Source organism: Anser anser (assembly GCF_964211835.1).
Source record: "Anser anser genome assembly, contig: HAP1_SCAFFOLD_122, whole genome shotgun sequence".
NCBI lineage: Eukaryota > Metazoa > Chordata > Aves > Anseriformes > Anatidae > Anser > Anser anser.
In genome coordinates this window covers 1-71,610 of record NW_028153782.1, presented here as the reverse complement: position 1 = coordinate 71,610, position 71,610 = coordinate 1, and the positions used below count along the sequence as shown (strand labels likewise).

The following is a 71,610-nucleotide window of genomic DNA, read 5'->3' as shown; positions in this document are numbered from 1 at the left end:
CACAGTTTTATTTAGCTATTTGTTGAGTGGTTTTTTTTCTTTTTCTGTCAGCCTAGGTTATATTGTGCTCAATCATTCAGATTTTTCTGTATCTACAGGTTCCTGAGATTATAACAGAACATCAATGCTGAAGTCTTATTTAGTTACATTTCAACATGAGCTTCTGTGCACTTTTTAATATTTACTGTGTACTCCATAGTATTACAGGTGATGTCTTCAACACATTACAAATCATTTAATCCAAAATTTTGTAAAACTGTTTTTCTATAGTGCACTTCTATCAATGCACACTTGTGCATTTGATTTAATCAAAGTGCTATTTATAAAGTACCACATACACCAGTTCCAAAAGAGTGCAAAGATATTCTTTAAACGTTACTTACCAAAAAATGTTACTTTTGCCTTCTTCAACTGGCTTCTCTAAAGGTTCCAAAGAGAAAATTCCATTAGGATCATCATTTGCTTCAATAATAACTGTTGCCATTCCAGCCTTAAAGATAACTGTATCTCCTAAAAAAGAGGACAATTATTATTATTAAAATTGGAATCAGAAATGTAGGTAACTCTAAATCCAATTATGTTTTCTACTCACTACAATTGCTTTTATACAAAGAAAAGGACAATTATAAAAGTCAGTGAAAAACAGAATTTGAGGTATTCAGCAGCAGGCAAATCAGAGTAAAAGTATTTAAGTAGTGTACCATCCAGAGAGCAAGACGTAAGATTTTCAGGAAAAATGACATGAACTGAGAAGATGTGATTCTTACTACACAGTATCCTTGCATGTAGTTGTTATGTGAGGTAACATTTTCTGTTTGATCATCTGGACAAGTCAAAAGAATAAGATATTCAGAGGTACAGAATAAAAGAGTAAGGTATTCAGAGAGCCCCGACCTTCTTTAGACCTAGAAGAAAAGTATTGCATTTAAACTAAATACAAGCTATGAGCAATGTCTAAGAGTTTATTCACTCCCATATCAAAGAATATCTAAAAGGAAGAAACATAAGATTCTTATTATGTAGATGGGAAGCTAGCAGGCTTTCAGTGTGCATATTAGTACAGGTAAATATTAAGGGATGTTAATTCTAACTCCATTGCATTGTCCATAGATGAACATAATGTGTCCACACCCACCCCATTTTTTGTCTTCTTTGAAAGTGTCCGACTAAATTTTGTTCCACGTTAAACAATGTGCTTATTCCTCTAACTTCATATACCTCTATTTGTATTTTCTCTCAGGAACAACAGTCCCCAAAAAAATTTCAGAACAGTCAAGGCCACTGTATGTAACCAATCATAGAAAGAAAACCAACTTTTGCTTTCAGGAATATGTATAGAAATATTCTTTATTCTTAGTGATTCTAGAATGGCTGTAAAACTATATGATGCTCATTTTAGAGGAAAAAGGAGGCTATGGATACCCATTCCCCATGTGCTAGGAGAAAAGCCATGATATGTTCCCAATGGGGTAGTATTGGGAGCTACCAGTAGATCCTGAAGAAAGTTATTAAAGTAGAAAGAGACAACAAAAGAGAAAACTTATGAAGGAAGAAGAATGGTTTTGTCTAATCCTTTCCCTAGTCTGATATTTTATAAGAGACCTGGGTACTACAGTGAATACCAGCCGACCTTGGGAAATAGCTTAGCTGCCTTATACTCAAATTACTGCTTTCCCTGTCAACCTCTGGCTGCCTGCTACCAATGTTCAGGGAAGGATTCAACTCAAGATCAATGCTGCCTTGTGAGAAACTCACAGGCCAGCCGCAGGGTGTCCACTGTAGCATGACCTCAATCACTTCAGTCTTATCGACTGCTAAAGACTAAGACCATCAGAGACTGTAATGAGAACTAAGATGCTTAGCGTGCTTACAGATGAAGAAATCTAATTTTAGGTTTCCTAATCTTGAATTGAATACCTGGTAGGTATTTTACTTTGAGAACGTGTCACACAATCTGAAGGTATAGTCTGATGGTTAATTGCCATCATCTTTCTTTGCTTTATTAAATTACAGCCCCTCAGGTTTCAATGGCTGATTCAATACAGCTTTGCTTTGCATTGCAAAGATTTGCAGCAGATTCAGAGCCTGTTATTACCTCTCAACTAGAGAACAGTAAAAAATGAAGGGCAGTAAATTAAAATTTGATAACACAATTGCAAATGACTCTCCCACAACACCATGAGTTTTGTTGGAGCTAGGTGTGGGGAGGGTCTTTATTAAATACTTAGGGCTCTGGAAAAATTATGAATTTCTTATACTTCACTTTTATTTTCTCATGTATATTACATAACAGTGATAATTTATTCTAAAAGATATGTATTTCAAAAACGTGAGGAATGGGCTGAATAATTTTGGTCATTCCTTTTTAAGTGTAAACTTTGAAAAATAAATAAATAAACAAAAATACGTTATTTCTAAGGTAATAAATCCTTTCTTTAGAGGTGGTCCCCTGGGTAAATTGTGACATATATTTTTCTGCAAATTAAGCCTTTTAAAACTATAGTCTCAGAGTGAAAAAAATGTATGCATACTTTTCGCTACTAATAAAATAGAGCAATTACATACCCTTCCTCCAAAATATGGCAGTTCTGTTTGTTTTTACAAAAATCATGTAGTTTTGTAATACACTCTGGAGCATGAAAAAAATAACTAAAAGAATACCTCTTTTCCTAAGACTGTTGGGTACTAAATTTTGTTTTTTTTTTTTTTTGCTTTGTGTTTTTGTATTGAAGTCCATCTAATTTGGAGCATTTATATTTGAAAAGGGACTTTCACTCCAGTTGTTTTTGCAGGCAAAGTATCAACTCTATCATTTGATTTTTGTTTCCAATAAAATAATTAAGGATGAAAATTCAAACACAGTATGCATTTATTGTATAAAAATCTTGAAGCAAACATTATTCGTATAATTCTTGGCATTTAAATATTGCTTTATGATAAGACCAAGATACTAAGAAATTGCCAGCAAAAAAAAAAAAAAAAAAAAGGAAGACTTACCTGTAGAATTGAAAAGGATAATATAAAATGTTTCATCAGTTTCAGGGGTATCATCATCGTTGATATACACAGATAAATTCTGCTCCCTTTCTCCAACATCAAACAAAATGACACTGTTCTTTCCACTGGGAACAAAGTCTCCCTCTTCAGCTGTTGCATCTCCATTAACAGTAATATACTGGACAACAACAGCGACATCAGCAGATCCATTCCTTAGGACTGTAAAGTTTGCAACACTTCCTTCTTGAACACTCACTGTCACAGGTTCTGAAAATACAAAAGCAACAAATCTGTCTGAGTTCAAGCCTGAGTTGCTTGCATTTGCTCTGTTTTCTTAATTCTCTCTAGTAGGATCTTCCTCTTCAATGAAACAATAAGATGTATGTGATAAAGGTAGGAAATAATTCAGGTACGAGAGAATATTTTGTACCTTGCCTCCTAACTGATCTCAACATCAACAAAGAGAAAAATGACACACACAAAAAAATGGGAAGGTTCTGAAGGAAACAAATATAAATTAAATACAAAAAAAAAAAAAAGTTTGGGGAGCTTTTCCACTTGCTCTTTTGGGATTACGATTTCGCAATGATCTGGTTTGTGAAAAAAATCCGTTTTAGGTAGTGTATGTATTCCACATTTATAAACAATAATATCTAACCTGCAAAATAAATGGGATCATCATTCTTTGTTATTTGTAAAATTGCAGTGGTTACATTGCCCAGCCTGGCTCCACCGGTAGCATTGAATAAACTGAAGGTGAATACTTCCTCCTCTTCAGGCACCTGAAAGTATTAAGACATTAATTTCTAGCATACAAAACACTGAAGAATTTAAAATGAAAAGTTAGGGGGATTAATAAGCCAGAGATTTCTGAGTGTTGTTTTTATTTGTCAGTCCTTATGTGTCTCAAGAGGGATGATAATTCATACAGTTATACAGAAATTATCATCCATCTACAGTTTTTGTAAGTAAGTCCCTTCCTCTTTATCTTGCACAGATGACCCAAAAGTTACCTTCCAGTTTTATGTTTCTGATACATGTAGTTTTTTTTACAGCTTTATTTATTTATCATTAGGTGTAATCTTTCTTATATTACTTCAAATTTATCAGCATATAGGATTAGGATTGAAATTAGGATTCCAGTTATCAAGATACGAGTTTCAGTCAAACTTTCCTATAACTTTACCACAGTACAATTACTCTCAGCTTCTACCTTTTTTGTTTAGAGGTATGCACAGCTTCTGAAATTTCTCTATGATTTGCAGACATTATCTCAGTTCTACCCAAGTATTTTGATATTTCCTACAAGTTATTAGGCTCTTGAGAAACACACATTCCTTTTTTCTCCTTATACTCTAATGTTTTAGTACTTACTCTTTGTCCCATATTCTCACCCCAAAACACTGTAAAAGTGTTTACCTCATCTGGCAGTGAGTAAATGGTGATATTTTTTGAAAACTCCAGATTATCAAATAAAATAGTCCCTTGCTCTGGATAGACGTCATTGGTACATGCTGGATCAACAACCCAAGACACACTAACATTTCCATAGTTTCCTTGATTTCTTACAACTCTGTAAACAGCTAAAAAACATAAACAGAGTCAGTGTGCATATTCAGAGCAACAGAAATCAAAAAGGAACATCTGAAACATCTGAAACTGAGAAAAAGGAAATACAATAATAACCAATTTCACTTCTTATGAAACCAGTAACATGTTGGAGTGCTACAGAAAAGGACACACAAAGACAGATTACTAAAGCAGTGCAAACTGCTTTAATTTCACATGTTAATTCTTGCCTGTAAAAGTAATTGATAACTGAATAGATCAATTAAAATCACCCATAGGAAGATTTAACTCTATGTTTCTCTTATATAACACCCCATTCTTCATTCTCCACCAACAGAGCTACTACCTCCACGTTGCACTTTGCACATACATCAGTACTCCATCCCTCCTGTCTGGAAAATTCTCTAGCAATCCTTTTTACTCAGTTAATCCCTCTGTTTTTCCACACCCATACTTCTCCACTTCACTCTCCGCTGCTCATCTTGCTTGGCATTGTACCAATCTGTAAAGTCCTGAGTGGAGATTTTAGTAAGAAGTCTCCTAGACTTCTGTTATCCTAGAACAGGGAAAATAAGACTTGCAGAAGCAGACAGCAGATAAAGAAGTAACTCTAATAAAAAGGAATTACCGGTATGGATGACTTCTCCTTTGCTTTCACTTATTGTTACTGTTAGTTCGTAAGGTAGAAACTGAATGATACCATGCGGATCATCATTCTTCAAAATGGTTATATTGACCATTGTGGCATTCCCCAACTTGCCTGGCATTTCACTGTAGCCACTAAGTACCACAGAATATAGCTCATCCAGCTAGAAGAGGGAAACTCAGTCAGAACAAAAATACATATTCAACATCCACATCAAAAACAAAATGGTCTATAGTCCACAGTCCCCCATCAGGCAGAAAGGGATACAAACTTAAAATGAAATCACACACATTCTACATGCAATAAACGTTTGTATAATGCTATCAAATAAAGGAAATTGTGAGAACTTTCTATCTCTAAAAGCATCAGTTTCTCCAAAAGTCTATTATTATTATAAGCAAGGACTTATTTTGTGTACTTAATTTAGAATCGCATAATTTCACAAGTAATGTTTGTAACACACTCTGAAATGTAAATTTTCTTTCCTCCAAGACTTCTTAAGATTCCTGGCTTTGTAACAGGTAAAGCAAAGATTTTTAAACCATGGACAGCATGCTAATTTAGAAAGAATTGATCAACTGGCTTTATTAATCTAATGGGACATGGTACTTTCAAAAAAGTATCAGAGAACATTAGAAAAAAATATTGCATTTATCTATCTAGAAAACAGCATTACTCTACACTGGGGAGAACTCAGTGAAACTGGCTGGTGGTTAGCAGTAAAGAAACACACATGAACTGGTTCTTCACATACAATTCAATTAAACAATGGTGTTCAGTACTACAGAATGTCATGGATGCTAAAACCTTACCTGCGTTCAAAGCGTAACTGCTTCAATTAACAGAAAGAAAATCTGAAGGCACCCAAAGATACCATCCATTACTCCAGACATCCTTGGACTGCCCACCATTGGAGGCTGGGATGGCATTCTGGAGGAAAGTGATTATATATGTCCTGCTCATGTATGTGGCTTTTGGCCACTCTTGGAGATAGAAGAGTATAAAAGGACCTCCTTATTTTTTAGTCCTGACACTACAATTCGTATGTTTTTGCCTGAGCATTTCAGCAGGATGACTTACCTAGTCTAATAATACTGCTGTAAGCAGGGAAATACTTTTATCTCAGCCTGCTGATGAACTAGTAAAAACTGGGAATGGAACTATTAAATAACCCGCTGTTTTAGTGCCTAAGTTTTACTAGATTAACTTATGTTCCTGGCTTCTGTAGTGGAGTTCAGACTTCTTATGTCTCCTTTCTTTGGAGTATGTAGGGAAAAGAAACCTGAATTTCTACAGCAGCCTATGCAATTGAAGTTGGAGTTGCTGTGATCCCCTGATTTCCTCATCATATGGTCCTCCATCCCTCCTTCAATCCATGACTGATGACCACCTGGCCCTACAAAAAGATTATTAACCTTCCTAAAACCTTTATGTTTTGTAAAGCTGGCTTTCTGACATCTTACTCCTAGATCAGCTCATTAGCAGGATCAGACAAACACAACTAACTGCTTATGCAAAATACAGCATAGGAATGTGCATGTAAAGGCAGCAAAAAATGCTGAATCACAGCAGCTAAAATTTATGTTAACATAAATGTGGTAAAATCAAACCCTTGCAAACTTCCTGATGGAATCCAGGATGGCTGATGCACAGGAAAGGGAACAAGCTACAGAAAAGCAGAAAGCAAAGAGAAAAGCAACAGACACATGCCTCAAATTGTGCAGATTTCTGGGATTACAAAACAATAGAGATATCAGAGAAATGAATATTCAGGCAAGACTGACAAGACCTGATTTGTATTGATATAAAGTGCTTTCATATGGTGCTTGACTATCTTATAGGCCTTTCAGTCACTCCTCCTCTATCTATTTCTCACACTTAAGAAAAAGAAAGCCTTCAAATGTTACAGAAAAATTGCTGGTATTTACAGGTGAAACCATCTATATTTTAGTAAGTGACAAACAAATATGTATGTGAATGCAATTTAAAGAGAGAAAAATATTAATTCTTACCTCTGGAATCCCATCCATCCTTGTCAGTAGAGTAATTATGATCTCTCTTTCACCAGGCTTAAACTCCAGAATTCCTGTGCTTCCATAAAACTCATTATTATCTCTTGGTTCTACAGTGTAGCGCAGAAACTGTCTGATGAGGCTTCCTCTAGTGCGAACAATCTGCAGCTCAACAGACTCCCCTTCCTGCAAAAAAATAAAATTAATCTTTTTCTAGCACTCTGTTAGAACTAAGTCGTCTGTAATGTTTAAGTGACGTTACTCGGATAGCTACCTTGATGCTGTAGGGACCTCTGGAAGAGGAAGAAAATTCGAACACTCCTCCAGGATCATCGTTTTCCAAAATTGTAATTTCACAAGTAGTAAACCCGTATTTCAGTATCTGATTTTCCACACTGACCCTGAGAAAGGAAGGTAAGAGGTTTTTTTCAACTTGCAACTCTGTTTAGCAAATCCATACAGAGGAGATCAGGATATTGACAAATTTTATGAATAAATTATGAAAGCCAACAGTTACCTACAAGGATTAAAACAAGTTAAGAATGATACAACATCAGAATGTTTTATCCATTCGTAAAAAATAAATAAATAAATAAATAAATAAAATAATTGCCTCTGAAGTAACTTTTTGTTTGTTTGTTTCTGATTAGCTTTTTATAGCTAGTAACTCTGTTGTTTGTTTGTCTGTTTTTGATAACACATGCACACAACACACAGGAAAAGAAACAGAATAGTGCCAGGAAAAAAAAAAAAAAAAAGTTAGTTAAATTCAGAACTACTTTGTACTTGGATCAAGGTATAAAGGAAATTCCAAAATCACCTATGCTGAGATTACACTGAAAAGCATAAATTTCCATTATTGCTTTGTTTGTCAAAGTTTACTACTGACATAAAGAGGCAGAAATTTGACCCTCGATACCATGGATTTCATCCTCAGCTCTGTGTTAGCCTGCCTTCTGTAGATGTGGAGACTACCTGTAGGATCCCTGTCTGACTCTACAAAATGTTGGACCTGCTCTCAGTAGCTCAGACTCATTCCCCTTTCTCATTACTCCTTTAAAGCACATGCTGAATGGTGCAAGAATGAAGTACGTTGACCAAATACGCATACTTCAGATTCCTCTCAGTAAAGGATTTCTCTCTCTGGGCTTCTCCTACACCATCTTGATCGTACTCTGTGACAGGAATGGGCAGTATCTGATAACAGTAATGAACCTTGCATATTACTTGCTTGCCTTTCCTCAGAAGCAGTAATTTTCATCATTTTAAATTTCTTATATTAAAAATTCCAGAGAAGCACTATTGCAGGATGCATCAAGAATACACCTTCAGATTGATGGTCTGCATATGATTTATTACATGTAGTTTTAGGTACTTAGATTCCTTTGCATCTTTCACGTTTCCTGTCAGTATTGTATTTTTCAATGAAATCGTGGTCCTGCATACTGTACATATTTTTGTGCTTTCACTGTGCTACAACCTAGACTTTATCAAACACTATTTCATGAAGAAATGTGATCTATTATATCCAGTTTTTGAAATCAGGCCCAGAACTGTGTCCAGAAGCACGTTTTAAGTAACTGGAACCTACACACACAAAAACAACTTAGCATTGTTGTAGCACAGTCTACAGGACAGGGTACAGGATGCAAAATAGGTAATACCTATTTAATAGAGTAACGTGCTCATGTTTGTTACATGTTTAAAAAAAAAAAAAAGTCGGTAGAAAAAATAACCTGTGTTATATAAATTATATGCATGTTAGTCTAAATCAAGATAACTTTCCTTGTCTTTGACTAGAGAAAATTACTCTGTAACTCTAATCAGTTCAGCCATTTAGTTGGGGCAAACTGTATTTGTAGCAGTTTAAAACAATTAATTCATTATTCCATGAAACACTCAAATATCAAACACTGAGCCATGCATTCATAACTTTCATCATTCACAGATCCTACATAAAGAAATGCCTTCAAGCAAGAACCCCATGCCATCAAACGAAACACCAAAGGGGAAGCATGCGTTGTCTGAAGAGATGCAGAGACGTGATTCTTGGGGGGGAAAGAAATGATAAAGACAGTTTCTGTCCAAACCAACCACTTCTGAAACAAAGCATTGATTCACTGAGGACAGAAAACAGTTCACCGCACTTACCCAAAGAACACGACAAACCTTTCTGTCTCTACCCTGTCAACACAGAGGAAAAAAAAAAAAAAAAAAGAGGATGTAGAAAGTAATGAAAGTGCCACTTACTAAAATTTCAATACTACCCATCTTATAAAAGAACAAAAAACTAACAAAAGGGACAAAAAAAAAAAAAGAAAAAGAAAAAAAAGAAGGCTTTCTTTTTACTTTCCAAAAGTTTATAATGTTCTTTTTATGGGAACCCTGCTTGCTTGGCATTTTCCTGTTGACAAAGGCCAGCAAGTGGGCAGTTCCCACTTAGGAGGAGTGACCCCATGACCAATTCAGCATGTCAAGAGCCACTCAAGGTGTTCCCTACCAAGCCCTCCTCAAAGAGCTTGATTACTGACTGCGTGATCACAACTGCAGCAGCCATCCACGATTATAACCCTTTATTAGGGAAATACATCTACGTGCCTCTGTGATATGGTGTTTCATCAGTCTGACAAAGTAATGATAAAAACAGATAAGCACAGAAAGAGTACTGATGGGTACACAAGGAAAAGTAATTAGGCACAAAATCACAGCAAACCTCATTTACAACAATTTTTTAGTTAATCAGATTACCAAAGTAGTATATATACATGTATAACATAAATACAAATATAAGAAAGAGAAGCAGAAGGAGAAAAAGGGGAAAAAGAGGGGACAAGGAAATAAAGGGACAAAAAAAAAAAAAGAAAAAGGGGAAAGGAAAAGGTATTTGCTAATCAAAAGGTTAAAAAATTAAATCAAGTTTCAACCAAGCATTTATAACAAAACTGCCACATGAAGTCAGTCAAAAGGGCAGCATTATTCTGCAATAGTAATCATGTATTTTGGCTTTCTTAATCAAAAATACATTAAATACAAAAACTGTATCGTCTATCAAAGCACCAAAAACAGATTAAAACAGTGTTTGTAAGGTGATAATTGGGCTCCACTAATCTCAAAAATAATTTAAATTTGGAATTCAATACAGACAAGAGTTCACTCTAAATTCTGAGAAGTAAATACATTCACAGACGTTCTTTCGAATAGGAAGTCTGAATTAATTGAAATTTGTTATTGATATTCACTGAAGCTAGGTATATATTGAGACATTCTCCCTTCCCTCAGAAACATGCAAAAGCATTCAAAAAACAGCAAAATATTAACACAATGAAAAGATCAAGGAGAAGATTCCAGAGTTGGTAATGCTAAAATTTAATTATATCGCTAAGCTGTTAGTAAAATAATTTACAACAGAAAATAAAAATGAATCACTATATCAAGTGAGCTTTTGATATGTATTAAACCTAGACAGCTTTCAGGTCAGGAAGCAACCAGTAAAATTCAGTCCATCAACTGGTAAAAAAGAACATTGTTCAGGTGGTTTCTCCATACAAACCCCATCTTGAACACCTGGATCCTTTTATTTATTTACTTATTTGTTTGTTTGTTTGTTTATTTATTTATTATCTGGTCATTTTTTTTCTCTGGCTGATATCATGAGTGGTCAGACCGCTATCACTGCCCTGGCACAGTAATGTTAGTTACTTCTCCAAAAAGTCATAAAACATCCTATGCAGAAACTTAATAGAAGCAGCTAGGTTTAGGTTTCCAGCTCCAAGATGCTGTTAAGCAAACAATGAATGAACGAAGCTGTGGCTGCCCCATCCCTGGAGGTATTCAAGACCAGGTTGGATGAGGCTGTGGCCAACCTGATCTAGTAGGTGCCATCCCTGCCCATGGCAGAGGGGTTGGAAGTGGATGATCTTTAAGGTCCCTTCCAACCTGAGCCATTCTGTGATTCGAAGAATGGTGCACTCAGTAGTATTCTTTATATCTATACTCTAAGGCATATACATGTAACTTTTCATAACATAGAATGCATATCCCTAACAAGAAATTTTTAAAAAATAGTATTGAAAAAAAAAAGAAGAATTAAGAGAACAAAGATAAATTAGGAAAGTACATTTTAAATTTAAATCCAAAATGTTTGTTGTAAAGTATTCTCACAGGTTTACTTTTTTCTAGGAATAATAAAAAAAAAAAAATCCCAATTCTATTGTTTTGAACAATTACATTGTAATGCAATTATCATACTCACATCCTGCAAACTTTTATCCTTTTAATCCAAATGCTTGCTTTTCGGTTCAGTGTACTCTTCATGTGCTAAACCTAAGTCCATACAGGGCTAAACCAGGCAAGGTGAAGCGTTCAGCAAATAGCTGCATAATACTTCCAGCAGCCAGCTCAGATCGACCCGGAGGAGCTACGGGGCTGGACACAGGGTCCGTGCCACCAGAGAGCTGCCAGGACACCAGCCCCATCCCCTGCCACGTGCACTTCCAACCTCGAAGAACAGAGGGGCGTTCATATACCACCCTTACACCACGGAGGAGATGCTCCCAGACTGCCTGACACTACACGGGTCCAGTTCAGTCCCGTTTCACTCCTCGTGGTATGTGAAACCAGCTCTTTAGGTGTTCCTCTGACAGCAGTATGGAAACAGGACAAAGAGGGCTATTCAGAAGCAGCAATAAAAGTTAAAACAGCTGCTTTGACATGGTGGCTTAACCGTGGCCAGCAGCTCCTCCAGCTAGTGAAAAGAACTCTTGACCAGGAATAAGGTGATACCAATCACTGGGAAAGCCACTTCCCTGTTTTTATCCTCAGCTTATTTTTTCCTGTAAAATGGCTATGTATGGACATGAAGTTTCATATCGTCACAGACAGTAAACCCTGGCAATGCTTATGATGCTGCCAAAAGAAATACAACCTCAAAGTGTGTAAAGCATTTCTTATACAACAAGACTAATGTGAAATGACTGATCATTAGGGAAATTCTTTCAGTAAAAAAAATCATAATTATTATGTAGCAAGAACTACAGATGAATTAGGACAACTGACAGGAGCTTCAAAATGTTTCTTACACTTTTTTAAACATGCAGTACAAGAAAATAGGAGAAATTAGAGTTTTGACTAAGTTTAAGGTACCATGAGAATTTCAATGTTAAGAACTAACTAGAACCACAAAATAATTAAATAAATAAATGAAAAATAGCTTTGAAGTTAATAACTTTTGACAAAATCTGGAATTTCTGCAGAACCTGAGTGTTCTGAAAGACACATGAGAAACTTAATTTCCACTGTGAATCTACACGGCTGTCATTATTAAACCACACTTCTCTAAAAGACTTTCTTTTCTATCAGGGTATCTCAAAAAGGGGGAAGTGAAATTGCTTGTGGAACATTACTCAATTTGCTTGCATTCAGTGTTCACCCCCTCTTCAATTTTTTCAGGATTATCTACTGATTTAATTAGAGGCAGGCTCTAGCTCTAAAGAACTGCATTAAAGTAGGATTTGCCACATTAGACTTTCCATAGTGCCTCTCATCAGAGGAAACACCTTCTCTCCAGGTTTAATCCATCATTTATTTGATTTTTGAGGCTATTTTAATTTTTCTGAGTCATAGCAGGAGAGATATGTTGTTATTTTGAGAAGTAATGAAAACAAGCAGTAGGTGTCCAGCGCACTCATTTCAACATTCTACTATTTTCAAATGACTTTTTCCCCGTTAAAACGCAGTCTGATCAAACCCTTGAGGCATCCCTGGAGGTTTTCAAGGCCAGGTTGGACTAGGCTGTGGGCCGACCTGATCTAATGGGTGGCATCCCTGCCCATGGCACTGGGGTTGGAAACTGATGATCTTTAAGGTCCCTTCCAACCCAAGCTATTCTGTGATTCTATGAAAATTTACATAAGTAAGATAGATATGGTTTTGAAACAGACACTAACCAAAGGGAATTACCAAGTAAGGAGAAAATCCTAGCTCCATTAAGCAGTATGGCAGTGAGTAACCCACAACACATAAACCCTTAAGCCCTGTCCATCAACACTACACAGTGATTTAAATGGCCCTCCTATGCTTTTCTAACTTTTTGACATGTAGCAACCTCTAAAACCCAAAAATGTTTAAAAACTGCCAGATATTTCACAGTGAAATAGTCAAGTCTGTATTTTACATTTGTAATTTTCAAAAAATTACTTCATAACTCATAGGTCTAATCATTTTCCACATAAACTGATGACAGAATGTCAGCCTATGGAAATCTGTATCCCATCACAGAAATCACTAGAACAATAAAAATCTTCAAATAACGTTGCTTCAGTTTATTATATATAGTAAATGAGATTTATGTCGTAACATATGCATATGGATCTGTTCTGGCATCCTAACTTCCATGAGTTAAGACTCAAAAAATGCTGGAGCATAAGGACTGCCTAAACAGTTGTCTGTTTGTTGATTATCACTTCCACAAAATAAAAGTGATTTATCCCCAGATCCCAAAGTCTCCAAGTTCTCAGTCTCACCACCACTCACTCATGAGCACAAACACAGGCCACGTCCCCAGCCCACATACCCTGCAGGTTCTGGCCCTCTGGTTGTGCCAGGTGCCAAACTGATAGCTGTCTGCACCTTAACTGGGGGGCTGATAACTGCCAGTGAGAGATTACGTTGTGTAGAAGGAAAAAACAGCAATCAGATTTAAAAAAAACTGATTTCTGTTTGTGCTTACCAGGTAAAATGAACAGCCCTAGTATGCATATATGCTCTCACAAAACACACACACAATTTCCATGGCCTGTTCCACCTACATTCATCAAGAAGACCAAGGTCTTTCCTTTCTCACATAGATTTCACTACAGACATCTGGTTTTATTTATGCTTGGTCTCAATTCAGGCCTATTCAGATAGGGCAGGCATTCAACCTGAATCTGCTCCTAAAAAAAGAAAATATAAAGAAGCTTCAGCAGATACAAGACTCTCTTGCTCCTTCATTACTCATCATTACTCATCTGTGTTCTTTGGAATCATATTTTTCATGTTATACATTTTCCTCCAGTTTGTGGACAAAATTCAGAGCTAGTTTTAATATCTGTGGTCTAAGTATAGAGAGCATAAAGCAAGAAAGGATAACATTGTTTTTAATGGCTTGGAAAAAATATAGTTATGGATGCACTTAAAGCTTATTTAAAATTGAACTGCCTTGACAATACCACTAAGCCGTAAATAATACATCCTTGTTAGAACTAATTATTTTGATTATTTTACCCGTGCTATTAATAATTGCAATACATTGAATGCTTATGAACATATGTCTATGTCTGTAGTTTCATTAAAGTTCTTACATGCTTTCTTTTCTCGCTGACTTATGCTACAATTTACGGAACAGTACAAGCACATCTACAGCACAGTGCATCTTTGTTTTCATGCTCATTCACTACTGCTGTGAGGTGCTGGCTGCCAGCCTCGGAAACTGAAATCTTCTATTTGTCCACAAAATACCAACCAGGCTGAAAGCAATAGCACGGGCGTACACGTAACCCTGCCAGTATCCTTCAACCCTAATTTGAAGAGTCATGTCTAGTACTGAAAGGATGATCTCTGCAGTCATTTCATTCTTGGCTTCTGCTAATTAGTTGAAGTGAGGGATGCTACCAAGGTCTAGAGAAAAGTTCAGATTCTATCTCCTCCTTGCTTACTTCTTTTTCCAGGACAGACCACCTGTTCCTCGGTTCACTCTCTGACCCTGCCAAGTGTGGGAAAGCTGCTTACTGTTGGCACACTTTTCACCATCCACTTCATGATCAACAGAGCCTACGGCTTGCACCATACACAGCAAAAGCAGAACACTGGTTGTATTTGTTCAGCTGCCAGTTCAATCCCTGTTGCAGCCACCATTTTCAAGGTATAGCCTACAGTTGTAACTCAGGATAAATGGCAGAAAACTGTACTTTCACACACGTGAATCAAAAAAGTTACCCTTTCATGCTGCTTACTTCTATCTACTTACTTGTTTACCTCAATACCACTCTGCATTCTTGGCCACCTTACACTCAAAACTTGAACCATCATTTCTAATCCTAGTTTCCCCCTTTGTGCCAGAGACTCTAAAAAAATTCCTTGAGACAAACCAGTTTCTCCCACAGAAAGAAAGCGGAGAACTGCTTGCAATAGTCTCTGTTTTTATTCTGAAAAGGATTGCCTTTTTAATGTAATGAGTAGCCAAGGTAGAATAAAATAACTAGTTCTGAACTACATGCATTAACCAGCCACCTTTTAATCAAGCAAGCCAATCCCGCAAAGGAATAACATCTTCCCTGTGTGCCATAAAGATGTTCGAAAACCATGTTTTCTGAAATGGGATCTTCTAGTGATCAACAACAGCGTGAGGAGCTTCTTGCCTATTGTTTGCTAATGTGGAATCACTGTGGATATCTGTTGTGGATATCTAAGAGCTAGCCTACGCTTCCTGTACAGAATAAAAATACTTCTTCTGCATAAGGTAAGGACTATGTAAGTAGTAGATGTTCAGTGTGGAAGCTGGTGCTGGCAGACCACTGTAGTATGTTTTCAGTAAAAGTGGAAAATGTACCTTAGACAAATAGGAGGTAATACAAGAGCACGTGTGGTGGTATTTCTGTATTTACTTATGTAACTGAGCTGTGGGAAGCAGGACAGACGATATAGCCAAGACACTCTTGTTAGTAACTCAAAGAGGGAAAAGACTCCTGATTATAAACTAATTTAAGTTTTCTGAACAGTGTTCACATGCAGATAATAGTATCACCTGAGGGCCCTTACAGCCTGTTATCCTAAAATCCTCCACTAGATGAGAAGGGAGACCAGAACACTGTGCTTCAGAAACCCCACTGCATTCTCATTAGCAGAAGACTGCAATAATAGTCACACTGGGATATTCTGGGGGCTATGAGCTGACAGAAGTATCTAATTATCAAGGAATATTGAACATGCAGATCAAACAAATAAACTGCAAGTCTAATTCTACAGTGACACCCAAGTTATAAATGTTTTTTTCTGACAGAAAAAGTTCTGCATTGCTTTTTAGTTCTCACTTTAGTTTTTCCCATTATCTTACTAAATATTATTTTTCCGAAAAAAAAAAAGTGTTAAAACCAAGAGCTATAAAAAAGATCAAAACTGAAAGAACTTTCTAAATAGCATACAGAATTTTCATGAAAATATAAACAGTTAAGTCATTAGATAATAAATGCAAAATGGTTTCTTACATTGATCTCCAGTCAAAGAACCCATACACAGTCTGAAACAAGGGCCCACTATTTCTTCAGACACATATCAACACAATGCAAGCAATACCATGTAATTAACACTGTGCTAATCTGTTATGCATAAATTGAGTACTGCAGCTGATACATATGAATAGAGAATAGGGTACAATACCTGTCCAAAGTTAATAACACAGTTTCGTTCATTTCAGGTACATCATCAGCTTTAATGGTGATGTTAATTGTGGTATCACTTTGTCCAGATAAGAAAACCACGGAGCCGTTAAAAGGACTTATATCATCCTGTGTTACCGCCTTTTGATTGGGACCAGAGGGTTTCAAACTCCAGAACACAGTTGCTTGACCATCAGTCCCATCTCGATGCAATGCAATGGAAACCTGTGAAACACATTAATTTGTTGTGACTTGCAAAAGTAGATGCAAAACCGATTACTCCCTTGCAAATTACTATTTGAATAAATAATAATAAAAACAAAAGTTTGGCCAGTTCTAATTTGAGAATGGGAAATGATCTATCTTATTCAGGATTTGTCTCAGTCCTACTTTACATGACTATGCTCGCAATTGGTGAGAGAGACTAACTGCAGTATCTTTTGCTCTGTGTGAGCATCAAGGGCTAACTGGTTTTAGATACTTACACAGAAAGCAAAGACCAATCTCAGTTCTCTGGAAATCAGTAACAGATTATTTCAGAGCATTTTTTTTTTTTTTAAAGAAGAGAATATTTAGGATAAGACAGAACTTACAGGAAGGCTTTTCCTCACATTAATTGTCAAATGCTACACTGAATACAGCAAACTCCACCTTCTCCAAATAAGTTTTCCATAGCAAAAGACAATATAAAAAGGCTTACTTACCAGCGTAGCAGGGGAATCTTCTGGTTCAGAAAGAATAATCGGTAGATTGCTAATAAAGCCTATTTCTCCATTTGCAATATCTGGAGTAATCCTCAAAGAAATATTTCGAATTTCGCCTAATCTAGGACTCACAGATGGGACTAGAGGAATTCTATTCACCAGTTCAACTCCTTCCAGCTGTAGGAAAAAGTAAAAGAAAAGTGAGAAATAAGAAGCCTCAGCACCAAGTCAGAACAGTTCTGACATTTCAGAGTAATTTTCATATAAAGGAAGTATACATCTCCAGAGCAAATTCTTCCTACTGATAGCACTGCTGTTATAAAAATTTGTAAGTAGACATGTCAAAGAAATTAAGTGGATATTGTTGAGCTGTCAGCAGAATGGTACACCTCCCAGACAAATCATGTTAGTGTATGTAATTAAACACAGATCAAGCCAGAGAGAGAGACTCTGTTCCAGATCAGCTGATACATTACTAGAGCTATTAACAACAGTCATTGATGAGCAGCATAGGCAATTGTCTAACATCATTTTTTGTGTCTTGCATTGATAAAAATCTAGGGAAATCACTGAAGTCATAATAATTTACAGCCCTTGATCAAACAGCCAAATAATAATCCACTTTTCTTTCCTCTCCACAAAATTTTAAGGAATTCTCTATCTAAGAACTACCAGAGCCACATTAAGAATTTAAATTCAGTACAGTATTTCAAAACTGTATTTTACTTGTCACTGCATTTCTGATAGATTATAGATACTAAGAGGAAATAGATTTTTTTTCATCCTTTTCTTTAAAAGGGAAGCATCACTCGCTAAGCCCAGCACCAGTAGTGACACACCAAGGAAAGCAGAACTTGCCTGTTTAATTATTTCCTTTAAATATTATTTATTCCATGTGATTCTGTCTACATGCATCATTACAATAAATGTTTCCATAACAGATTTGCATATATTTCTGTGAACATTTCACTGGGGCATAAACTCCCACTGACATTTTTTCTTGGAGTTATCAGGTGTTATCATAGAGTAAAGCTTTATTTTTTGGGGATAAAATAGTGGCCTTTCTTAAATTCATATAGTAATCATGGTTCACCATTTCAAAAGATGATTTTTAAAGTCTTACAGTTCTTGAAACCAAACTCTATAAATATGTGGGCTGTATCATATTTTGTTCCACAACTGCTTGAGTAACACCCAGAAATATGCATGAACATTTATCTGATGATAGATGGAAATGTTTTACAAATACTGTATTTAGTAACTGATTCTCAACCATTCCAACTTGTTATCAAAAGTCTGAAGAACAGATGATGGCACTGTTTGTTTCTCCTCTTTTCTGAGCTTTCTCCTAGCATAGGCCCCGATTCTGCAATTAACAGGATGAAAGTGCACCATTGTGCGGTTATTAGCTCAGTAAACTTTCTGAAATACTACACAGCCAAAACAATTTGCTCTATTTAAAGTGTATGCTGTATTTGGATCCTGTATGGTACCTTTGGAATAAAGTAATAATCAATAAAGAACAGAGATTTTACTCTTTCTGCAATGTTTCCTTTAGTACCTTTTAAAGGAAACCAGTACAAAGAGAAAAAAATATATAGTTATTTGAACAATAACAATTAGTTTATGAGCTTAATTTTCAGAGTTAATCTTCCTAGCTATACCAAAAACCGCATCTCTGATTACAGCACGTTATTTAATTGAAGGTGTCACTAAGGAATATATCTCACATTAACATTATCTCCTGTACCTTTATTCATCCTACAGTTTCATTTGCTTCTCTGCTGATTCCTGAGTCAATTCTTTATTTTGCCTAAGTACAACTCATTCTAAACATGTTCACTGAGATTATCATTTATTCACGATGCAGAAGGATTGTCACAGTGATAAATAGTGGTGTTTTCCTTCTCTATGAGTTTCTAAATTAATTATTTGAGCTGGAAAGCTCCTCTGATTTAATTTCTTCAAACAAAGATTTTATTTATAGTTCATGGAGAAAGTACAGAAAAAAAAAAAAACAGATTGGAATCTACAGTTTGAAAATCCAGGCAAAGTGCTTGGAATGACTGAACATTCTGAAATATTTATCAGATGTGTGTCTTGACTACAGTCAAAGGACAAAAAAAAAAAAAAAAAAAAAAAAACATTGAATACATGGAATTAGACATTTAAGAATTTTGTGGATCTCTCAAACCTCTTGCAATCATAAAACATACTAACGTGTTCTAGTATTTCAGAAGGCAATTCCTAATCTAACTGTGAATGCCATAAATAAATAAATAAATAAAATTGCATATTAGATAAACAATATAATTCTGGCAAAACTTTTTGTTCTCATTATTCCTCCTGTAAGAGAATGTAGGGAGAAGGATGTGGAGGGAGGAAATCTTTCAAAGGTCTTAGAAGTGATTACAACGTCTTTGGTAGACTATAAGGAAAATATAAAACCTGGCAAATTTGAAATTCATGGATATAACATCAACACCTTCAACGATGATAAAAGTTATCTTTTACAAATTGAGATAGAAAAAAAAAAAGGAAAGAAAAAAGTGAAGAAAACTATACAGGGAAAAAAAAAAGTAAGTTCTCCTAACAAATTTATATATAAATGCAATATAATATACATATAATATATAATGTATATTTGACCCTTTTTAATTTAGAATAGTTCAGCTGGAAGAGCAAAGATCACAGTATCACAGAATTGTAGGGGTTGGAAGGGACCTGGTCAGGCTGGAGAGTTGGGCAGGAAGAAACCAGATGAGGTTTAACAAGAGCAAGTGTAGAGTCCTGCATTTGGGAAGGAACAACCGCAAGTATCAGTACAGGCTGGGCGATGACCTGCTGGAGAAGGACCTGTATCAAGCCCAAGATACATTTACTTGCATGTCATTTCTGAAATTTTTCCTGCTTCAGTAATTTAATTTTAAGAACCTTATTTTTTTCACGTTCCAAGTCAGAGGCCAAGCAGAAACATGCTTCAAGGGGCAAGCAACAGACAACGCTGATCTCATTTTGATAAATTCCATGATTAGTACCTGAATCCTCTTTAGTTTTAAAATTTGTTTAATTACTAATGATTAGGGATAGAAAACTTTATAGCATAGTTATGAAAGATGTCTTTTTAAATAAGAAAATCTTTGCTTCAGAGCTAAGCACTTTTTTTTTTTTACAGGAATGGTCATTTAAATTACAGTCAAGGGGAAGGATCAATTATTGAATCATATTCCTCATATTAAATAAGCTAAAAAACAAAAACAAAAACAAAACAGCTGAGATACCTGTATGAGGAAATGAGCACCATTTTGAAGAAATGCATCTTTTCTTATTGGTATACTCAAAGTATGATGTGTTTTTCCTTCTGGAAACAGGAGGATGCTGTTTCTAGACATATTTAGAATGCCATCTTTTGCTCTCTCAGGATCCAGAGCTCCAGCTGGAATATACAGTGCAGTATAAACTAACTGCACATTTCCAACTGTTCCTTTCTCCCTTACAAAACTCAAGGATAAAAAGCGTCCTGTTGGATTACTTTCAATCTTCTGATTCTCCAAAGGATAAAACTTTATTACGCCATAAACATCATCGCTGTCCTGAATGTAAAACAAAAGCTGCAAAACAGAAAACAGCATCACTTACTCAATGCTACAATTAATATACACCACAGTTTTCACGTTTTCATGAAAGTATGTCCTGACTGTCATCATACATTTTTATCGTTAGTGAATTGGCACTCAAGAAAGAAATCAGATTGACAGCCCCAAAGTGTTGCTTGTGCACAAGCAGCACACCACTGATAGCAGCAACTTTCCTGCTATGCCTCATCTATGTCAGAATGAGCTTTGAATAACTGATTTTTGGTTCAGCAGCCAAAGTGAATAATTTGAATATATTTCAGACTGTGAAAAAATCATTTAATTCACCAAATTCATTCCAATCATATGTTCAAAAAGCAAAGTAGGGACCTGAGTCACAGAATTGTCAGTAATGCTAATTACCCCTTATTTAAAAGTTCAGAGGTTAGTCTTAATCACTAAGCCATCCTCTTGAAGCTGTTACTCTGTGTAAAACATTCCAGTACCTACAGCAAATAAGCAAGTGAAAATAAATGCTCAACCTTCTCTTAGCAAGCAACCAATCAAGATAGCAGTTATGCAATGATATTTATGATGGGAATATTCTAAGCTAAATGCTACTGCATTAAATAGGTCTGGCCTTATAAAATATGTTAAGCCAAAGACTTTGGATGTGGCTCTTTATACTGAGAATACATCAGCTTGCTTCACTTAAACTCAAGCACAACTACTTCAATTTAGCCAATCCACCAAAACTGGTGGATCCTAATCCTAATCCTACTCCCTAATTATTATCTATCACCTCCTCAAAACAAGTTCTGAAATCAAACTTACCTCAGATGGTTCGCTGACTTCTGCGCCTCCCTGTATTGTATGAGCTAAGAGCTTCAGAAGATAGGGCTCTGCTTCTTCTGGTATGTTATCATCAATAATGGTCAGTGAAAGTGTGACCAGCATCTGTCCTTGATCAAAATGTATCTCCCCGGTCTCTGGAACAAGGTCTGCAGTCACAGGTGACAGATCACTGCTATTTCGAGTTATGACCCAGGTCACAGAAACATTTCCATGTGTTCCACCATTTCTTACGATCGTGATCCCTTCAAACCTGTGGTTTTGAATGAAAATAAAAATCTGTAACATGCAATTATAATTAATATCGGTTTACTTAGCTATCTGTTCCCTGGAAGATTTATACTGACTTCAGTGGAATCGATATTAACTGCTGCTACTGACATTTGAGTCAGGACTTAAAATTTGTGAAATCATACCACAGAAGTAGACTTTTCTCAGGTTGCTTATTCATGAGATAATATACATAAAGACATGAGTAATATATCTAAAGACATTAGTTAAAATTTATTTTGTTTACAGTAAGAAAGATACTGAGAAGAGGAAAGTTGGCATGTTTATATTTTTTCTCAGGAAAGATGTTAAATTTCAGAAAACTTTTTCTCAACTAAATTTCTACACTGTTTTATGGACTATATCAAAATACAATTGTCAGGCATGAGTGTTTAAATAATGATTTTATTTAAAATAAAGTGACTCAACTATTTGCCTATGCACTGAAATATAATTTATCAATATTTGTGATTATGGAAATGTCACGTTTCCTGTATCTGTGTATAAGAAAGAAAAAAAAAAAAAGTGAATATTGAAGTGCTGGGCTCTACATACTAGAAATTGTTCATAAAATCATAGGTTGATACATTACCTCTTTCTCTGGGGATGAACCACCATCACTAGCTAGCAGTGGACATTTTTACTAAAACTGGCAATATTGTATAGATATTAGTTCTGCTTGTAAAGATGTGTGTGGAGATTTGTTTTTAATTTATCTGTAAAATTACATGTATTTAACTTTTTTGGAAGTCTATGGGTATTCAGTACTTCACAGAAGACACTCACCACCATTTTTTAACCAGAGACTGACTTTAAATACAGTATAGACAAAGATTTACTGGGAAAGGAAGCCTGAAATATATTTTCCACTTGTATGAATGGGTGTGTGGCCGCATCACAACTTCACTGATCCATCTTTTAGATTAAGGGTTTTTCAGTATTTTGATAATGTCATTAAATATTTACAGTTCTCATATATAGTTCATAAATATTAAAATACTTCTGCATAATTAGACATTTTCTCCCTTGAAAATTCTATATCGTTTATAATAATTACACAGTAGGTGATTTCTATATTAATTTTTCACTACTGATTTTATAATTACTGTCAGTGAAATCCTAAGGATGCTTTACAGTGCCAAACAAATCCCTTAACATGACGAGATACTGTTTGAAGATCTGTAGTACCTTGAAATTTGGTCTTCATCAATGATAACAGTTTGAGTAAACAGGATACTGTTGATTGAAAGCACTCCATAGGGTTTATCATTTGGTTGGATGGTGACGTGAACAACAGATGGATTAACCAAAACAGCATCTCCCTGTAACGTGTCCTTAAGGAGCATAATTTGGAAGGTCTCAGCAATTTCTGGTATGGCATCATCAAGGATCTTGAATTTCATATATACTTCATGAACTAGAGGTGTGAAGACAATAGTTGTATTTGGCTGAAGATCTAGGAAGTCTAAATTGAGCTGCGCGTGTGCTGTTGAATTCCCAGTTATGATGGTGTAACTGACGGAGACTTCACATTCATCAGGTCCAATTAATTTTCCACTGTCATCCTTACCACGAATCACTTGAATTGTGAGCATTTCGACTTCCTCAGGCACCATGTAAGTGCTCTGAGCAAATCGCACAGGGCTGTCATTTTTCTTAATATTAATCTGAACAGAATTCCTTGTGGTGTTGATTTCAGCCCCTCCCTCCACACTCCTGAGATGAACAACAAACAATTCATCATTTTCAGGTATCTGGAAAAATAATAGTAGCAACAGGGTGTAAGTCCCATTTCAAATACATGCAGAACACTTACTTAGAAATATGTTATGTATATTTAGCAATAAAGGGAAATAATATAAACATTACAACCCTTTTCACATTAAAATAAACAGGCAAAAAGAAACTCGCTTGCAACTTTGAAAATCCCTTCTCAAAATTGAATGTTTCCATTTTCTAAGACATACTTCTATGCTATGGAAATATGAAAAAGTGGGAAAAGACAAAAAAAAAAAAAGGGCAAACAAAAACTAGGCAAGAATCAGATGAAGCTCTATCTTTCCAACTAGAGAGTGTGAGGAGATCCTAACTCAACTTGTGGAAGTTGCTCTGCTTGGACACAAGTGTTCCTGACAGTTATTTAGTCTGACATCTTTATTTGCTGATGTTAACACCATTTTACATCTATGCATGCCTGAAAGAACAGAGGAACAACATATGAACACAACCTACCTTGGCCCTTTTGTTCCTATTCAACGGGAAAAAGAACAGTTCCTACTTTCAGACAGACTCACATTCCCAGCACAGCTTCAGTCACAGCTCTGAGAATGTGCTTGCTGATGCTTATCTATTAATTAGACTTTGGCATTTCTACATGTGGTTTGTTTAGAACTGCACTTTAGTTTTAGCTCTTTAGTCTCTAATAACTGATGCAGCAGACAAAAAAGAAGGGTTTATAAGCCTTGAATTGCAGAATTTAATATTTTTTACTTTATATTATTACATTTTATTCCCCAGTCTTGATAGGCTAAGTCTGTTGAACTGGAAAATATCATTATTTTATTAATACAGAGAGATTAGAAGGAAATATTTAAATATTACATAAGATCCTCACATCTCATTCTTGTTGTGGACTCTCAGAAAAAACAGTATTATTTGCTTCTGAGATAAATTCCACAACAAAATTGCTTATGTGTTACTAATGGCATTGCTTTGTTATAGGGCTGATGAATCCTTTCCATGTAGTTCTGTTTACTGAGCAAAAAAAGTTCAGAATTCCTTGTGGTCCAATATTTCTTCTCTTTTTACACATTTGTTAATTGGCCACCCTTAGATCCTGTTTCAGGGCACAAAGGGTATGCACGCCGCTGTCTTTGTAGCTGAGGCCAATTTTGTCCCTTGTTTGACTTGTGGCACTTAAACTTGCATAATATTATTGACTGATGCAGGTTGTTTGTTTTTTTTTCCAGCGTGAGATTTGCAAGCTCTCTGTCACCTCTCTCCTACACTACTATTTCCTATTTTATCTTATTAAAATTGATGTTAACTTACGCTTGTTTTAGTTCACTAGTTCATATACTGTCTTGCAGTACAAAAATACGCATTTGACAGTCAGAACGTACATGCCATTTTAGTTGCAGATAAAATCTTAGTATCCTACATAAATAAGGCATTGTGGAGCTTTCAATTACATCATGATTGACCAATAAATACATGAGTCAAACTTCGAATATAATAGTATAAATGATTTCCAGTGCTGCCTTGCCTCTTTAATTTTCTCTTAAAGTTGCAATTATACTTAAAAAGGAAACCTGCACAGGAAAAGTACTATAAATGCAGAGCTGTGGAAATCAGAACTGCAGTCCCCTACCTTCTGTAAGGCTGCACAATTCAGAAAAATACTTGTTTCATTGGTTTCCCTAACTCAGATCCTAAAAGCTCAAATTAAGTTCTGACAGTAGTGTTACTGGATTCTTGTGAACTCTATCATCATCATCATCAATAAAGGTTTTTGTGCAAAATTCATCTTTCACATACACTTGTGAAAGACTTTCAAAGAGTGGAAAGACGTTGACTAGACACACCAAATACAGATCAAACTTTTAGAAACAGAAGTTTGAGAGCATTTCTCAGAATAAAAATAAATAAAATCACATCCTCCCAAGAGAAAAGACCCTAATAATTTATTTCTGTGTGTAAGTCACTGAAATATTACATTGAATTGGAAAGAGATGTTTCTACACTTCAGCACCCCAGGTTGGCACAGCCTCTTAACACTAGAGTATCAGTAGAAATGTGGAAGGACATTTTTTATAACTAAGAGTAAAAAGGAAACAAGCTGCTTTACAGTTCTGTGCTCACTTCTGAGACACACACCTTTCACCATTATTGTTTTCTTATGAATTTCTTACTAAGTTGTTTTGTATCATATATACTTATTTTGATGTCTCAGTTTTCCCTCTTAAGCTTATTATAAAGGAAAAGAAAAACACAAAAGAAAAGTGCAGGTAAGAAAAAAGGAAAATCACAAGTTGCAAATTAGAAGAATGTTTTGTTTACTCTGAGATAAAAAGAAAGCCTCACAACCTATGAGTTATGTTGTGGTTTTTTTTTGTTTTGGTTTGGTTTTTTTGTGTGTGTGTTGTTTTTTTTTTTCAATTGGCCAATCTGAAAACAGAAAAATGTTAATTATCACCTAGTATTCATGCTTTCCACAAGACTGCATGTTTGTTTCAGGAATCTCATCTATTTTTAGGATTTTTTCAAATATGTTTCTACCCTGAAACATATTTGAAAAAAAAAAACCACAAACAAACAACGACAAAAAATATTTTTGAATCTGCCTTTTCCCTGTGAATCTTCAATGTGTAATATTCTTTCTTTAGTGACAAAGATAACATGTCTGCTCAGCCAGGATATGCACATAAACTAAAACTATTCACTGATGAGAATTAAAGAGGGAGCTTGGAAAGAGTAAAAATAATAGACCAGAGAGCCAAAATTTAACATCACTTCATCAAATAGAACTGCTTTTAACCTTATTTAAGCCAAGCCTTTTTGTAACTTATTACTCTAAGTCTTTCCAGAACTTCAGTTAACCTTCTACGTATCAAAGCCTAAGATGAAGTCAGCTTGTTCCTACCTGATCATCAAGCACTGTTAAATTATAAATCAGCTTTGATCTCCCAGGTGTGAATGTAATATTTCCCTTAGCTGGACTTAGGTCTTCTTCAGCTGGGTTTGGACCATCTTTTATCTGCAAAGAATTGATTTGTCTGATGAGAAGTCTATAAAGCAGGAATACAAATCCAGTGCAAGTACAATAACCAATATGCAGTGTGACTTGCATAACAAATGCAAGCCATCTCCAACTTACAACTTACATGAACATTCAGTTGTGAAAATCTGCTCTTTTCTGGCAGACAGTGTAAGTCAGAACAACCACTCTGAAGAAATCCCGTATTTCCAGAATAAGAGGAAGAAAACTACTTCCATATAGGCCTATGGGGACTCTTTAGTATATTCTGATGCATAACTGACTCTTTCATATTACAGAAAGGATATTCATGCAAATTCAGTTTGAATCAATAGTATTTCATAATAAATTCCAAGACAAAGTAATAGTACTTACTGGTTTTGTGTCCCTTCTATCTTAACTTGTGATATTAAAGATACTAAATTTAACAGTCAAACTCAAAATACTACAAAGCCTCTTAAAGGTCATATGGGATTTTTTGGTTTTAGAACATTTTGTAAATTATTTTTCAACATACATATATAATGATGTGAGACAGACCTAAGTAATTGTCCAGAGAGTAAGATTTACTGTACCTTAAAACAAACATATTTGCAAAAAATTGCACAGAGAATCATATTCAGTACTTTAACTATTCATGCTATATTTAGTATTAATAAAATCCAGTGCAAAGCTTTTCTGGTTTTGACAGGTCTAGACTAAAGCTTTGAGGTCTAGATTAAAGCCTTACCCTATAGGACCAGGCAACTAGTACAGAAATATCTATATGAAAGATTTTATATATAATTTTAAAGTAAATAATAGAGTCTGAGCTAGATAAGAAAAAGAAAGCAATGAAGTCAGTAATTGTATCACATTCAAATCACATATGTAAATAACAGGATAAGTATTCAACATGATTAATTATTTCAAAAGCTTCATTTGCAGGGGATTCAAGATAGAGATCAAGATACAGATGATTATAGATACAGAAATTCACCAAATCCTGAGCACTCACAGTTCAAAGTTGGGATAATCATTAAAGACTCACTTGAATATTTGTATGTAAAATAAATATTTTTTAAAAAAATTAAAAAAACTTAGATAAGACACTTCTTACATACTTAATATGCATTATTTTCTAGTAATACATACTGATGTTGCCTCACGTACCTTTCTAAATGACAGAATATACTCGGTTTTCTCTAGTACCTCTTAACGTTAAACAGTCAATTAAACAGTCAGATAATTACAGTATTTTCTATATGACGGTTAATATGAATCCCTTTTATGAAACAGATCTACCTAATGTAGATGTAGGTATTTTGTCCTTCTTCCCCTTTTGCAAACACTTCAATAAATTATGATTACAGCCTCTCAGTTTAATCCAACAGACTACTGTATGAAGTCTTTTGGATAAACTCACCTCAAAAGTTATGACGACCGTCCCATAGGTTCCCCTCTCTCTAATTAGAGTGAGCGGCACAAATTCATTTCTGCCCCTGGGCTCATTCACTGTGATTAAGGCAGACTAATGAGGAAGAAAAGGAACAGACAATCAGACACAGATCAAATATCACAGCAGAATGAAGAAACTGTTACCATAGAAATATCAAACTCCCACAGACAAGTTAATCCAATCCGCAAACCAGTCCACTGATGGCATACATTTCCTAGCAACCAATTAGTTCAGCTAATGAAAACCTTAAAAGATTTCAGATAAAAATGTATCACGTAATGCAATTTGTGTGTTTTTGTTGTTGTTGTTGTTTGTTTGTTTCTGTAAATGAACATAGTCAACATACACAAAGCACTGACATATCATCACTGGTATTTTTAGGAGCTCCTACACCCATTAAAAATAGGTTTTCACCATCATGAAGTCGTTTATTAGATAGCTAGCTATAAATGTACTCAGGACAATCATTTAGGTCACTGGTCACTTTTTTAGGCTATTGTAGGTAACAGATTTTGAAGATATCCACAAATCCCAGAAGCAGCTTGGCTTAGTACTGTGGCTCTAACATTTTCTTATGTTCTTATGTTTTTTCAGAGAAGTCCTATACAAAATTATATTGTCAGAATGCTGTCAATAAGGCATAGCTACTCGTTCTACTAATACAACCTCTGTATTATTGCAAATATCATCTGCTGGAGTAACAACAGCATCTTATCCCAGAGGGTGTTATAAAATGCATATATTATGACAATGTTCCCTCAGTAATTGGTAATTAACCCTACTGCAAGAAGCTGTGCCTGCTCTTCAGAGGAACAGGTTTATATTCAGAAGCTACTTCTTTGTTTACATGCTACATTTCAAAACTGAATGTAATTCAGAATGTAATTCTAATTTAATACAAGTGTAAGAAAAAGTTTAAGTAGACTTGATGACTGAAAGGAGAAACGTTTGTGGTTAAATGTAGATGATTCTCTTTCCTGTCTAAGAGTGTCCAAGTATATTAATTTTTAATGTTAACTTTCTGAACTATTATGCATTCATATTTATTATTATAAATTGGAATTACAAGACACAGTGATGTGTAGCTTCACAGTAGTATTCTGCATGGACCTGCGTATGCTACTTCTGTTTTCTAAAGTACGTATTCCGGGAGTAGAATTGTACTGCAAAAGTGGTTGCCTTTAAAAGGAAGGCTTCATGGAACAGTTGTAGTATATTAGTATTTTACTTTATATTACATAGTATATTACTTCTTACTGTAAGGAAGATTACAGTAAAAGGAGTCTCCACATTTTCCTTTTCTACTCAACGCTGATGCATGCCTGCCAGGACTCTCATTCTTTCTGTATCACTGAACAGGATTTTGAGACACAGAGGACACTTCGGCAATGTTTCTTTGACCTGGCAGTTGTTTGATAATAACTCTGCACTGAAGCCAGGAGAAGAATTCTATGAAACTTATGGGACTGTGTGCTTCATGGATGGTGAAAGGTCGAAGTCAATAACACTACGTGCCATTTCAGATAGAATTCCTGAATTCAATGAATTTTACATTCTAAAGTTGGTGAATGCTTCAGGTATTGTCTTCCATATCACCATTTCCTTCATATCTGGTAGAAAAGAGTTATGTTTAATCAATCAAAAAGAAACCAACACTAGAAAGAGCATTGCTCTGAATCATGTCTTGATATCCTATGCTTTTCTGGTAAGGTTTTAGGTCTTATTTTTCATTTAATCTTGATTTCCATATATAGAGAGTTACTCAGTTCCCGAATTACTGTTAAACACATTTTGGTGATCTGAACTTTAAAAGGGATGCCTCTTGGTTTTTGAAATTAAACTTCTTAAAGTTCAGAAGTTTCATTTCAAAAACCAAGAGTTCTGAATTTCAGATACATAGATCTCCATGCACAAAATATAAAACAAAGATACTAACAAAGAAATAACAAAGGTATTAAAGGTTATGTGTGTCTACCATAATAGAGGTTGCTTTTTTGTTTGTTTGTTTCCCTAGAGGAGGTAAAATACTTGTAGTTACCACTTCACATGACTTAAATTACAACTTTAAATTGCTACTGGACACATTTCCTAATCTGGATTAATTCCACTTTAGTACTATTCATGGTCTTCTGTGCTCTGATACAAGTGAAAATGTGTGTTGGCCTTTCCTGTAAGTGAAGTCCATACGGATGTACAAAAGATTTCCTGCTTATAACAGGTAGATCACTGTACACTTTGAACACGGAGATTCTCCATTCACAACATGATCTTCATATCATGAATTCTTACTGTGCAAAGATAGATGACTAACACCAGGACTGGGCAGCAGTTTTAACACACAACTGGTTACTGTTTCTGCAAGGTGTATGTACTTCTGTATCAGAGGCAACAGGCAAGATTTTGCCATTCTCTATTCCTGTAAGTCTTTGAGCAATACAAGAATTGAATTTGGCCCCCATGCTTATCAAACGAATCAAAGGTAACCTACCTTATTGGCTAATTAAGAAAAGATGGACCTTGTCATGTTTCACCTGAAAGACATCTGTGTGTTTTACAGCTGAAAAATAGCATGTGGGTTTGTTTTCTACTGAAATTACATCAGCACAGTGTTTTAAGAATAATACAATTAACCTATGTAATTTTCAAGTTAGATCATTTGCTATAAGTCCAGAGGATCTTAAAGGAGGGTTTGAGGTTTTTTTAGAAACTTGTTTTATTAAAAAAAAAAAAAAGTACTTTGAAACTTTTTTCTGAGTGTGTTGTTTAATCATTAACTTTTACTCTAACTTCTATTACGCAGGTGGGTCTCCTGGTCCTGGTGGTCAGTTATCTGAAACCAGTCCTACTGTAACTGTCATGATCCCTTTCAATGATGACCCTTTTGGAGTGTTTGTTATAGATCCAGAGAGCCAGGACAGAGAGATAGTGGAAGATACTCTTTCTGAAGATGACCTTTCCTATATTACGGACTTCACCATCTGGAGACAGCAAGGCACCTTTGGTGTTGTCCGACTAGGTTGGGAAATACTGTCTAGTACCTTCCAAGCTGGACTGCCATCAATGGTAGATTTCTTGTTGCTTGGATCATTCCCAAGCTCAGTACAATCACAGCCCCACATGAGGCGCCATCACAGTGGAACAGACGCTCTGTATTTCAGTGGAAAAGAGGATGCATTTGGCATTATCGGTCCTGAATACCCATAACAATGGAAATAATGCAGTAACCAATTTTACATTTTCAGCTTGGTTAATTCCTAATGTCAGTACAGATGGCTATATAGTTGAAAAGGATAACGATAATGGGACTTTATATTATGGTGTGAAAATTCAGACAAATGATTCTCATGTTTCTGTAGTGCTTCATTATACAGCATTAGGGTCCAATATGACATACATGGCTAAAACATCAGTCATGAAATACCTGGATGAGAATACTTGGCTTCACGTTCTGATTACTCTGGATGAAAGTATAATTGAATTTTACGTTGATGGAATTCTAGTTCTGGGAGGAATGAAGAGTCTAAAAGGAGAAGCAATTCTTGATGGTGAGCCTTTGCTATTTTTCTCCATATATAAAGCTCTGAAATGCATAGTCTAGCCACTTCAAAGGTGGAAGAAATACACTGAAATGATTATATCTGTTAAGTTAATTGAAAGGAATGGATAAGAATTCTTTGAGGATTTTCAGAAAGCCTATGGAAATTGTGTGAATGTTCTAAAAAATTCAAACTGCTGCGATGTTGAGTGAGAGTAGAGGACTATTAATTGTATGGTGTACTATTTTATTTCTGCTTTTAAAATTCCAGGTTGAAGTTTAAGAAATCAAATTTTCCATTTGTAAAAAGAATAGTACTTCTGCAATTAGTAATTTCCATCACACTTGCAGTACTGTAGCTAAGCTGAGAGGCTGAGAGGTTTTTTTTTTTTCCCTCCCTCGGTTTCTAGAACAAATATATGTGAAATGCAATTATGCTTTTATTGCTAGAAGGATATGTCTGTGCTGTAAATTTTCTTTATTAGTGGGGATGGCGTGTGTCTGGGGATAATGCAATAGTAAGGCAAGTATGTCATCTCTCTCCGTTGAATGTTGGGTAATACACAGTGGTGTGCATAGCAGCCCAGTTTTTCTCAGCATCCTCCACTTTGTGCCCTGGGACTTTTATCAGTTCCTGTGGTTGCTCATCTCTACAACTGCCACTCAGTGTCATATGTATGACAATACACTGAAGAGCACAGCTTTTTTTGTTTGTTTGTTTTCTTTCGTTTTCTGAAAGGCAACTGAAAACAGCTGATGTGTGTGTTTTAGCACAAGAGCATAGCATGGCACAGAATAGGATAGAGTAGGAATGAATATGAGGCAGCTGTGATCCTATAGTTTGGAGACAGAGAAATATAAATGCTGTTGTAAAAAGAGTTTGGAATTTGCATGGAATTACAGTGTGGTGGATGAAATGGATGTCCAGAAGGGTTAATGCAGTAATCATGAGTATCATCAGAATGGATCAGCTGCCCTAGCAGAGGGAAACAAAGTAGGATTTGTTCAGCAAAACAAGGGCTAAAAGGGGTTGCAGTTCTGCTCTGAAAATCTGTGGAGGAAAGAGGGAGCCTCAAGTCTCTAAGACTTATAAAAATGAGGGATGATGATAATGTGCTGCTAGAACTAATAGGATGAAAAACTTGGACAGCATAGGATGGAATTGTTTGGCCTGTGAGGACTTACCTGTAACATTGAGATGAGGCTCAAGGAACCTCCTGATTTTGGATCTCAAGATCAATATGATTCCTCATCCAGGGACAATGAACAGTTTACCATTGGTTTTTAAGAAAAACAGGTAGTCAGTTGCTGACTGTTTCATACAAATACAATAACATGAGAAAAAATTATAATTTCCTTCTCAGGTCCAGGAATAGTAAGAATTGGAGCAGGAATCAACGGCAGCAGTAGGTACACAGGGTTAATGCAGGATGTAAGGCTTTATGAGCGTAAGTTGACACGAGCAGAGATCTATGAACTTCATGCAACTCCTGCAAAAAGTGATGTCCACCCTGTCTCTGGGTATTTGGAGTATTGGCAAGGAGAGACCAATAAATCATTCATCGTGTCTGCAAAGGATGACAAAGAGGAAGAAGGAGAAGAATTATTCATACTAAAGCTCATTTCTGTGCGTGGTGGAGCTCGAATTTCACAAGAAAACACCACAGCAAGATTAAGAATACAGAAAAGTGATAATGCTAATGGTTTATTTGGCTTCACTGGAGCATGTATCCCTGAGGTAAGGTGGTCATAATGGAAATTGTAGGTGATATTTCAGGCACAGAAAGCTAAATGGCAGGACCAAGTGACCTGAACAAACCCTAGATTTTGCAGTGTTTGCTTTTGTGGTTAAGCAAAGTTTTCCTAGGATTTGGAGATGCATATGTTCTGTTAATACAACCTCAGTTCCACTGGGATTTACTATATAATTTTAAAAAACTAAAGAAAAAAATGGTTAAGAAAATTTAGTTTACTATATAAACTGAAGACTAAGGCTTAATTTTTTTTTTTCTAGAAAAATATTTTACCTTCACTTCTGTTACATTTGAGTTACCAGTTAAAATGTAAGATTTAATTCTCTGGTTTTTTTTTGAGAATGGATTATTGCAAAGATTTTTATTTTAGTTTTCTGTGTCACATGATGTGTTTGAGATAATTTTACTAGAGATCATGCAATGACAAAGTGTTATGGATTTTTCCACCTTCATTTGCTGTCATAAACTAAGTTATAATTTGCATATGTTTGATGTCAGTTGGTTGATTTAGTAGTGGGTTTTTTTGTTGTTTTAGTTTTAACAGATGAAATCTTTTTTCAGTGGTATCCATTCTATATGCAGAGTGTAAACTTGCTACTTTTTGAGGAGGCTTGAAATAAACATAAATCATTCTTTACTTCTTTAATCAATTATAAGGGGGAATAACATGATAGCTATCTCTACTGGTATTGGATTATTTTGTGGAAAAAAAAATTTAATACAGTTTTCATTTGGGAACTCTTATGAGCTTTAATTACATTCTTTTTTAATCAAAGTGCTTATGATGTTTTTAAAATAACTGTCTTGCCTGAGTGATACTAGTTTTCAGTTTGGTTCAGTTTGCTTATTGTGTGCCTACCATATGCTATGATAATAGATTCCTTCAGGTTCAAGTACCTCTGATACGCTGTGATGCCACAGATCATCAGCCAACCATGAAGAAAAAAAATAATTATATGGCACGGTAATTGTTTTGCACCTATCATATGTCCATTTCACCAGGGAAGTATTAGAGCTCTTAGTGGTGATGCAGGAACACAGCATTTTTTTACCAGTAGTTTAACTGTGCATATCTGTCTACTAGGCAGCTGAAGTCACACACAGTATCTATGCTTTCTTACAAAGCAGCCCTGAAATTTATCTAATGCATAAGATAGCTTTAACCTTTCCAATAACTTTCAGATAAAATTATTTTCTATGTTAATTTTATGAACGTTATTTTCTAAAATAGAAGGTCAGTACCAATTAAAGCTTCATTCCAGAGACGTGAAGTTGTCGCTGCAGAAGTCATGTTATCTGTGAAGATACAGAATTGTAAGGAGGACAGTAGAAGAGAAAAATCTGTTTTTCTGAATGATGATGGTATAGTTTATTTCTATCCATAGTGTGTCTGGTTAGAGAAAGTGCTGATCCAAATCTTTCTTTAAATTATTGCTAAGGAAAATTACAATATTGACGTTATTATAAAGCAATAGTTTCATTTGCTTTCGACAGGTACATTTCAAGCATATTGATTCTGTCTCTGACGCATAGTTTTAGGAAAGGGGTTGTGTCCAGGACGAACTGCAGTGTATTGTTATTTGTTACCTTAATAGTCCTCAGGGAGGCATCAGACTTTTGCAGATTCCACTAGGATTGTTCTGATTGGCATCAAGGTCAGTTTCAGCTTCCTAACACTCCAAAAGAGCTGAAAGTAACATGACAGCAATTTTTTACTTGAACATTTGTCTGGCATTAAATATTTTCGTGTTATTTAATGAAATTGCCTTGATTTACTTTGACAGTAATAAACGTTCCAAATTTTTGCTTTCTTCCAGACTGCTGATGAAGGTTCCACTATATCCTGTGTTGTGGAGCGTACAAGGGGAGCCCTAGACTATGTGTATATAAAGTACATTATCTCACAGGTTGATTCCACTGGCATTAATTACTCTGTTACCGATTTTTCTAATAGCAGTGGCACTATCACATTCGTTCCTTGGCAGAGATCAGAGGTAAACCCTACCTTCCTATTAACAATTCATCCTGTCCTTTACAAACCTCCTGGAAAATACCTTCTGAGGGTGCTTGGCTGGTTTGCATACTAGAGAGTGTTTACTTCACATGGCTTTTCTTCTTATTATTTTTTATTTTGTTATTTTATGTTGTTATTTTTTTGTTATATATATATTTTCTTTCTTTCTTTTTTTCCATCCCTGACAACAAGAAAGTGTTATTTGTAGCTCTGTGTATATGTCAGTTCAAAAGTCACCATGTGTGCATGTACATATTAGATATATGTACATATACATAAAAAATATTAACTGTATTTATGTGTATGTGTACATATACTTTAAAAAGTGTAGATAGTCCATGTACTTTCGAAATTGGAAAATGATCAGGTTTGATCTGAGTGTTGTAACTCAAATTTATGTCCACAACAATTAAATAGGCAATAGTAAGATTCATTGCTGTTCTTGCACTCAAGGCTATCCAGGTTCTGTCTCCTTTTAAATTCAAAATCAGAAACAGGAGATTAAAGGTGTTCTTGTAACAATAGCTGTTTTTGAGTCTCCCTGAAATGATTACTGTCTGCTTTAATCTATTCCTCTGCATAAAGTGTGCGAGCAACTGGAACATAAGGAAATTATTCAATATTCTGGCCTTAGAGACACCTGAAATTGGTAATCAGAATTGCATCTCTGAGTTGGGGGAGAGAAAGAGAAATGATACATAAGGGAAGCTTTAGCTGCTTCTGAGAAAGCTTTCTAAAAGTCTTACGAAATTCCTTATCTGAATTAGTTTAAAAAAAAAAGAAAAAGAAAAAAGAAATACCAGGATACCAGGATACACTGAAGAGTAGGAATTCAAAGCTACAGAGGCCCACAATTAAAAAATTATGTGGGCAGACTGGAGGTCCAAAAGAGGGCCAGAAAGATGATCAAAGAGCTGGAGAACCTGTCCTCTAAGGAAAGACTCAAGGGGTTAGATCTTTTCACCCTTTAGAAGGGGACTTTGATCCCATTATTACAGTACCTAAAGGGCAGCTCCAGAGTTGACAGAGGCTCTCTCTTCTCAAGAAACCACAGGAGAAGACAGAGGGCAAAGAGTACAAAGATAGAGTGGGAGAGGTTTTGTCTTGAAATTTTTTACAACTACTGGAACGACTTCCTTAGGGACAGGGTCGGGTTGTCCCGACCTCAGCATCTGGGCCAGGGCAATCCCAAGCACAAACACAGGCTGGGCAGAGAAAGCACTGAGAGCACCCCTTGGGGGGGGAAGGACCTGGGCGTGGTGGTTGATGAGAAGCTCGACATGAGCCGGCAATGTGTGCTTGCAGCCCAGAAAGCCACCCGTACCCTGGGCTGCACCAACAGCAGCGTGGGCAGCAGGGCGAGGGAGGGGGCGAAGGAGGAAATTCTTCCCTCAGAGGGCGGTGAGGCCCAGGCCCAGGCTGCCCAGAGGAGCTGCGGCTGCCCCATCCCTGGCAGAGCCCAAGGCCAGGCTGGATGGGGCTGAGGGCAGCCTGGGCTGGGGGGAGGTGTCCCTGCCCATGGCAGGGGGTGGCGCTGGGTGGGCTTTAAGGTCCCTTCCAGCCCAAACCAATGTATGGTTCTATGGTAGAATTCCCATCACCAGGGGTGCTTAAGATGCAGTTGAACATGGTGCTGGATTATTTCATCTATTTTTTTTTTTTCCATGAAACATTGAACTTCATCTTTTGATGTCCCATCCAGCGTGGGCTGTCCTATGATTAAAATTCTGTGGTAATAAACAGCGTGTGCTAGAAATAGAAATAAAAATAATCTGTTTCAATGAATTCAATCCTGATGTACAGCACGGAATTGTTAAATTTATTTGAAGAAGTGGTGCGGGACCACAGTACTGTAGAAACAACATACACTTTCTATTATTGTTTGTATAATAAGGATGAATTGTGAGTAGAAAATACCATCCTCAGTTTCACTTATATCAGGCTGCAGAAGTCAATGTGGACTCAAATTCGCTGAAGTCATTTGCAGGGATCCCAGTGACTTCACTAGAACTGTGAATCTGGATAATGTGATGACTGGCAAAAGCGTGTGGTATCTGAAAATAGTTCATTCATGTTATAATAGTTTGTTCATTCAGCTTTATTTCTCTGTGAAATGATATTACTGCATTTCATACAATCATATATAGCAGAAATTTCCAAAGCTTTTCTAGCATGGCAACATAGACGAGGCCCACATTACTCTATCTAGTGGCAGAAAATGGCTGATGTAGGCTCTTGCTACACAGCTTACTGGTCCAATTTACTGCATACATACAGAGGAGCTAATGTGCATGGCTCTAAGAAACGGGCTGGTAGCAAGCTGCTCTTCAGGTGGGATATCCTAAGGGACTTTCAACTGACATTTGTAATCTACTCATTACCATGCCTCTAAATATGATCAGCTACTTAAATGTTTTCTATATGTTTGTCCGACCATATCGAAACATAAAGAAAGATGGAATTTTCTGAAGTGAATGTGTTAGCGTGTTTAGAGCAAGGTTATGTTAGTAAATCGTATGATCTGCAGGTCAAAGTGTCAGGTGGTATAATAAGCTCAATTTATTTGCTCTCTAAATTGGATTAATCACTGTAATGTCTCTTCATAAGCATAATTTCAAAAAGATTTTAAAATTTATCAGATATTTCATGTTCAGTACATGGAAATTAAACTCTGCTTTTGTGAAGATATACAAAACCAACCAAACAAGTATTTATTATCACTTATTTATGTAGTTTGAAACAATTCAGAAAATATGCCTTCCATTTCCAGTAGCTTGGAAGCATTGTTTTTGGAAAGCATATTCTAGACATAAAATGTTATCTTAGAAATTAGTTGAATTTATGTGGAGAGCAAAAATAGTGTCCTTTGCTTTCAGAACTATACAGCAGATACAGCTGACTGACTAATCAAAGAATGTTGCATGGTTTGATTTCTCCATGATTTGGTCCTTCTCTAGGTGTTAAATTTGCATGTTATTGATGATGACATTCCGGAGTTAAATGAATATTTCCGTGTGACATTAGTCTCTGCAGTGTCTGGAGATGGGAAACTAGGTTCAACTCCTACCAGTGGAGCAAGTATAGATCCAGAAAAGGAAACTACTGATATCAGCATCAAAGCCAGTGACCACCCATACGGTAACAATGATGGGAATTATACAGCTTTGTTTCAGATTATTGTGTAGTTCTTTCCAGTCAGATGAAAACTTTGCTTGGTTGTAATAGTTGAGGAAGCAATCTCATATATTCCACTTTATCTAACTTGAATTAATTCATTGTTTATATACATGAATGAATACTGAATTAGTTTTCTTTTATAATTTTACAAAAAGGCCTCAAATCTTCCCTGCCCAAACAAGCAATGATTCTCTTGTGAGGGCAAATAAAGGCTCTGCATGTAGTTGATCCTGTCCAGGTTTTTCATCAAATGAGAATTCCTGACAATGAGAGTCATTTCTCCATATGTCTTGTACCAGTAAATACGCAAAACCGTGGCCTGTGAGGCTCTTTTGGGAAGAGAAGGTTTTATTATTGTGCTGTGCCTTTTATCAAGACTGACAAGAATATCAGTGAGAGAGGGTAAGGCACACAGCACATCTCTGGAAATAGTGTGATTGAGGCTTAAGGGTATACTGGTATATGTGGTTTTTAATTTCAGAACCATCACAAGATATGTTATCAATCACTTTATTTAAATTGTTTATCATCTTTAAAATTTGTTATGAAAAGCCATGTAAGTAGTAATTCTTGTCTTCCAGGTCTGCTCCAGTTCTCTGTGGGGCCACCTCCTCAGCCAGGTGATAAAATGATTCTTCCAGCCTCTTCTGTGCCCCATATTACTATTAAAGAAGAAGCTGGACACGTCAGATTACTGGTAGTTCGTGCACAAGGCCTTCTTGGAACAGTTCTGGTGGAATACAGAACAGTGCCAGTCACAGCTTTCAGTCCCAAAGATTATCAGGTATGGCAACTGCCAAGGTGGTATAATTGTTTTGGAATTAATTAGAGTTATTTATCGTGGAGATAGCTTTCAGTTTGACTGCTCTAGCCCAGCTATGATTCTTTCACAGAAAGACTACTTTACAAGGTGATGTGGCAAATGGATATGTAATATTCACTTAAAAATATACATCATGTGACTTCTCCATTCTTTTCTCTGCAGTAAGTTGCATTGTCTAGGAAAAGCCTCTGGTTTTGAACTTTTTTTTTTTTTCTTAACAGAGTTTCCAGTGTAGCAATTTGTGAGTTTTGCTGTTGTTACAGACCATATTATTCAAGTGCATGTACAGGTTAACATTATGCTTGTACATACTGGGATTTGTATATGCCTAGCAAAATAACCTGCATGTATCTGCACTTGCTTGTCCAACTGATCATTTGTGCAGAAAAATAAGAAAAATGTACATGAATGCAGATGCTCACCAGTATGTCAACTTAGATGTCTTCTTCTTTTTTTTTTTCTTTTGTAAAACAGATTTTTCAGATTTTTTTTTAAAGCTTAAGTGAGGAAAAGTAGATGTTTTGAAAAAGACAAAATGAAGGTTCTGTTTCTTTTTTTTATATGGATGAAAACATTAGACTTGAACAAAAATATGAAGAGCTCTTATATTGCAGGCTGTTGTGGGTACACTGGAATTTCAGCCAGGAGAAAGATACAAGTACATTACTGTTAACATCACTGATAATACTATTCCTGAATTAGAAAAAACGTTTAAAGTGGAGCTGTTGAACCCAGAGGGAGGAGGTAAGGCACATATATCAGGCCCTTAGTTGTATTTTCATGACCTCTACTCGTTCATAAAAATCTTGTCTTTCTTGGCATTATTTTCTATGTTATTTCTGAAAACAAACAAAAAGCACCTCTACATCCCCACCCCCATACAGCTGTCTTTTTTCGTAGGGAAGAACTGTTCCTCAGTTCTTTTCTTAATCCTTGGTGGAAACAACCAGATCCCATAGCAAGTATATTATTACCATGTATTAGGGAAAGTGTATCACTGCCATCTGTTAGGTCATCTAAAGGCAATTGCTGCTTTTCACTTTGTATAACTTCATGGTTGGTAATGAGAACTAAAATAATGCAAAAATATATTAGCAATATGTTGCATTTCAAAAATATGGAATATTTATAAAATATTTAAGGCTAAACAGTCAAAGTGTTGTGTTTTTGTTTGTTTGTTTTGGTTTTTTTTTGTTTTGTTTTGTTTTTTCTTCCACATGAGTGAAATCAGAAGAACTGCAATACATAGGTCAAATGGATTATAGCAGTAATAGGCTGTGGATGTTGAGGGCCATAGGGAGTTTGCTGAGCTGTAGCTGCAGAGGTAGCTCGTAGATAACTGTCTGTAAGAACAAGACAAACACTTGAAAGAATTATTGGTTTGAAGGGCTAGTCTGAAGGGACGGCAAAGCATAGTGGTGCTGCCACATAAACCCCTGAATACCTTACAGATTTTTTTTTCCATTTGAGAAAAATTTTAACGGAGATTGTAAAGCTTGTTGGAGGGAAAAGTAATTAGAAACACTGACAGCCATAAATTGATTTTTTTTTTTTAAACTGATGTTATTTTTTTAAACAATTCAGAAATTGCAAGTGTGGTCCCTTCTGGGAGGATGTATCAGATTTCCTTGAATTAATCCAGCTCTCTGCTATGATTGTATGTGTCTATGGTGCAACATGGTCTCAGTGATTCTTTTGGTAAAGTCTTGAGACTTTTCACGTATTTTGTCTTTTTGGTTGAATAGTTGTTTTGTTAAAAGGAGTCAAACTTTTCTCTTTCAAATTGTTGTGACAGAAAATTTACAACTAACTTTAGTAATCCAGTAACTATATAGCCTTTTTAAAATGAGCCTTCTTTTTGGCCTTTCCAACACAAACACAAAGCTTATGAAGTCCCCATTAGTTAAGTTTTCTGCAGATTTTCCCAACATTTTCACTTTGTGAGAAAATATTAGAATAAGGAGCTTGAGGGACTTTATCGTCTCCCCTACCTTTTTTTTTTTTTTTTTTTCAATTTAGATTCCTCCATGACAAGCCTCAGTTAGGAGTGAGAAAGGGGAAATACAAAATGGGGACACAAAGAGGGAAAGAGAGGAAAGATAAACTATGTGTATGTGTTTTCTTTCATTCTGACTTCCCATTGCTATTTCCAATGTCATAAATTAAGTAAGAGGTGGCATATGTAAATATTTCAGTCTTTATTAGAACTCCTGTACACTTTCAGAAGCAAAGTTGATACCTTCCTAGAGTGCTTCCCTCTTTTTTTCCTGTTGTCCAGAATAGTTTAAATTTCTCTTTGCTTGCGCTCTGATTTATAAATGTATATATGTGTATATATCTGTATGTCTGTCATCTTAAAGTTGCTGAGCTCTTTAGAAATGATGGCAGTGGTAGTGGTGATGGGAACATGGATTTCTTCCTTCCAACTGTCCATCAGCATGGTAAGCATTTTGGATTAATCTTTATTTCTTTATGCTAACTGTAATATCCCTCATGAACTACACTACTGACACAGTTTATCATAGTGTTATTTTGCTTGTGGTTTGAGATATATCATAGAGTCCTGTCAAAACATTCTTTCCCATTTTAAAAAAGGCTTAATTTCAACAACAGTCAATACTAACCGTAATACAGAAAATAACAGCTTCTCTATCTTCAAAGCTGTATTTTTATAGAACACAATGTAGTTATTCCAGAAGTAGTTAGAAAAATTAGCTTTGTTTGTAAATTTTGTAAAATTTTCTGGAGAGCAAAGAGGAGAGAAACTTTTTAAATTTAAGGTAATTTAAAAATTACCTGACTGTGTGTTTTGATACTTTCTTTTGCCACTTGCTTTATGCTTTGATCTCTGCATCTCAAAAATACTCTTAATAAAAAGTGGTGTTAGCTCTTTTTTTTCTAAAAGAATGCTTTGATTATTTTTCATTTTTGAAGTCTATTTTTGTCACAACATACAGAAAACAAAGATAATTTAATCTTGAGAAAATTAAAAACATACAATATGCAGAAATAAGATGAAAACAAAAGCACCTACTATGAGGGAAACGCTAATGATGGCGGATTTTGAATTAAACCCTAGAGACCTGAAAATATTGTGTTAGCACCCATTATCGAAATCAAATAATTTATTCCACAGTGACAGCCTGATTTTCTGTTTTATTTGAAAATACAAAGGAGTTCAGTTTGAACCTGAGAGTAAGTCTGTGGTTTAACCACTTTTTGGAACTTCCTGGGAAGTGTTGTTTCCTCTTCTGTGTTTCCAGATTTTTTTTAAAATGACAGGCTCTTTCTCTTTCTAAGCAGCAAGTTATCTCACACAAGATGATCATTACAGTAGTAGAATTTCCTGGACTAGCTTTTTCTTTGTTCCAGCTTCAGTTAAAATAGTACCTGCTTTTGTCCTGTCTGCACTGCTTACACTGTGTTTTACCACGTAACTCTCCCCTACCCTAAATTCTAGTTCATTTTCCTTAATTAGACAAGTAATTTTATTTTTGATCCTCTCTTAAAATATTTGCATTTTATATGTTGCTTTGGAGTGTTGTTCCATAGAAGGGCTGCCAGGACTGCATTATTGAAAGTGAGTTCCTTATCCATGTGGATAATTATTCCACATTTAAAACAAAAAAAAAACACACCACAAAATGCAAAACAGCAGAAATATTCCAGTTATGCTTTTCTGTGTGCTTTTTGTAACAAACTTCCTTAGCTTTTAAGAAAAGATGGTATAAAAAAATAACTCATTTTGGCACTTGCACTTACAGCCAGCTTGGGAATTGCATCCCACATCGTTGTGACTATTGAGGCTTCTGATGATGCTCATGGCGTCTTTGAGTTCAGTACTGAGTCACTCTCGGTAAATGGAACTGAGCCTGAAGATGGAGATAGCAATATTATGTTGCAGGTTAGAAAGTTTTGGGTCTCATATTGCTATGCAATCCTCTTTTATGTCTATTTTACAGAGCATTCTGCAATATTTTTATAATAGGTCTACAGCATTTTAACTTAACTTTATCATGTACATTTGTCTTGACATTTTATACTTCACTTTCTAAAGTGTATCTTTCAGCTTAAAACTAAAATGTTTTATATAAGTTTAAATTTACTTCTACTTGTTTACATTTGAGGTATGAATATTTTAAAGTAAGTGCTGATGACACAACAAATACAGCAAAGCTAAGATGATAAAGATTACACTGTTTTTAAAATTAGTTTATTTTTAACTCATCATGTCAATGACTTTGCACTGTATATAATGGAGGGGCTGGATTGTGTGCAGCTTGCAGTTGGCAATGACATGCTTAAGATCCTCCGGGTAAGGATTAAGGGACATGGAAATAAGTTATAACAATAAGATGAAGTTGTTGTGGGAGTCTGCTATAGACCACCCAGCCAGGAGGACAACATTGCCAAATTATTCTATAATGAACTAAGGGATATCTCTAGGTCATCTGCCCTTGTCCCTGTGGGTGACTTCAACTTCCCAGATGTTAGCTGGGAATACCATACAGCCAATACAAACAGGTACTGGAAATTCCTGAGGCACGTTAACAATAACTTGTTGGTACAGTTACTCTGGAAGCTGACTAAGAAAGGTGCCCTCCAGATTTGTTGCTTGTAAACAGTGAGGGTCTTGTGGGTGAAGTGGTGATTGGAGGCTGTCCTGGCCATAGTGACCATGAGATGGCTGAGTTTAAAATCTTTGGTAATAGGAGGAAAACTGCCAGCAAAAGTTCAGCCCTAGCTATGGAGACAGCAGACTTCAGACTACTCAGTGAACTAGTTTGTGAGGTCCCCTTGGAACCTGCTTTTGAAGGTATTGGAGTCCATCAGTGCTGGTTAGTTAAGTAACACCTCTTAAGAGCACAGGAACAGGCAATTCCAAAGAGTCAGAAGTTGAGCAAGCTGGGCAGAAGGCCAGCTTGGCTGAGCAGGGATCTTATTCTAGAATTTAGGCGAAAAAGGAAAATCTGTGGGCATTGGAAGCAAGGTCAGTTGAACAAGGACTACAGAGGTGATGTTCACTCAGAGTTGAAGCTGGCCAGTACTGTGGGGACAACAAAAAGTGCTTTTTTTAAAGTATGCTAACAGCAAAAGGAGGAGCAGAGAAAACATTGATCCATTACTTGTTGAGGTTGGTAACCTCACAAATAAGTACGCCAATAAAGCAGAGGTTAATGCCTTCTTTGCCTCTGTCTTTAACACCAATGATGGGCTCGGGGACACCCAAAGCTCTGAATTTCAGGACTGTGATGATGATAAACTCCCAGCCAACTTTGAACTTGTGCAGGATTTGCTGCTCCAGCTGGATGCATATAAGTCTATGGGGTCCAGTGGGATTAATCCCAAAGTACAGAAAGAGCTGGCTGATGTCATTGCAAGACCTCTCTCAATAATTTTTCAATAGTCTTGGAGTCTGGAGAGGTCACAGTTGACTGGAATTAAGTTAAACGAGGAAGTGCTGGATTCTGCACCTGGCAAGGGGCAATGCTGGCTGTACGGACAGGCCTGGGGACAAGAGGCTGAAGAGCAGCCCCATGGAAAGGGATCTGGGGGTTTTGCTTGACAGCAAGAGAAATATGAACCAGCAGTGTGCCTTAGCAGCCAAAATGGTCAACTGTGTTCTGGAGCATAAGGCACAGCAATGCTGGATGGTCAAGGGAAGGGATTGTCCTGCTCTGCTCTGTGCTGGTGAAGCCTCACCTCTAGCACTGTGTGTGCTACAATATATGAAGGACATAAACTATTAGAGAGCATCCAAAGGAGGGCTACTATGGTGGTGAAGGGTCTAGAGGGCAAGAAGTATGAGGAGCGGCTGAGGTCCCTGGGTTTGTTCAGCCCAGAGCAGAGCAGGCCGAGGGCAGGCCTCATGGCGGCCTGCAGCTCCCTCACGAGGGGAGCGGAGGGGCAGGCGCTGAGCTCTGCTCTCTGGGGACAGCGACAGGACCCGAGGGAACGGCATGGGGCTGGGACAGGGGAGGGTCAGGCTGGGGGTTAGGGAAAGGTTCTGCACCCAGAGGTGGTCGGGCACTGGGACAGGCTCCCCAGGGACATGGTCACAGCACTGAGCTGCCAGAGTTCAAGAAGCATTTGGACTACTCTGTCAGACATGCGATTTGATTTTGGGTGGTCCTGTGTGGAGTCAGGTGTTGGACCTGATAATCCCTGTGGATCTTTTGTAACTCAGGATATTCTGTGATTCTGTGACTTTGCTGTATGCCATTTTACACTTTTATGTTCTTCTTTCTTATAGTACAAAGAAATACATAAATCTTTGTGTTTTCCACTTAGGTTGTGAGAACTCATGGGGCCCTGTCTGAGGTGACTCTGTATTGGGTCATAGTCTGTGATCTTACAGAAGACCTGGTCTCTGCATATGGGAATGTAACATTTGATGTTGGCCAAGTGAGAGCAAATATTACCATACAAGTTTCTCCTGACAACGTGCCTGAACTGGATCAGGTGTTTTCAGTTTTGATCATCAATGTGTCCAGTGGTCGTCTTGGAAATCACACTAATGCAACATTAACAGTTTTAGCTAATGATGATCCATATGGACTGTTCATCTTTTCTGAGAGAAACAGACCAATAAAAGTTGAGGAAGAAACAAAAAATATCTCCCTGACAATAGTAAGGCTTGGTGGTCTTCTTGGTACAGTAGTGGTTACATACAGAACTTTAGGTGATGATGAAAAGTCACCCTTTCTTCCACCTGATGTTGTTAGAGCAATACAAGGAGAAGATTATATACCCATTACTGGTTATGTGATCTTCGCAGCCAATGAAAGCGAAGCCACAATATCTTTGCCTATTTTGGATGATTATGATCCTGAGAGGTCAGAATCTGTTTTTGTGGAGCTAAACAATACTGTTTTGATCGACAAAGTACAGGATCGGCCAAGTAAGTGTCTTTCATATGTAAACCAAAAGCTTAAATATGTAGGCTAATATTTATATTTAATAGGATAAAATGCAGCAATTGAAATTACAGTAAAATTTTACCTCTGCCTAACTCTGTATAGTTAAGAATCCTGTAAGTTATATGTCAGAGTATCTCACATTAAGTATGAAGATTCTGTGTGTCAGCATATATTTCCTTTACCACAAAATTTTGTCAGGGGTGGACATTTCTTTCTCCCTTCTGCATCTGCTTTATCCCAGGTGTTTTAGGCCAACTATATTACTGTATTGGTTTTGTGTGCTAATACCTGCTCACCTGTTGTTTCTGTAAAGCACAATGATAGGAAATAAGCTAGTTGCACTTACTGAAAGCGAAAAAAGCCTTTTAAACATTAAGTGGTGTAGAATTGCAGCTTCATGCTGGCTTTTTAGCGTAGAGGATGTTTGCCCGATCAGATAAATTCAGGTCATTACAGCCTTATTTATGCTTAAGAGCTTCTTGGCATGCCTAATTTCCCTTCCCTCTCCCCCATGACTCTCCCACATTAATCTTGATTTTTAAGGGAAACACTACAAAAAATTCTACTGGGAAACTGAAAGGTTACTTATAGTTCATCATTGCTAGTGTAAAATTCTATTGTCCTATGGACAAATAAGTAAGTAATTTTGCTAGTACCTCACCTCTTCAAAGAACTGGTGTTTTGTATGCTCCACAGCAGGGTAGAATAATAAGTTAGTAAGAATGTGGATTTTCTGACATAATATAATTCAAACATCAAAAATATGCTTGTGCAGTTTGTAGTTATATTTTGTCCAAATCTAAAATGAAAATTTTATTGAAAGCTAGTAGTGGCCATCCACTAAACTCAGGTGTATGTATATGAACAGTATAGCCATATATAGGAGGCATTTCAGGCTTGCTCTAAGAGGTTTTTTTTATATTTCAGTTGTAAATTCTCCTCGTCTTGGATCAGTGGGTGAGACTATAGCTCATGTAATTATCAATGCCAACGATGATGCTTTTGGAACACTTCAACTTTCAGCTTCAGCTGTGCGAGTTGCTGAAAATTATGTTGGACCAATCATTAACGTGACCAGAACTGGGGGAATTTTTGCAGATGTTTCTGTGAAATTCAAAGCTATGCCAATAACTGCAACAGCTGGTAAGAAATCAAAATAGCAGAAATACACATTCTGTGTTAAACCAGAAAGAGCATACTGTATGCTTCGAGTAACCAAAGCAAGCAAGTGTGTATTGAATGCAGTCTAGTAAAACAAGTAGAAAAAATACCAAAGTGTGAGATACTTACTGAGTGTACTTAGGAGACAGGAATTCAGGTCCTATAGAAGAGACCTTACATCAAATTTAAAAAAACTCAGAGATATCATCACTGAAGAATCTAGCAAGAAAACTAAGGAAAGGAATTGGCTGTTTGTTTCCCTGGTGGCCACTCACTTTCTCAAAAAAATAAAATAAAATAAAAAATCCTGTAGTAGTATATATAGCTAGTACTTAGTCCTTTGTACATATTTCAACCTACCATACATGGCTTATTTGAGTTTCTTGGAGGGAAATTGAGAGCTGGTGACTCCTCTGTGAAACAGACAAATGTTAAGCACAATTCAAGAAGACTTTTACTTTGCAAATGAAAGGTAAAGCTCTCAGGTGATCCCTGAAAAGCTCCACGAGGGAAGGAGTGACCTTATGTCCTTTAGTAAAATCTCCTTTGAAAAAGGTACTTCTGTTTCATTTTATCTCTTGGAAAGCCAGACAACTATCAGAAATCAAATATAGAAATGTCACAGTTGTGTGATCTTCTCAATGGAAGATAATAATGGACCTTTTGTAATTGCTTCTTGGACTGACAGTGTAAACTCTGTTTTGGCCAAGATGAGATTTATTTTCATCCATCCAGATATCTAAAAGGCACTAGGAAATAAACAATTGTATTTTCTGGGTATGAAGATAAAGAAAAAAAAAACACAAAAAAACACACCAACATATGAACACAAGGGAATGCAAAAAGAACAGATAAATATTAGTGCTGATAAACATTAGTGATGTTTCATAATGAACCAGAATGCCTTAATATTCTTCTGTGTTTTGATTGTTTTGTTATTTTTTCATGTACAAATCTAGGTGAGGACTACAGTGTAGCCTCATCAGATGTTGTCTTACTAGAAGGAGAAACAAGTAAAGCTGTGCCAATTTATATAATTAATGATATCAATCCTGAAGTTGAGGAGTCCTTTTATGTTCAGCTGCTGAATCAAACGACAGGAGGAGCCTTGCTTGGATCTTTGACGAGGGCAGTCATAACCATTGAGGCTTCTGATGACCCGTTTGGATCCTTTGGTAAATGAGTCTTATTTGCATATTTTCTCTTGTCCAGTAGCAATCTGCTGATTTGTGGGTGAGTTATTACTGGGCAATGGAATAAAAATTTTCAGAATACAAAAAGGGAAGTCTGGATGAACACAGTAAAGGACAAAATAAGATAAACTAAATTAAAACGTGTAAGTAAGGGCAAATGGTGCCCTTATATAGCGAAATTGAAGCATTCAGTCAACTTATATATCAAGATTTTGTGAGACGAAGGTGGATTTTGGAGTCTCCTAATGGGGATGGATTTTAATTTAATTTGTATTTTTTTATCTATTCTAAATGTTGCATTTCTGCAATAGCTTGAAGCTTAAGTTTACATGCCAAAACCTGTTTAGATAGTGCAGTGTCATTGTTTTACAAAATAATCAGGCAAAGCAGGTTTAAATATCTGGGGAAATTGGAAAGTACAAATATGACTTAAATTGCATTCTTGTATGTTCTGGTTGTTAGTTATTGTAGTTTTTCTTCTTTCTATCATTATCAGTAAAATGGATTGTGGACACTTTCCAAAAATAGTTTCATTACACAGGTTTTGAGAAAAAAATGGTAATTTCAAAAATTTAATGACATTTTAGAAATTTATCTTTTCTATTTATTTTTTCTATTTCAGTATTTCTGGTGTATGTTTTCCAGCCATTTTATTTGACTTACTCTTTCTCCCTTTAGTACCCTACTTTATTTCAGTTATTCCATTTTATCAGCAAAATGTAAAGGAAATTGACAAAAGTAAATAATTCCACATGGATAATTCATTAACTTCATTCTTAACAACTAAAGATTTTATACAAGAAAGACTTATATTTGAAACAATTTAGATGGAATATGTTGACACATTTTTTCCATACGTGACATAAAAAATGATAAAAAATTTCCTCACTGGGAAAAATTACCTTCTGACCGTCTTCTAAAAACTTAGATCATGGCTAGCCTTGAACAATGGATACGTTGGAATAAACTCTTGGGTGGGGGCTGAATTTTCATGCCAATTTTATTTGCAGATAAAATGATACTGAAAGTTCAATTTGAAGTTTAAACCTGATTAACATTTTTTTAATTGTGCAAATGAATGCAATCAAGTGAAATAAAATATATAATTCAGTAACTAGGATGGTGTTTTTATTTTAAATATTACTGTTAATGAAATACACCTCTTTGTGCTGCACTTCAGTGTTCCAGATGACCGAATTTACTGTGGAGGAGCCTGAATCTGGATCAGTACCCATAAATCTGCCAGTAATCCGCAATGCTGGGACACTTGGTAACGTTACTGTTGAGTGGGTTGCTACCATTGGTGGACACCCTGCTGATGAGGACTTGCAGGTTGCCTCAGGCAATATTACTTTTGCCCCTGGGGAAGCCTTTCAGATGCTACTATTGGAAATCCTGGCTGATGATGTTCCAGAAATAGAAGAAGTAAGTCAAGCACTTACATCTTCCTTGAAGATGGTATTAATTTTGACTTGTTCTAGAAATATGTATGATGGAAAACAAGAAATGTTCCGGCAGGAAGGTGCTATAATTTCATGTTATACTTTGCTTGTAATTATTGTTAGAAAAACCACAAATTGTCTAGCTGCATTACTTCTTTTTCTTTTCTTCTCTTTGAGATTGTCCGTGTAGAATTAACTCAGGCCTCCAATGGTGGTGCTATTGGGTTAGATGGCGTGGCAAGTATTATAATACCTGCCAATGATAATCCTTATGGCACAGTTTTCTTTCATCAATCCTTATATCGAGTTCAGGAGCCACTAGAAAGAAATTTGCTGGCAAACATAACAGTCAGGCGAAGGTTTGTATAATGTTTGCTTTATTTGTAATTACTATTTATTCTTCACTTTTGTTTCCACTATAATGTCAAATTTCATGCTCCTCTCATAAAAATATGTGCATCAATTCTTTGATCTGCCATCTCAATGTATTTTCATTTCAAACACATTGTTTTTGAAGTAGATGTCTGTGTATTACATAAATTACTTAAACGTAGTATACATTGAAATGCACAATGTAAACTCAGCGTACACAGTGTACTATTCATTTTGTCCGTTTAATCATCAAATCATTTAAACCTGCATGGTAGCCTGTTCCTGTGATTTGAACAGGAGGACAAAATGGCCAGCCCTTACAGGATGAAAATAAGAGAAGGAAAACAGGTTTTATGCATGTGATCCTAGAGGAAGGATGATAAGTCTGGGTGTCACCGGCTTTTTCTTCCTTGCAAGTAAGGAGAGCTGCCAAGTCCTGAAGAAGACTAAGTTAACTCCTAGAACCAAATGTTTACAAATATGCATTCTTAACAGACTACTACCTAAGCTATAAATAATCAAACTTGCTATCCACAAAAAAATAAGATAACTCAGTTATTCTGGTACTAGTTTCAAAGGGAATGCATTTTGATGTGTTATTTGGAATTTTTCAGCAATTCAGAAAGGGTCAGTTGATTTTGTTCACTTCTATTATTAACCCAGAAACATGTAGAATATTAGACATCCTTTGTCAACTAACAGAACTTTATTTTATTATAATGTCTTTTAGTGAGGGAAGATTTGGTCAGCTGCAGATTTTCTACAGCACTTCTGAGACTGACGTTGTAGCTCTTGCTGTGGAGCAAGGTCAGGATATCCTGGCCTACTACGAGCCTCCTGTACAAGGAATTCCTGACAAACCATCCAAGACCAGAGTGAATGTGTCAGCAGCAAGTGACCCTGTGTATTCCTGTGCAGCTCAGTGCCTAAAAGAACAAGCATGTTCAGCCTTTACATTTTCCAGTGCCTCAGGGATTCCTCTCTGCCTTTGGCTGACGTCAGATATCAGCCCATTAACTAACAACACTTCAGGGTTCCGGACCTGATTTTCCGGGAAAATCCCCAAATTTGAGGATTTTTGAGGAAATTTCCCCAAACTTAGTGTTTTCTTTGAGGAGGGGGCCCCAAAACGGGGTCGCAAGCAGCGGTTTTGGGGGAATTTCCCTCGATTTTGGGACTTTTGGGGGGATTTCCCCAAATATGGGGGGTTTCAGTGGGGGTGGGGGGTCTCAAACGTGGGTAACAAAGTGCAGGTTTTGGGCGATTTCCCCCCAAAAAGTTTGGTTTTTTTTAAGGGGGTGTCCCCGTGCCCCCCCCCCCCCCCAGCATCACAAGCAGCAGCTTTTTGGGGCATTTCCCCCAAATTCGGGGCTTTTGGGGGGTCCCTGATTGGAGGGGGGGGGGGGGGGGGAAGAGGTTTTTGGGGGGAATTCCCTGAAATTTTAGTGGTTTTTTCGGGGGGGGTGTGTCCCAAAACGGGTCACAATCAGCAGCTTTTGGGGCCGTTTCCCCGGATTTTGGGGCCGTGCCCCGGATTTTGGGGCCGTTTCCCTGGATTTTGGGGCTTTTTTTTTGGGGGGGGGGGGATTTACCTAAATTCTTTTTTGGGGGGGCTCATTTGAGGACTCCCCCCCCCCCCTTATTGGGGGGGGCGCTCATTTGGTGCCCCCCTTCTGGTTCTTTTTTGGGGGGGGGGAGGGCTCACATATGGCCCCCTATTTTGGGGCTAAAATACCCCCCCCGGGTGTTTAAGGGAGGGGGGGACCCCACAATCCCCCCCCCAAATTATTTAGGGTGCGGGGGGACCCCAAAATGCCCCCCCCAAATCGTTTAGGGTGGGGGGGGGGTCCCAAACAGCGGGATTTAGGGGATTTCCCCCAAAATTTGGGGTCGGGGGGGGGCGCAGGGGTAAGAAATGTATTTTTTTAGGGGATTTTCCCCCAAATTTTAGGGGGGGGTGGGGGCTGTTTTCGGGGCCCCCCAACCCCAAAAAAAACCACGGTGGGGTCCGGGAGGGAGTGGCGTTTATGTACAGGCGGGGGGGGGGCAGAAGTGGGGGGGCCCCCCCGGGAGAACGAGGCACTTGGGTGGGGGGGGGACCCCAAAATGCCCCCCCAAGTCGTTTTGGGGGTGTGGGGGGGCTAAAATACCCCCCCCGAGTGTTTAAGGGAGGGGGGGGCCCAGAATCCCCCCCCCAAATTATTTAGGGTGCGGGTTGGGGTCCCAAAAATCTGCCCCCAATGATTTAGGGTGGGGGGGGGGTCCTCAAAATCCCCCCCCAAATCATTTGGGGTGGGAGGGGCCCTACAATGCCCCCCCCCAAGGCCATAAAGGTAAGGGGGGGGCCCCAAAATGCCCCCCCCAAATCATTCAGGGTGGGGGTGGGGACCCCAAAATGCCCCCCCCAGGGTGTTTTAGGTAAAGGGGGGTCCCAAAATGCCCCCCCCAAATCGTTTGGGTGTGGGGGGGGAGTCCCAAACAGCGGGATTTAGGGGATTTCCCCCAAAATTTGGGGTCGGGGGGGGCGCAGGGGTAAGAAATGTATTTTTTTAGGGGATTTTCCTCTAAATTTTAAGGGGGGGGGGGGGCAAAACTGCGGGTTTTGGGGGATTTCTCCCCAAAATAAGGGTTGTTTTTTTTGGGGGGGGGTAACTGGGGTCACAAATGGGTTTGGGGGAGTTTTCCCCAAATTTGGGGTTTTGAGGGGTCCCAGCAGCAGCTTCGGGGGGATTTCACCCCAAAATGGGGGGGGGGCACAAATAGCAGCTTTGGGGGATTCCCCCCCAAATTTGGGGGTCTTTTGGGGGGGGGTCCTAAAAGTGACCTCACGGGGAGGGATTTTGGGGGGGATTTTCACCCAAAATTTGGGGTCTGGGGGGGGGAATCCTACAGGCACACCACAAGTTTTGGGGGAAATTTGGGGGTTTTGCTGGGGGGGGGGGGGGGGTCCCAAAAGGAATCGCAAGAAGCGGCGGGTTTTGGGGAAATTTCCCCCGATTTTGGGACTTTTGGGGGGATTTCCCCAAATTTGGGGGGTTTCGGTGGGGGGGGGGGGTCTCAAACGTGGGTAACAAAGTGCAGGTTTTGGGCGATTTCCCCCCAAAAGTTTTTGTTTTTCTTTTTAAGGGGGTGTCCCCGTGCCCCCCCCCCCCCCCTTTGCATCACAAGCAGCAGCTTTTTGGGGGCATTTCCCCGGATTTTGGGGCCGTTTCCCCGGATTTTGGGGCCGTTTCCCCGGATTTTGGGGCCGTTTCCCCAAATGTTGGGGCCGTTTCCCCAAATTTTGTTTTTATTTTTTTTGTTTGTTTGTTTTTGGGGGTGGGGATTTCCCTAAATTCTGTTTTTTGGGGGGGTCTCATTTGAGCCCCCCCCCCCCTTACTGGGGGGCGCTCATTTGGTGTCCCCTTTCCGGTTCTTTCGGGGGGGGGGGGGTCTCACATATGGCCCCCCCTCCAATTTTGGGGGGGAGGGGTCACATTTGAGCCCCCCCCTCAAATTTCTTTGGGGGGGGGCTCATTTGGGACCCACCGTCAATTTATTTTGGGGGGGGGGAGCTCTTTTGGTGCCCCCCCTCCATATTTTCAGGGGGGTGGGGGTCATTTGGGGCCCCCCCTTAAATATTTTATGGGGGGGGGGTCTTGAGGCCCCCCCCTCAGATTTTCGGGGGGGTCTCATTTGGGGCCCCTCCCCTCCATATTTTGGGGGGGAAGGCGTGTTCATTGGGTTCCCCCCCTCAAGATTTTTATGGTGGGGGGGCCTCAGTTGGGACCCCCCTCTCTTTATTTTGGGGGGGGCCTCTCACTTGCCCCCCCCTTTTTTTTCGGGGGGGGGCGCCCTCAGTCCTCGTCGCCGCCCCCCTCCCCCAGGCGCCGCAGCTCGGTGCTGGCCTTGTCCTCGCCGCCCCCCCCCGGCAGCAGCAGCAGGGGGGGGGTCCCGGGGGGGCCGCCCCCCCCCTCGCTGAAGGGGCGCCCCCGCGTCTCGGGCAGCCGCAGGAAGGTGAAGAGGGCGAAGCCCCCCAGCAGCGCCCCGAAGAGCAGGAACACGAAGGGGCCCAGCGCCCGCTGGGGGGGGGATTTGGGGGGGGGGCGTTGGGGGGGGGCCTTGGGGTGCGGGGGCCCCCCCGGGGCGTTTGGCCCCCAGAGAGGGGCTTCCCCCCCCCGTAACCCCCAAATTGTCCCCTGCTGCCCTCCGTCCCATTGTCTGCCCCCCATTACATGACAGCGTAGCAGGTAGTCAGGCAGAGGGTTGGAGAAAGAGGAAGAAAATCTTCAGGGGGAGTCAGGGCCAGGATGGAAAAGAGAGGAAGAGAGATGAAGGAATGGCAGGCAAGGAAAGCTACCCGTGTTGTGGCCTGAATCTTAGCAGGGACAGGCTTTGATGGGATGTTTTAAGTGTGGGCAGGCTGGCCACTTCAGGTAGGAATATCCGGAGTGGAAGAAGGAAGGTATGGAATTAAGTTGGCTAATGACTGAGACTTTGGTGAAAGTACAGGCTGGAGAAAGACAAGAAGCGTTAAAAAGGGTTATGGAAGGTGTTAAAGGTGTGGTATGTAATGTTTGACAGAGCTGTTTTTTGAATGAGTTGGGAAAGTTGAACGAGCAGGGAAAGAGGGTGTAGGCACTATCTAAGTAACAGTCTAGAGGTTTTGGTATATTTGCTGTGGTGTTTGGTCAGTTTCCCAAGTATCGAGAAGGGGGGGACGGGGGGGGCAGCCTGCTCCACCAGGGGCCTCTCCACAGGCCGCAGGGGGCTTCGGCTCCGGCGCCTGGAGCGCCTCCACCCCCTCCGTCTGTGCTGACTTTGGTGTCTGCGGGGAGGTTTCTCGCTCCTCGCTCTCCCAGCTGCTGTTGAGCAGCAGGTTTTTGTTTGTTTGTTCGTTTTCGTGGATGTGCTCTCACAGAGGCACGGACTGTGTTGCTCATGGCTTGGCTCTGGGCAGCGGTGGGCCCCTCTGGGGCCGGGTGAAATTGTCCCTTATCTGCCACGGGGCGGTTTCTGGATTCTCCTCGTGGGGGCTGCCACTGCAGCCCCCTCCCGAACCTCGCCATCAAACACAATACACAGGGGCAGCTAGGTCATTGCTGGCCTGTAAAGTATCAGGGATTAAATTAACTAATGAAACCCTAACGAGTGATGGGGGTAGAAGGGGCTGGGGTAACAGTGCCACCTTTGGGGGGTACCAAGCTGAGACTAGGGGATAAAATGATCTCTGGGCAATTATTGTATGTACCCAAGGCAGGGACTAACTTGTTGGGAAGGGATTTGATGATGAAATTGGGCATTCAAATAGTAAATTGGTAGACTGGAATAACAGTGGTATTAATGGAGTGCTCTCGGGCCCTGAGAGCAAAGATATCTTCACCTCTGACTGGAAAGACTCTGAAGTGGGGGCGGAAGCAACAATACATATGGAATTTTTACCTCAGGGGTTTACAGGGCCACCGACTAATTTGGGCAAAGTTCTAGAACAGATTTTGGAGCAATTCCAACCTCCCAAGGAGGAATTTCTGTTACAAAACGTGTATGATCGTTTATTGTCAGGACAGGAGAAAACAGTTGTGAAGGAAGCTACTAACAAGCTATTCAACTTTCTGGGAAAGCAGGGCTTGGGAGCATTGAAAAATAAATTACAATACGTAGAAAGAGAAGTCAGGTATTTAAGGCATCTAATGTCTGAGGGAAAACTGAGAATAAATCCAGAGAGGATTCAGGGAATTGTTGAAAACTAAGAAAGAACTAAAAAGTTTTTAAGAGAGATTTCTTTAAGGAATCGGGAGCCACGAAGCCTGAGGGAAAATGGATACTCCCTGATGGGAGAGAAATGCTGAATAAAGCACCAATGAGGCAAATATGATGTTTTACATCAAGAGAGTCATTGGGAGATGCAAGCAATGTGTGATTGATGTTGTGCTAAGAAAGTATGTCTGTGTAGGAATATACACTTTAGTGAAGCAAATATGCAGAGGATGTACCATATGTCAAAAGGCAAATAAAAAGGTCATTTGTAACTGACCTAGAGGGGGACGGGAGCCAGGGATTCGACCTTTCCAAAGTATACAGGTAGACTTTACTGAGTTACCTAAAGGAGGGAGATTTAAGTACTTGTTTGTCCTAATTGGCCACGTGACTGGATGGGTGTAAGCTTTCCCCTCTGTATCTGCCCCTGCAAACACGGTGGCTAAGGTATCACCGGAGCAAACAGTCCCTAGATATGGGATAGCTGAAAACATTGATTCAGACCAAGGAAATAATTTCACTTCACAAGTACTGCAAGGGTTAATGCAGGCCTTAGAGATTGAGTGGGCTTTTCACACCCCCTGGCACCCCTCCTCTTCTGGGAAGGCAAAGCGAATGAACCAGACATTAAAGAAGCAATTAACTAAATTAGCGTTAAAAACCCAACTTCCTTGGGTAAAATGTTTACTTTTAGCACTCCTACAGGTTCAAACAGCACCAAGAAACATATAGGAATTTCACCGTATGAGATGCTGTTCGGATTACCCTATCTGGGCAGAAGGGATGAGATACCACAATTCGAAACAAGAGTTTTCTTAAGAACTGTATTCTGGGGTTGTCCTCTTCTTTGTCATTTCTCAGGACCCGTGGGAAATTGGGTCCTGATTCGGACCTGGAAAGGATCAACTCCGGCCCGAATGGGAAGGACACTTCCAAGTACTACTAACCACTGAAACAGCCATAGGAACTGCAGAAAAAGGTTGGACTCACTATACTCGAGTGAAGGCATCCGTCGACCCTAGTACCTGGGAAGCTGTTCCTACAGAAGACTTGTTGGAAGCTGAAATCGAAGAGAAAAATCTCATAGTGGACTCTGAGCGGGATAAGAGCTTGCGATTGTAAACTAACCTTTTATTTTCACAGGTAACTAATGAGCGTGACTTGTGATTGAGAGAAAGGACTGGCCTATAGTGAATTGAAGTGTTCCCAAGGGGGGGTTGTTATGGTAGTAGTGTATATCTTATTCTTTGTATTGATAATTATTTGGAAACCTAAGGTTTAAAAATAATGACAGGGAAAAATCAATTATTAATTTTGTTTTTAGTGATTGTAGGCCTCAGAGAAAGCCTTGGTCAATTGGCAACTTGGAAAAGGCATGACCAGATAATAGTAAGACGGGATACCCCATAAAAATATGGGTGAATGTGACAGAGGGTTATGTACCACAATCAGTCATGTTTGATGCTTGTGAGGTGTTAGCTTGTGGAGATTTAAATGCCCAAGGACAATTGAGCAGAGAGAACAAATAACTGGTAGAGACCCAACAGCCAGATTGAGAATAGCTGTATGGAAACGATCCTCTATCGCCATCAGAGAAAGGGAGAAACTCAAGGAGAAAACAGGAGAGAAAACAGGAGGCCCTCTTTGAAATGCGGCAGTTCAAACATTTGAGATTGAAACAGGGTATGGGGATGTGAATGCCTGGATAGAATGGGTCAAATCTGCTGTCCAGAGTCTCAACCACAGCGATTGCTATGCTTGTGCCTCGGGACGACCGATAGCCCGGATGGTGCCCTGCCCATTGGGGTGGACCGAGGACTCCCGAGGGATGCGATGTACGATTGCATTGTACCCAGAAAAGCCTGCCTGGGGAAATGAGGCCTGTAAGTCTCTCTCTTTGCTGCTCCCTTCCTTGCACGATAGCAATATCAGGGCTCCCCCTGCATTCTCCACAGCTATAGGTAACCATACAGCTTGCCTCTCACGGCAGGGTGTGAGTGCTACCAGCATCTGGGAGAATTTGCCTTGTGCACGAGGACCTTGAATGCTACCGAGGACTTGATGGGAAAATATTCAAGATTTGACATCCCCAGGGCAGATCTCTGGTGGTACTGCGGAGGGAAGATCTTACGGTCCATCCTGCCATCTAACTGGGGAGGCACTTGTGCACTTGTTCAATTAGCTATACCCTTCACCCTGGCATTTGAAAGAGAAACATCACAAATACCCAGAAGAAGTAAAAGAAGCTTAGGAGTATCATTTGATGATAGAGCGTACGTAGATTCTATTGGGGTGCCTAGAGGAGTTCCTGATGTAAAGCCAGGAATCAAATTGCTGCAGGGTTTGAGTCACTGTTCTGGTGGGTAACAATTAATAAAAATGTGGATTGGATTCATTATATCTATTATAATCAGCAGAGATTCATAAACTATACAAGAGATGCGATAAGGGGAATCGCTGAACAACTAGATGCCACCAGCAAAATGGCTTGGGAAAACAGAATAGCATTAGGTATGATGCTTGCGGAGAAAGGTGGTGTGTGCGTGATGCTGGGCAGCCGTTGTGGTACTTTTATCCCTAACAATGCTGCCCCGGATGGCACAGGAACTAGAGCATTGCAAGGGCTTACCACCCTTGCCAGTGAATTGGCAGAAAACTCAGGAGCAGACCCTTCCATCACAGGATGGTTGGAATCTTGGTTTGGTAAATGGAAAGGGATGGTAGTGTCCGTATTTACGTCCTTGATTGTCGTAGCAGGAGTTTTGACAGCCGTTGGTTGTTGCATTATCCCCTGTGTAAGGGGACTTGTCCAACGGTTAATTGAAACTGCACTTTCGAAACAAATGACCGTGGATCCACCACCCTGCTCAGATAAGATAATGATATTAGAGGAAATGGAAAGCAAAGAAAGTGAAGAAGAGGAAGACATCTACCAAATTACACCTTAGAGAAAAAAATTTTGCAAAAATCAACAAATTATAAAAAGAGAAAAGGGGGGAGTTGTGGGAATGGAAATGTTGTTTTTGCAGTGTTACATGGTACAGAAGGAAGGAATGGGGTATTGAGATGTGCTTACAGTGATAAGAAAGCTCAGCAGGTGACCTCCTAAAATGCAGACACCCAGCCTCCTTAGAGCGATCAGGTGGAAATCGCTGTGTTAAGTCAAGGCAGACAAGGGGAGAAAACATTGCCATCCCAAAAACAGGCCGGCAACTGAAGGCCAGGCATTGTCTGGGAAGCATCAGACAGATTGTGAGCCTGGATTGCCCACTCAGTGGGGAAACTGGGGAGGGTCCCGGCACCAAACAGTATGTAAACTGGGTTTGGGGACCAGGAGGCGCGCTCCTGCTCGTGGGGCGCCCGCCACTGCGATCGCGAATAAATTCCTGCTTCGCTGAGCTCCTCGCCTGAGCCCAAGTTGTTGGCTACGGAGCGTTTCTCACACCCCCAAGCCATTAAGGATCCTCCCTGGGACCCCCCCAACCCCCCCCCCCAGGATATTAACCCTAACCCTAATTACACCCCTAATTAAGCCTCCCAACCCAAGCCTTTGGGTAGACCTGAGCTCCCTTTGGGAGCCTTTACTCAACCCCACACACAACAGGACTCTGCGCCTTCTTTCTGAACAACCCCGACCCTAACCCTAATTACGCCCCTAATGAAGCCTCCCAGCAGCAGCCTTTGGGTAGACCTGATCTCCCTTTGGGAGCCTTTACACAGCCCCACACGCAACAGGACTCTGCGCCTTCTCTTTCTCCAAACTACCCTAAATGTAACCCTAATTACGCCCCTAATTAAGCCTCCCAACCCAAGCCTTTGGGTAGACCTGATCTCCCTTTGGGAGCCTTTACACAGCCCCACACGCAACAGGACCCTGCGCCTTCTCTTTCTCCAAACTACCCTAAACGTAACCCTAATTACGCCCCTAATGAAGCCTCCCAGCAGCAGCCTTTGGGTAGACCTGCTGTCCCTTTCTCCTCCCCCCCCGAACCACATCTCCCAGCACCCCCCGGCGGGCCGTTCCCTCCCAGCTCCCCCCGTTTCCACCCCGTTTCGTCGCCCTGACGCCATCTCCCCGCGCCATGAAGCCTCCCCCCCGGCCCCGCCTGGTCCCGGCCCGCTTCGCCGAGGCCCCGGCGGGGAGGCCCCGGGCCGCGGCCTGGTCGCTGCGGGAGAAGCGATCGCTGCTGGCGGCGCTGCGGGCCCAGGCCGCCCTCGGCCTCCCGGAGCTCCAGGCCCGGCCGCTGCGGGAGAGCCTCCCCCGGCGGAGCGAGGCCGAGGTGGGCCCGGGGGGGGGCTTAATGGCCCGGGGGGGGGGTCCTTAATATCCCGGGGGGGCTTACAGTCCATGGGGGGGGCTTAAAGGCCCGGGGGGTCCTTAAAGGCCCGGGGGGGGGGGCTTAAAATCCATGGGGGGGGCCTTAATATCCCAGGGGTTCCTTAATATCCCGGGGGGGCCTTAATGCCCGGGGGGGGTCCTTAATATGCTTGGGGGGGTCTCAGGGAGGGTCCTTAATGGCTTTGGGGGGGGGGTCCTTAATATGCCCGGAGGGGGTCCTTATTTATTGGGGGGGGGGGGGGTGTTGGGAGGGGTCCCGGGGAGGGTCCTTAATGGCTTGGGGGGGGGCCTTAGTAATCTGGGGGGGGGGGCTTGGGGAGGGGGGGGGCTTGGGGAGGGGGGGGGGGAGTCCTGGAGAGGGTCCTTAATGGCTTGGGGGGGGGGGTCCCTTAATATGCCCGTGGGGGGGGGGGGGGTGGTCCTTAATAACACGGGGGGGTCCTTGGGGGGGGGTTGGAAGGGGTCCTGGGTCCCCAATTCCTCGGGGAGGGGGCTTGGGGGGGTCCCCGGGGGGTCCTGGGTCCCTGCGTACCCCAAGGTACATGGGGGGGCAATGGGGGGGGTACAAATGGGATGGGGGGGGGTCTGGGGGTGCACCGGGGGAAATGGGGGGGTACATGGGGATGGGGGGGTGAGGACCCCCCGCCCCAGGGGGGGGGGACACGATTTTTTGGGTGGGGGGGGGACACGGGGGGTCATATTTGTGGGTTTTCGCCTCCCCCCCCCTCCAGCTGTGGCTGGAGCTGGCACAGATGCTGGCGGAGGGCGTGGAGGAGGCGGCGGCGGCATTTTCGCAGGTGGGGGGGGTAAAAAATGGGGGGGGGGTAAAAGTGGGGGGGGTGGGGGTAAATGGGGGGGTGGGGGTAGATTGGGGAGGTCGGGGGTAAATTGGGGGGGTTCAGGGGTAAGTTGGGGGGGTTCAGGGGTAAATTGGGGGTTTCAAATTAGGGGGGTGAGGGTAAAATGGGGGGTTAAATGGGGGCTGGGGGTAAATTGGGGGGGGGACCGGGGGGTAAAATGGGGGGTGGGGTAAAGTGGGGGGGTTGGGTGTAAAATGAGGGGGGGGGTTAAATGGGGGAGCCCAATTGGGGGGGGTGGGACAAGGGGGGTGAGGGTAAGTGGGGGGGGGGTTGGGGATAAAGTGGGGGGGGGTAAAATGGGGGGCTGGGGGTAAAATGGGGGGTTGGGGGTAAAGGGGGAGTAAATTGGGGGGTTGGGGGAAAATTTGGGGGGTTGGGGTTAAAGGGGGGGTTAAAATGGGGGGGGCTGGGGGTAAATTGGGGGGGGGGACCGGGGGTAAAATGGGGGGGTGGGGGTAAAGTGGGGGGGGTAAATTGGGGGATAAAATGGGGTTTAAAAGGGAGGGTCCTTAATGGCTTGGGGAGGGGGAGTCTTAGTAATCGGGGGGGGGGGGGGGGGGGCCTTAACATCGCCAGATGGTCTCCGAGGAAGGTAACTCCTCTGGGGTCTCCTTAAACAGGGGCTGAGCTGCTGGGGGCACGGCTGGATTTGGGGTCCCACAGGTGTGACTGTCTGGGAGACCCTCAGCCTCATTCCCCCTCCCCATAACAACCCAGTGGTGAAATTGGGGTGCTGGGGATTTTTCGTTATCTCACTTTGTTGAGGTCCTGCCTCGTGTCAACACACTGGTGGTGAGTGGAAACCCCTTGAGACCCAACCCCTTCCCGGCCCTCTCCTTCCCACACCTGCTCCTCCTATTTTGGGTGTGGGTCAATGGTATTTTTGTAGGGTTTGCAGCTGGGGGCAGGTAGGGAGGTGGAGACCAAACGTGTTTTCCCAGTGGCTGCTGTGGAGGAGCATCAGCGACGGGTTTTACCCTTCACCCTTAGCCTTTTCAACCCCCCTTCCCCATTTCCTATTTTCATAAATTACCAAGTTGCAGCAAAAAAAAATAAAATTGCTTGAAAGCACATTAAGGACATTTCTGCCGGCATGGCAAAGCTGCCCAGGGTGTGGAAAGGGTTTTTGCAGTCTCCTTTCTTTCATCACTTCCCGCAGCGGGACGCAACCTTGTGCTGAATCCCAAGGAGATAAAATGAGTCATAGCCCAGAGACATTTCTGCTTTACGAGGTCCCCTCTGTGCTTTATTGTATTCCTTGAAATGAAAGCCAGTTTCTTTTATTTGCGTGGAGTTAGTCCCTTCTGCCTCTGCTCCTTGCACCTCACCTCCGTCCCCCCTGCCTGTCTCCCTCTCTATCCCCCAGCCGCAGTCCCTGCCCCGACCCTCTGGGTGCTGCAGGGACAGAAGGAATATTTCTTTGGAGAGAGAAGGCCCCCCCCAATCACCCCCAAGCCCAACTCCCCCCATGCCCCCAGCCCCCTGTTTCCCCAAGGCCCCCCCCCCAGTCCCACCCAAACCCAATTCCCCCATGCCCCCCCCCCCACCAAGGACCCCCCTAATCCCAATTCCCTATGCCCCCCCATTCCCCCCCGAGGCCCCCCCCAATCACCCCCAAGCCCAACTCCCGTCATGTCCCCAGCCCCCGTTTCCCCAAGGACCCCCCCCAATCCCACCCAAACCCAATTCCCCCATGCCCCCCCCCACCAAGGACCCCCCAAACTCAACTCCCCCCATACTCCTGACCCCCCCAAATCCCCCCAACCCCCCCCAATGCCCCCCCCACCATCAGTGCCCTCCCCATTGCGCTCATGGTGGTGGCAGCGCCACCCCAAACCCCTGACACCCCCCCCAAACCCCATACCCCATGCCCCCCCATGACCCCATGGCCCCCCGTGCCCCCCCCCCGCTCACTGTCGGCGCCCTCCCCATTGCGCTCGTGGTGGGGGCAGCGCCACCCCAAACCCATCTCCCCCCATACCCTTGCCCCCCCCCCCAACCCCCCCCCATACCCCTGTCCCCCCCCAAAACCCCAAAGCCCCCCCAACCCCCCCGTGCCCCCCCCTCTCACCGTCGGTGCCCTCCCCGTTGCGCTCGTGGTGGGGGCAGCGCCGCACCACCTCGGCCACGTGCTCCGACTTCTTGTAGACGGCCACGGCGCGCAGCACGGCCCCTGGGGGGGCGCGGCCCCCACCCGCACCTGCACCGGGCAGGGCTTGGCCAGCCGGCAGTACAGCTTGTTCAGCACCGGCGAGTACTGGGGGGGGGGCACGGGGTCACCCCCAGGGAGCCCTCCGAGGCGTGCCCCCCCCCCCCGAGAACCTGTTAGGACCCCCCCTTAAATAACTGAGACCCCCCCCCCAAATAACCAAGAACCCCCCCCGGCGTATAAGAGCCCCCTGACATATAGGGACCCTGCCAATTAATGAGCCCCCCCCCCCAAATAATGGAGAACCCCCCCCAAAGTGTATAAGAACCCCCTGACACATAGGGACCCTGCCAATTAATGACCCCCCCCCCCAAAAAATATGGGAACCCAGAGCTAGGATCCCCCCCAAAATAATGGAGACCCCCCCAAATAACCGAGAACCCCCCCCCCCAGGTGTATAAGAACCCCCTGGCATATAGGGGCCCTGCCAATTAATGACCCCCCTGCTGATCGGGACCCCTTTTTGGGGTTTCCTGGGTGACCCCACAACCCCATAGCCCCCCCCCCGAAATATTGTGTCCCCCCCCATGCCCCCCCCAAAACAACTCCATCCCCCCCAGCCCCCCAATCCCATACCCCTCCCTCCCCATTTCACCCCTCCCGCTGACCAGGACCCCCTCTATGGGGTTTCCTGGGTGACCCCCCAACCCCGTATAACCACCCCCAGCCCCCCCAAAAAATATTGTCCCCCCCCGTGCCCCCCCCAAACAACTCCAGCCCCCCCCAGCCCCCCCCACCCCCCAATCCCATACCCCTCCCTCTCCATTTCACCCCTCCCGCTGACCGGGACCCCCTTTATGGGGTCTCCTGGGTGATCCCCCAAACCCGTATAACCCCCCCCCCCAATATTGTCCCCCCCCCCGGCCCACGTACGGTGCAGGTGATGGACTTGGTGGTGCCGGCCTCCAGGAAGCCCAGCTGGAAGTCGTAGTGGCCCCCGTAGTCCTCGGTGGACGGCACCATGGGGGACGGGGACGCCCGGGGGGGCTCGGGGGGAGCCGCCGGGGGGGGCTCGGCACCGGGGGGGAGCCCGGGGGGGGGGGCTCGCTCGGCTCCAGGGGGCACAGGTCCTGCTGGGGGGGGGGGGGGGGGCCTTGGGGGCAGCCGAATGGCAGGGGCCCTTGTGGACCCTTTTTGGGGTCGTTCGGGTCCCTTTTGGGGTCGTTCAGGACCCTTCTGGGTGCCAGGGTCCCTTTTTGGGGACACCGAAACCCCTTTTTGGGGTCATCCAGGACCCTTCTGGGGACACCCAGGTCCCTTTTTGGGACAGCTGGGTGCCAGGGTCCCTTTATGGGGACACTGAAACCCCTTTTTGGGGTCATTCACGACCTTTTGGGTGCCAGGGTCCCTTTTTGGGGACATCCAGGTCCTTTCTGGGGACGCTCAGGTCCCTTTTGGGGTCAACCAGATCCCTTTTGGAGACACCCAGGACCCTTTTCGGTACAGCTGGGTGTCAGGGTCCCTTTTTGGGGACACCCAGGTCCCTTTTGGGGTTATCCAAGTCCCTTTTGGGGACATCCAGGTCCCTTTTTGGGGTCATTCAGGACCCTTTTGTGTGCCAGGGTCCCTTTTTGGGGACAGCTGGGTGCCCAGGGTCCCTTTCTGGGGACATCCAAGCCCCTTTTGGGGTCATCCAGGTCCCTTTTGGGGACAGCTGGCTACCAGGGTCCCCTCTGGGGACACCGAGGTCCCTTTTGGGGACACCGAGGTCCCCTGTGGGGGTCATCCAGGTCCCTTTTGGGGACAGCTGGGGGCCAGGATCCCATTTTGGGGACACCCACGTCCCTTTTGGGGTCATCCAGGACCCTTTTGGGTGCCAGGGTCCCTTTCTGGGGACACCCAGGTCCCTTTTGGGGACAGCTGGGGGCCACGGCCCCTTTTGGGAAGCACCCACAGACCCGGCTGCTTTTTGGGGATCCCTCGAAATCCAGAACCCTGTTGGGGTCACCCAGGTGCTGGGGTCCTTTGGGGACCCACGGGGTCCTTTGGGGACACCAGGACCCCCCCTTGGGGACACCGGAACCTCCCCCCCCCCCCCCCCCCTTACCACAGCCAGCGGATCGTCGGGGGGGGACAGCGAGTGCATGTTATCGGGGAGCCTGGAAGGGGGGGCAATAAGGTCATCGGGTGGCGCCCCCCCGTGTCCCTGTCCCCCCCCCATGTCCCTGTCCCCCCCCCCCCCCCCCGCACTCACATGTTCCAGAGGTCGAGGAAGACTTCGGTCAGGGGGGGCTCCAGCAGCGGCTCCAGCTCCTCCACCATGGGGCCGGTCCCCGGGGGGGGCACCCAGGCTCTGGGGTCCCCTAAGGGGGGGGGGGGGGACGGGGACACAGGGGAGACAGTGCTGTCACTGGGGGGGGGCCAGCCGGGGGTCCCCTGTAATGGGGGGGGGGCACCCAGATCGCCTTGGGGGGGGCCGCCTGGGTCTTTGGGGGGAAATGGGGGCGGGGGGGGGAGCCTCAAGCCCCCCCCTTCCCAGTTATGGCTGCACAAATGGGGGGGGGCCTGCCAGTATGGGGCCCCCCCAACCCTGCAGGGATGGGAGCAGCTGGACAGGGACCTCCCCCAAACAGGGACCCCAAAAGGACCCCCCCATAAAGGGACCCCATGGGGACCCCTCCCCTTATGGGGACCCCAAAGAGACTCCCCCATACAGGGACCCTAAAGAGACCCCAAAGAGACCCCCCCCCCATATAGGAGACCCCAAAGAGACGCCCCCATACAGGGGCCCCAAAAGGGCCCCTCCCCATACAGGGACCCCAAAGAGACCCCCCCATAGAGGGACCCCAAAGAGACCCCCCTCCATACAGGGACCCCAAAGAGACCCCCCCCTTACAGGGACCCCAAAGAGACCCCCCCCTTACAGGGACCCCAAAGAAACTCCCCCCCCAAGCAGGGACCCCAAAGAAACTCCCCCCCCAAGCAGGGACCCCAAAAGGACCCCCCCCCAATACAGGGACCCCAAAGAGACCCCCCCATACAAGGACCCCAAAGTGACTCCCCTTACAGGGACCACAAAGTGACCCCCCCACATGGTGACCCCAAAGACACCCCCCCATACAGACCCCCCCCACCTGTGAGGACCCCAAAGGGTCCCTGCTGCCCCCCCCAAAACACCCCCCCATGCGCCCCCCCCAACCACCACAGGGACCCCTGCACCCCCCCGCCCAAGCCCAGGGACCCCCAAAGAACTTTCAGGGGGGGCTGTGGGGGGGTCCCCCCAACCCCCCAGCCCCTCAGAGCCCCCCCCGCCCCCCCCTCCCCAAAGACCCCCTCCCACTCCCGCCCCCCCCCCCCAAAACACAGGCCGGGGGGGGGGGGGCTCAGTACCGGGCCCCTGCAGCGCCCCCCGCGCCCGGGACCCCCCCAGCGGGGGTGCCCCGAGGTTCCCCGAGCCCCCCCCGTGCCCACACCCCCCCGTGACCCCCCCAGGCCCCCCCCGAGCCCCCCCCGGGGCCCCCCCGGCCCCCGCCACCTCCGTTCGCGGCTCCGCCGCCTCCGCTGCACGCGCTGGGGAATCCCCCGGCCCAGCAGGCACCGCGCGCTGAAGCCGCGCCGCCATCTTGGGTGAGGGCAAAGGGCCGGGCAGGGCTGGGAGATACCAAGTGGGTTTGGGGGGGGGGGGGTGTCCCTTGTTAATTAATAGTCGTTAATAACGGCTCAGAAAGAACACACCCGCCCCCCCCCCTCCCGTGGCCGGATTTGCCTCGTCGGCCCTACCCCTGTTGGGGGATACTGGGAGCACTGGGGGGTACTGGGCGCGCTGCGGGGACAAGGAGCACTGGGGGGACTGGCGGGTACTGGAAGTGCTGGGGGCGCTGGGGTCCCCCTCACCCGGCCGTGCAGTGTCCCAGTGCCACCAGTAAGGGGGTTCAGGGACTGCTGGAGGGAACTGGGAGTCCCCCACATGCATCTGTCTGGGATCCCAGCTACACCAGTACAGAGGGTTGGGGGTACTGGGAGCACTGGGGTCCCCCTCACTCAGCTTTTTCCTGTACCAGTCACACCAGTAGGTGGGTCTGGGGGCTTCTGGGGGGCACAGGGGGCACCCTTATCCTTCAATTTGGGGGTGCCCCCCGCTGCCACCCCCTTGCCACGTCACCCCAATGCAAACCCCCAAACTTTGGATGCTCAAACCGGGAGCCTTGGACCCTTAAGATGGGGCCTGGACCCTAAAAGGAGGCTTTGGGTCCTAAAAATGAGGGTTGGGGCCCTTAAAATGCAGCTGTGGGTGTGCAACGAGAAGCCTTGAAATCCCAAACCAAAGCTCTGATCCCCAAAAAATGGGGGTGTGGACCCCACTGTGATGCTTTGGGGCCCTGAAATGAGGATTAGGGTCTGACAACGAGCCCTTCGTCCCTCAGAGGTCTCATTATACCCTACAAATAAGGCCGTCTCTGCTTGAAGGAGGGCTTGGGGCTTCCTGTGGAGATTCAGCACCAAAAAATGAGGCTCTGGGACCTAAAGAGAAGGGTTTGGGCCTAAAGAAAAGGGTTTGGGCCCTGAAGAGAGGGTTTGGGGCCCTAACGCGAAGGGTTTGGGCCCCAAAGAGATTGGTTTGCAGCCTTAAGAGAGGGCCTAGCCCCTACAGAGAAGGGTTTGGGCCCTAAAGAAAGAGGTGTGGGCCCTAAAGAGAGCAGTTTGGGGCCTAAAGAGAGGGGTTTGCGCCCTAGAGAGAAGTCTTTGGGCCCTAAAGAGAAGGGTTTGGTCCGTAAAGAAAGGGGTCTGGGCCCTAAAGAGAGGGGTTTGGGCCCTAAAGAGAGGGGTTTGGGCCCTAAAGAGAAGGGTTTGGTCCATAAAGAAAGGGGTCTGGGCCCTAAAGAGAGGGGTTTGGGCCCCAAAGAGAAGTGTTTGGGCCCTAAAGTGAGGGGTTTGGGCCCTAAAGAGAGGGGTTTGTGGCCTAGAGAGAAGGGTTTGGACCTAAAGAAAAGGGTTTGGCCTGAAAGAGAAGGGTTTCAGGCCCAAAAGAGAAGGGTTTGGACCTAACGAAAAGGGTTTGGACCTAACAAAAAGGGTTTGGGCCCTAAAGAGAAGGGTTTGGGCCCTAAAGAGAAGGGTTTGGACCTAAAGAAAAGGGTTTGGGCCCTAAAGAGAGCGGTTTGGGCCCTAAAAAGAGGGGTTTGGGCCTAAAGAGAAGAGTTTGTGCCCTAAAGAGAAGGGTTTTGGACCTGAAGGGTTTGGGCCCTAAAGAGAGGGGTTTGGTCCGTAAAGAGAAGGGTTTGGGCCCTAAAAAAGAAGTGTGGGCCCTGAAGAGAGCAGTTTGGGCCCTAAAGAGAAGGGTTTGCGCCCTAGAGAGAAGTGTTTGGGCCCTAAAGAGAAGGGTTTGGTCCATAAAGAAAGGGGTCAGGGCCCTAAAGAGAGGGGTCAGGGCCCCAAAGAGAAGTGTTTGGGCCCTAAAGAGAAGGGTTTGGGCCCTAACGTGAGGGGTTTGGGCCCTAACGAGAAGGGTTTCGGCCCTGAAGGGTTTGGGCCCTAATGAAAGGGGTTTGGGCCCTAAATAGAGCAGTTTGTGGCCTAAAGAGAGCATTTTGGGGCCTAAAGAGAATGCTTTGGTCCCTAAAGAGTAGGGTTTGGTTCCTAAAGAGAGGGGTTTGGGGCCTAAAGACAAGGGTTTGGACCTAATGAAACGGGTTTGGGCCCTAAAGAGAAGGGTTTGGGCCTAAAGAAAAGGGTTTGGGCCCTAAAGAGAGCAGTTTGGGCCCTAAAGAGAGAACGGTTTCGGTCCAAAAGAGAGGGGTTTGGGCCCTAAAGAGAAGGGTTTCGGTCCTAAAGAGAGGGGTTTGGGCCCTAAAGAGAAGGGTTTGGGCCCTAAAGTGAGGGGTTTGGGCCCTAAAGTGAAGGGCTTTGGGCCCTAAAGAGAGCAGTTTGGGCCTTAAAGAGAGCGGTTTGGGCCCTAAAGAGAGGGGTTTGGGCCCTAAAGAGATGGGTTTGGACCTAAAGAGAAGGGTTTGGACCTAAAGAAAAGGGTTTGGGACCTAAAGAAAAGGGTTTGGGCCCTAAAGAGAGCGGTTTGCTCCCTAAAGAGAGTGGTTTGGGCCCTAAAAAGAGGGATTTGGGCCCTGAAGGGTTTGGGCCCTAAAGAGAGAGTTTGGGGCCCAAAAGCGAAGGGTTTGGGCCCCAAAGAGATTGGTTTGCAGCCTTAAGAGAGGGGCTAGCCCCTAAAGAGAAGGGTTTGGGCCCTAAAGAAGGGGATCTGGGTCCTAAAGAGTGGGGTTTGGTCCCTAAAGAGAAGGGTTTGGGCCCTAAAAAAAGAGGTGCGGGCCCTAAAAAAAGAGGTGCGGGCCCTAAAGAAAGAGGTGTGGGCCCTAAAGAGAGCAGTTTGTGACCTAAAGAGAGAGTTTTGGTTCCTAAAGAGTGGGGTTTGGGCCCTAAAGAGTGGGGTTTGGGCCCTAAAGAGTGGGGTTTGGGCCCTAAAGAGTGGGGTTTGGGCCCTAAAGAGAGTGGTTTGCAGCCTTAAGAGAGGGGCTAGCCCCTAAAGAGAAGGGTTTGGGCCCTAAAGAAGGGGATCTGGGTCCTAAAGAGTGGGGTTTGGTCCCTAAAGAGAAGGGTTTGGGCCCTAAAGAAGGGGGTTTGGGCCCTAAAGAAAGAGGTGTGGGCCCTAAAGATAGCAGTTTGGGTCCTAAAGAGAGGGGTTTGGGCCCTAAAGAAGGGGATCTGGGTCCTAAAGAGTGGGGTTTGGGCCCTAAAGAGAAGGGTTTGGGTCCTCAAGGGAGGAGTTTGGGCCCTAAAGAGAGCGGTTTGGGCCCTGAAGAGAGCGGTTTGGGCCCTGAAGAGAGCGGTTTGGACCCTAAAGAGAAGGGTTTGTAGCTAAAGAAAAGGGTTTGGGCCCTAAAGAGAGCGGTTTGGGCCTAAAGAGAGGGGTTTGGGCCCTAAAGAGAAGGGTTTCGGCCATAAAGAGAATGGTTTCGGCCCTGAAGGTTTTGGGCCCTAAAGAAAGGGGTTTGGGCCCTAAAGAGAGCAGTTTGTGGCCTAAAGAGAGCCTTTTGGGGCCTAAAGAGTGGGGTTTGGTCCCTAAAGAGTGGGGTTTGGGCCCTAAAGAGAGCAGTTTGCGCCCTAAAGTGAGGGGTTTGTGCCCTAAAGAGAGGGGTTTGGGCCCTAAAGGGTTTGGGGCCCTAACGCGAAGGGTTTGGGCCCCAAAGAGAGTGGTTTGCAGCCTTAAGGGCGGGGCTAGCCCCTAAAGAGTAGGGTTTGGGCCCTAAAGAAGGGGATCTGGGTCCTAAAGAATGGGGTTTGGAACTTAAAGAAAAGGGTTTGGGTCCTAAAGAAAGGGGTCTGGGTCCTAAAGAAAGAGGTGTGGGCCCTAAAGAGAGCAGTTTGGGGCCTAAAGAGAAGTGTTTGGGCCCTAAAGGGAAGGGTTTGGGCCCTAAAGAAAGGGGTCTGGGCCGTAAAGAGAGGGGTTTGGGCCCCAAAGAGAAGTGTTTGGGCCCTGAAGTGAGGGGTTTGGGTCCTTAAGTGGGGGGGTTGGGCTCTAAAGAGAGGGGTTTGGGCCCTAAAGAGGGGGTTTGGGGCCCTAAAGAGAGGGATTTGGGCCCTAAAGTGAAGGGTTTGGGTCCTAAAGAAAGGGGTTTGGGGCCTGAAGAAATGGGTTTGGGCCCTACAGAAAGGGGTTTGGGCCCTAAAGAGAGCGGTTTCGGGCCTAAAGAGGGGGTTTTGGTGCCTGAAGATAGTGGTTTGGGGCCTTAAGAGAGGGCCTAGCCCCTAAAGAGAAGGGTTTGGGCCCTATAGAGAGGGGTTTGGGACCTAAAGAGAGGGGTTTGGTTACTAAAGCGAGGGGTTTGGGCCCTCAAGAGAGGGGTTTGGACCCTAAAGAGAGGGGTTTGGTCCCTAAAGAGAGAGTTTTGGT

At 42.0% G+C, this 71,610-nt stretch overlaps 3 protein-coding genes and 1 long non-coding RNA gene across 4 annotated transcripts; 2 read left to right on the top strand and 2 right to left on the bottom strand.

Annotated features, from left to right (window-relative positions):
- Positions 1-16,049: 16,049 nt before the first annotated feature.
- Positions 16,050-28,652, bottom strand: LOC310891468 (adhesion G-protein coupled receptor V1-like; the record flags this gene model as incomplete). The annotated part of the gene is made up of 6 exons (XM_083853743.1): positions 16,050-20,952; positions 21,751-22,021; positions 23,227-23,792; positions 26,681-26,794; positions 28,200-28,304; positions 28,647-28,652. 6 exons carry the CDS (start codon positions 28,650-28,652, stop codon positions 20,572-20,574), a joined length of 1,443 nt encoding a protein of 480 aa, XP_083709869.1. The 3' UTR covers positions 16,050-20,571.
- Positions 28,653-38,574: 9,922 nt separating this feature from the next.
- LOC310891480 lies at positions 38,575-41,134 on the top strand. Its single transcript, XR_014577608.1, has 3 exons — positions 38,575-38,673; positions 39,294-39,496; positions 40,010-41,134. It is a non-coding gene; the product is annotated as an uncharacterized lncRNA (long non-coding RNA).
- Positions 41,135-45,769: 4,635 nt separating this feature from the next.
- On the top strand, positions 45,770-62,631 carry LOC310891467 (adhesion G-protein coupled receptor V1-like; the record flags this gene model as incomplete). Its single annotated transcript, XM_083853742.1, has 8 exons — positions 45,770-45,787; positions 45,827-46,436; positions 47,383-47,598; positions 48,576-48,791; positions 49,990-50,234; positions 57,221-60,639; positions 61,430-61,495; positions 62,179-62,631. 6 exons carry the CDS (start codon positions 45,770-45,772, stop codon positions 57,242-57,244), a joined length of 1,329 nt encoding a protein of 442 aa, XP_083709868.1. The 3' UTR covers positions 57,245-60,639; positions 61,430-61,495; positions 62,179-62,631.
- Positions 62,632-62,775: 144 nt separating this feature from the next.
- On the bottom strand, positions 62,776-71,604 carry LOC310891478 (uncharacterized protein). The gene is made up of 6 exons (XM_083853751.1): positions 67,243-71,604; positions 65,962-66,070; positions 65,815-65,866; positions 64,641-64,837; positions 63,630-63,815; positions 62,776-62,953 (listed from the first exon to the last, which is right to left on the bottom strand). The coding sequence occupies exons 2-5, from the start codon at positions 66,027-66,029 to the stop codon at positions 63,800-63,802; spliced, it is 333 nt and encodes a 110-aa protein (XP_083709877.1). The 5' UTR covers positions 66,030-66,070; positions 67,243-71,604; the 3' UTR covers positions 62,776-62,953; positions 63,630-63,799.
- Between the last annotated feature and the right edge of the window lie 6 nt (positions 71,605-71,610).

Coding starts and splice junctions, on each gene's coding strand:
- LOC310891478 (XM_083853751.1), bottom strand. CDS start 66,029: ATGGTGGAGGAGCTGGAGCCGCTGCTGGAGCCCCCCCTGACCGAAGTC. Junction 65,867..65,961: donor TTCCTCGACCTCTGGAACAT/GTGAGTGCGGGG, acceptor CCCCCCTTCCAG/GCTCCCCGATAACATGCACT. Junction 64,838..65,814: donor CCGACGATCCGCTGGCTGTG/GTAAGGGGGGGG, acceptor CCCCCCCAGCAG/GACCTGTGCCCCCTGGAGCC.